Here is a 72,089-nt window from a genome sequence, read left to right on the forward strand (position 1 = left end):
CATCAATGAAAGGTGTTATACAATTGCACTTTTGATTCAATGAGTCACTTTTGAGCCGCAATCAATCTTTAGACCTGCACAATGTTATATAACACAATAACAATGAAAAATACATATTTTATAAGCTTAAGCAATAAAGTATAAAGGATATCAAAATATGTTTTGAATGCAAACTGCGACTTAATTTTCCATTGAGAAGAAGTTAATGTCAATGTTCTTAAAGCATATGCCTAATCCTTAAGAAGTTCATGATGTTATTTCTTTGTAAATCATTGTGAATTTTATATTTAAAAATTTTTGCAATGCACATAAACAAAGTTGTTTTCTCTCGCTTCCTTTGGCAATACCAAACTGCCTGCATAGCACACACTCTGTTAGGTCATAGTCCAATACATGACAGTTTTAAAAATTATTGGGATAAGAAACATCTCTTAGGAAGTAGAATGTGATTAAAAGCCATTTTATCCAGCAAGGAGGCAGTGAGGTCTCTGACTGACATAAAAAGATGAATAAAAGTTTTTAGCACTGAACAGATATGGCAGAAATGTTTCATCTTGAGGACCAATTCTCATTAGTTGATAATAGTTGATTGGATACCATACTGAGACAGGTTGGAAGTTCTGTCTGGGCTCAGAAGGAAAGAATGACATGGTTTGTTAATAATGGCTGCTATGAGCATGGGAAATGGGAGTGCCACATGTGTGCTGGCCTTGTTTTATAATGTCTTCATTGAGATTCCTTCATTCAATGTTATTAAAAATAATGCAAGAGTCATGATCTCTTTATGGTTTATAGGAGAAAAAATGAAAGTGACACCAAACCCTGGGGCTTTGACTAGAATATCTCATTCTTCTTTTCAACAATTCTTTTCAAACATTTGACAAACCAGCTACAGGATCATTGATTGGCTAAACTTTGTTGGAATAGGTGCTTTGTTTATATAAGAAACTCATCAAAAGTATGGAGTACATAAATTTCTAATATGACTATAAAGCTACATTTATTAAAAATACTGTTTGGTTGGTAAGAAACAATAGTTACTTTTCTCTGGAGATAAAGAACAAAAGATTCTGTTACTATTCCTTTCTCCTGACTTCAGGACAAACAATTGTCTTGTGACCTTAGCTTGGCCATATCAGTAGTTATGACCTCAGACTATATTAAGAAACAATGGCTTTGGGATTTCTACATAGAAAGGTAGGATCGATTTGTAAGTGATAGATGACAAGTCTTGATGTATTTTTGTAAAGCACAATGATTTTTTACTTAATTATGTGTTTGTCTGGGATATTTGAAGAGTACAAACAGTAGGGGTGGCCAAGGCCCTCTCATGCCACTGCCTTTGAGAAATATGAATGTGTTCATACACTAATTTTTTTTCTTTGATATTCATATAGTAGTTAAGGCAATGATTGCTTTGTGTGAAATAAGGTGTCATGTAGAGGGATCACACTGATCATTTAATGAGTGAGAGGTGCATTGAAGGGATTTCTGATGCCTTTTTGAATGACCTAAGAGGTTTGGGCTTGTTTGTATATTTTTGTTTGTATTTTGATAAAATAATCTGTTCCCTAGAGGTCTTATTTGTTCCTAGTAGCAGAGTGGAGTTAGAGGACGACTCACTGCCTTTGGACTTACACATGACAAACTTACGGAGCAAAGATTTCAAGAGTACCAAGTTCCAATCTACAGTCTCTTAAATGAATAAGGAGAATTTCTTTCGGCACAGAGAATATCATTAACTTTCTAAACAGAATTAAATATAAGTCTCTGGGATCATTCCTCACTCTTCAACCAATGGTTATGGCCACTTATATATAAAGTTCTCATCTAAAATAAATAATAAGACAAAAGATATCTAACAATGACTTATGAGTCAATCGTGCTTCAATTATCCTCTTTTGGAGTTTAACAACAATATTTTAAGAGGCCTGTCGAAGCTTAATACACGCGTAATTGAAACAATAAAGGGAAAAAGAGAATTTAATTTTCTGATTCTGAGCACCTTTTGCTGCAGTAAGGAAAAATTACTATTGTTCAGTTATTTAGTGTGTTATTGCAACATTATATAACACAAAACATTTATTGTTATAGAAAGTGCTTTTCACTTTAAAGGCCCAAGTCATAAAAAGTTGTGCACCGGTTACTATCATTTACCTTTTTTTTAGGAACATTACTTTTCATACGCTTTCATTAGTGCTTTGCTCCCTAGTGTGCAAGTAACTTAGAGTCCACTTGCCAAAACTCAGCTGGGGAGAAAAAAAGAGTTATTCTTGTTTCAATTCTTTAAGTTGGAACAAGCGTTTTGTAAGAGACGGTGGTGGTCGTTAAAGAGCCAGAGAGAGGAGCCTGTAAAGCTTGACTCGCAAGCATGGCATTGCTCTCCCTGATCTGCAAGACTTAATGGGCTTTCGGCAATTAATAGACACCATTTCAGTTTTATGTGATGTTAATTTTGCATAGTGCCCTAACAATGACTACTCTAAAATGCTTAGTTGATCTTTTATCACAAAGCTGGATATTTGCTTTCAGTACAAGGTGGCTTTTCTGTTGTTGTTCTTGGACAAAAGAAAGATTATTTGAGGTAGCTATCTTGAATCATCTGGCCAAAACTTGAAGATTGAATAAATCCGTTTATCTTTTTCTGCTCACTGAAGTGTCATTTCAGATGATCTGAAGTCTGTTCCTTGCAACATTTTTGGGCAATCAGTTACCATTAACAATAAGTAGACGAATATGCTTTCAAAATATTAGATTTTGGGATGAAGCAGCAAAGCTTGAATGTTACTGTCTGTTTTACTGTGTTGACACTTGGAAAACTGTAGTATAAAAAGACAAAGATGGTAAAAAACTTGGACAATAACATCCAGGAGACCCAAAGATTTCCTTGGGATTTCCCCCAGAATTTCTGAAAAGAGCAAAAAAGTTGCACTCAAGTTGCAACTTTTCAAGTATAGTCACCAGTTAATGAGTGTCAGCAAAGTTTTCTCTACTTTTTCCAACTATTAACATCCAGAAGGCTGAGTTCATGGAAAAACAAATACTGGATGATTCTGGAAAACAAACAAACAAAACCACTGAAAATGATTTAAACCAAAAGACAATAGGGAGGAAAAGGAGACCCACACTTCCTGACGAGATGGAGAAATAACTTGGGCTACAGGCTCCCTTCTCGTAACTAAACCTCAGCGGTACCGCAGGGGTGAGAGCGATATTGATGAATCTGTGAAATTAATATAAAATCTCTGAGAAGCCCCAGAACAATATAATGGATTGAGTCACAGTGTCTGGGGACTAATGGGGCAACAAGGCTTGGGATATAAAAGATTTTATTTGTGCTCTTTCATACCCCCTTGTAAAGAGTGCCTGCTTTCAGAACTAGCCCTGGAGTGTGCAAACTGAGCTAATGTCCTTCCTCCAAAACCTTTACTCACTCTTGCTTTCTGTTTGAGTCTGATTTTAGAGACCAGAGGGACTTTATTTGAATGGGAGGCAAGAAAAATGCCCTTTTCACTGTTGTTAATTGAGTGAGTTGACTAGATATCAAAGCTTTCTTTGGAGTCTAGAAGTTTATAACATCCTGTCTCTGAAACCCATCCCAGTAAAACAGACTTTCCCAGAATAAGAAATTACTGGAAATCATTTGTTTTCTTCCCAATATTTCTGTCTAATCATTGAATCAGTCTTTTTGTCCAACTCAATTATTTTGTTCTCTACTTTTACCATGCACTGCAGATCTGCAGACTTCACAACCGCTTGCCCAAATGCAAGAATTACAAGGTTGGCAGTAGGTGCAGCTGAAAATAAATATTCTGTTGTTTAGTCTTGTACCAGGCAATTCTTCCCCCAGGAAATCTTTGTGTCCCACAAAGAAAATTTATTCTCAGCCAGGTATGTCTTCACAGTCCATCCTACACCCCCAGGAAAGTGAGAACAAGTCTTAGTTCAAATTAATATCTCCAGAAAAGTGAACGTCACATGCAGAGTAACCCATGGCTCTAAGGGTTATATGTTTTCACAGTCCCATGAAAGGCAAATAGATTGGCTTCATTAATCTATAAAATTCTTACCTACTACATAGAGGGTCTGCCATGAGAGTGATTCCACTTCCCTGGGGATCTTTATTTGTCGTTTCATATATTCACTACTTTTCACTGTTCTCTGCTTTGCTCTGTGCCTCCAGCATTGACTTCCCTTTGCTCTGGGCCAATGAAGGAGGAGAGTGAAGTCAAAGTGTTTATAGATCCTACCCCCCATGCCAGGCTGCATCCGTGAACTAAATGTCATAGATGCCATCATCCAGTCTCATGGTGAACTCCACACAATTCTCTCTTCCCAGGTCCCTGGAATCACTCTCTTCCATTGCCTTCTTTGGGATTGGAGTGGAAAAAGCATCCTTGCTCCTAATGTATTGTCGCTTGTAGTTTCCCTGCATTCCACCCAAATCTTTATAAGTTGTCTCATTATTAATCTCTCCTCTTGTTTTTTAATAGCCTCTGAGTATTCAAATATCACAAATATCTCTTCTTTTCATTGTTGGTCCTGATCCCCTTGTGAAGTGCAGAGGACAAGAGCTTTCCCATACAGAAAGCCCAATTGGAGTGAGTAAAGGACTAAAAAGAAGTCCAGTGGGGAATAATGTGTGTGTGGAGGGGGATGGTTATCCACAGTAACAGGAAACCTCAGAATGAATTGAACTGTACCACATAAAGTGGGTGGGTTTTGGCTTCAATGCCACCACTTGTTGCTACATTTATTCACAGCATTATTTGTTTGTCGGTGTTGATTGAAAATCATGAAACCATTTAATGAGCTAAATAGCCCTTTTACTCTTTATCAGGAGTTCTGGCTTTTTTTTTTTTTTTTAATGTAAATTGTAGAGTATTTTAGTTGTCTGGGGCTGTGGTAACAAATTATCACAAACTGGATGGCTTAATGTAACAGAAATTTATTCGCTCACAGTTGAGGAGGCCAGAAGTCCAAAACCAACGTGTCAGCATGATTGCTTCATTCTGGAATTTGTGGGGATTGTAGCTGAATCACTGTAATCTCTGCTTCTGTTGTCACCTGGACTTCTTCCCAGTGTATCTCTTTGTGTTTCCTTTCTTATTCTTAAAAGGACACTAGTTATTGAATTTAGGCCTCATCCTAATCCAGTATGACTTCACCTTAACTAATCACATCTGCAAAGATGCCATTTCCAAATAAGGTCATAATCTGAGATCCTGGGTGGGAGAATTTTTGAATTTTGGCGAGACACTATAGAGAGTTTATGATATTTGGTGGTATAATTGAACTCTATTCCTTAAAAAGAGGTGATACATTCTGGGTATGTACCAAGGGAATTGAAAGTGGGGACTTGAACAGATATCCGTACCCCCGTGTTGATAGCAGCGTTATTCACAGTAGGCAAAAGGTGGAAACAACCCAAATATCCTTGGATGGATAGATGGATAAACAAAATATGGTAATACATACAATGGAGCATTATTCAGCCTTAAAAAGCAAGGAAATTCTGACAACATACCACAACATGAGTCAACCTTGACGACATTATGCTGAGTGAAATAAGCCAGACACAATGGGACAAATATTGTAGCCTTCCACTTCGCTGAGGTACCCAGAATAGGCAAATTCATAGAGACAGAAAGTCGACTAGTGGTCGCCAGGGGCTGTGGGGAGGGGATGATGGACAGTTATTGTCTAATGGGGACAGAGATTTACTTGGGGATGATGAAAAATTCTGGAGCTGGATAATGGTGATGATTACACGACATTGTGAGTGTCTCAATACTCCTGAACTGTACATTTAAAAATGATTAAAATAGTAAATTTTGTCTTATGTATATTTTACCACAACAAAATTTTTTTATTTTAAAAATTTAAACAAAAGAGGTAATACAGTTTGCAATAGAGTTAAATAAACTCTGAAAAGGACAAAGGACAAAAGTCTATTTTGTTCATCATATTAAGTGACTACTCTATATCTTCATGAAGATTCCATTATGATAAATATTATATTTTATTTTTCTAAATACAGTTACTCAATAGCCTGAATCATTGTATGTGCTTATCCTGGAAATGACTACTTCACTAGAATGTATTTCATAAAAGAAGGGTGACTTAGACTCTCGACATTGGAAAGAATCTTTGACCTCTGCTCTAACCACTCAATCACTTCTGGAAATCTATAATCAGTGTGTTCGCCCATTTGTTTGCTCATTTATTCATCCATTCTGTCATTCCACAAGCAAGCGATGAATAAGACAGTGAGGAAACTGGGAGGGATAGTTCCTCCACTTGGGATTTTATAGTCTAGTAAGGAAGGTAGCAGATACAAAATTATTTTTGCACTGTGATTGTGTGCGTATTCATAATATAAATATAAAATATTTATAACATATTAAATATTTATAATATAAATATAAAAGTATAGAATAAACAATAAAATACAGGCATTGGCACAATGGGAAATTGTGCCTATATCTGTCTATCACATAGTAGACACTCAGTCTTATTTGTTAATTATCAAAATTAGACTGAGATCAGGGGAAGATTCCTTGGGAAAGTGACACTAGATATCTGTGTTTTGAAAAAACAGGTGGAAACTAGCCTGGTGAAATACGTAGAAGTCATTCTAGGCACAGGGAACAAGATGTGTAAAGACAAACACGTGGCACAGAATACTAGGTTTAAAAGTATGTCTGTGTGGCTGGAGAAAGGAAGCTGCATTACGTATATTTGTAGTGGAATTGTGATAGAAGGGTTTATGGCTGTAGGAAGGAGACACATCATGAAGCAGAGCTAAGGAATTTAGAGATTTTCCTGAGGACTGTTAAAGCATTATGAGCAGGGGAGTTTAGTGTCAGATGTAATATTAGAAGGTTGGCTCAAGCTGCAGTGAGGGATTTGGGTAGAGTCACAGAATGATGATTACCAAGTAGGGACACAGGAAGCAATTCAGGTGAAAACTGATCAAAGCTGAAAAAGTTTCCAGAAAGAGAATAGATAGCGTTCATTTTATTAAGGATATAGAATTTGCAGAATTTTGCAACTAATAGGATGTGGTGATAGTCGAAAAGAAATAGTCGACTACATTTAATTTGGCTATTTTCAGCATGAACTCACCCCTCATTCCATAGGATAGCCAATCTATTTTTGAAAATGTTTATATGAAGTTGAAACCTGCATCCCTAATGCTTGATCTCCATTCCTCCTGCTGGAACTATAAAAAAATAAACCAATCTTCCATATGACAGTCTTTCTGATGTTAGTATACATCTGCCTTTTTCATCCTCACATCTTCATCTTTTTTCCATGTAAAAACAAACCCAATTCCTTAATTATTTCTTAAATGACATGCTTTCTAGATACCTCTCCATCTTGGCCACCCATTTCTGAATATACTTATGTGTAAATACTTGTCTTAAAAATGTGGTGGCCCATATGATTCAGATGCAGGCTAGCCAGTGTACCGCCTAGAAGAACCAGCTCCTTTGTTCTGAAGACTACACTTGTAGTAGGAAAGCCTGAGCTTGCACGATCTTCTTTTTCCCACTGTGTTCCTTTGACCTTTTGTTCCATTCCTTTGTTCCCTTCATTTGAACAATATGTTCATTCCTTCCTTCTTTTCTTTCTTCCTTCTTCCCTTCCTCTCATTCTTTTCTGCCAGTTATATTGTACTGTGGTTAGTGCTATTTTGACTTTGCTGTAGCCTAAAATCCTAAAACTATACTTCATTAAAAGAGTTCTCCTCTAACTTATATTTAAGTAGCTGTATTATTTTAACATAATGCAGAGAATTTATATGGTTGTGCAACCTCAGCATATCAATGTAATTTATAGAAATCATTTTGAGTTCTGATTCTTTCTTTCACCCTATTAGTTATTCCTCATGTTATCTGCTCCATTTAGAAGACAATCTTTTGAATTGCCATGACTTAATTCCTCTCTTCTAGAACTAATCACTTATTGCCATGTGTTATAGTTATCCAGAAAAAGGACTTATCATTCATAGATGATAAGTTCCCTGATATCAGAATTCATTCTGATTTACTTATTTTATTTTTCTGTGGCCTAGGACACTGCTTTGAACATAATAAATGATACATATTTTGGCAAATGAATGATTGGATAAATTTAAAGTAGCAAGAACATTTTTACCATTTTCTTCTATAGTTGTTTCTATTTTCATAATTTCATTCCATCCATTCTAGATTAAATGTCTTTTTTTCTGATAGAGAATTTAAAAAGGAAAGTTGCAAATGAGTAGTTCTGAGTTCCCTCTTTCTTTTATCAACATTTTCTCATCTACCTCAAGTGACAAAGCTGAACTTTCCCTTATTCTAATTTATCTGGATGTAGATTCTAGGTCTGGTGTCTTTCCTGGATTCTTCAATTTCCTTTGTCTTCTACCTGTGCCCTTTGAAGACGTAGCTGGTCCTTCTCCTATGCAGCCACATTGGTTTCTGGTGCCCTTTGTTTTCTCAGCAGCATAAGTAATTGTTTGCAGAAACTTAATTTTAAGGACTCTCAGCCTTCTTCCTCTTTTACATATAGTTTTTCAATTTCTTGATATCTGACACCAACATTGTCCCTTCCATGGCAATTAGACGTTCTTAAATAATATTGCCATCACTTTCCACGAGATCCCCATATTTTGCCAACTAAAACTTCCTCATTGCTCAGGATTAAGTACAGCAATTTCTGGTTGCTTTATAAACCACGTGAGAGACAAACTCTACAAGAAGCAAAGCTGATAATCATATATAGATACACATATACATATACCTGTACCCAGAGATAAAGTATACATCTTTTATTTTCAAAGCTAGAATCATATTCAATCATTAAATACTAAAAATAATCTTACTGAAGGTAGAAACAAGATAAAGATGTCCTTTATCACTAATATTATTTATCATTCTACTACAGTTTTTTGACAATGCTATTAAAAATGGAAAGAGACATAAAATTAGGGTTGGAGGAGAAGCACAATCAATGGCTGATGATTTGATTGATTGATCTGGAAAATCCAAAACAATTAAGTGAAAACGTATATAAATGCAGCTGGGAATGCAGATAATACATAGAGCTCAACAGTTTTTATTTTTTCATCACCTTTGAAGATTAATTTCACTGGATATAAAATTCCAGGCTGGTGGTCTTTTTCTTTCAATGCTTTAAGTATTTCACTCCGCTGTCTTCTTGCTTGCTTGGTTTCTAATGAAAAGTCCTCTGAAATTCTGACTCTCCTTCTTTTATAAGTAAGGTGACTTCCCCTCTCTGGTTTCTTTCAAGATTTTCCCTTTGCCTTTGGTTTTCTGCAATTTGAAAGTGATAGGCATCGGTTTAGGTTTTGTTTTATATGTATTATGCTTAGAGATTTCTGAATTTCTTGGCTCTGTGGTTTGGGGACTGTCATATGTTCTCAGCCATTATTGCTTCAAATATTTCACCCTTCCTTCTCCTTATGGTATCCCAGTTATACTTTTTGCAATTTTTCCATAATTCTTGGACGTTCTGTTGTGTGTGTGTGTGTGTTTACGTGTTCTTTTTTTTCTCTATGCATTTCAGCTTGGAAGTTTCTGTTGACCTATCTTCAAGCTCACTGATTCTTTCCTTGACCATGTCCGATCTACTGACGAGCCCATAAAAGGCAATCTTCATTTCTGTTATAGTGATTTTATTTCTGCTACTTCCTTTGAATTCCTTCTCAGAATTCCCATCTCCCTGCTTACATTACCCAGCTGTTCTGGCATGTGGCTTACTTAAGGAGGTGAATCTAGATTGTTAAAAGATAAACTGAGCATATTAAAAATTTCAAGAGTTCACTCCAGGAAAAATCTATTCAAATAGGGCAGGACCAAACTGGAAGTCGTTAGGAGTGCACCACCAGCAGGAGCTCAGAGAGACTTTTATAAAGACAAGGCAGAAGCAAAGTAAGGAAATTATTGGTTGGTTATAGCTTAAAGCCTGGGTGGTGTTTGTGAATGGTCGTCCTCAGGTTTCAATTTCGTAACCTTCAGGCATTTACAGGCTTAGATTTTGATTTGCTTAGGTAGGCTGCAAGGGCATTAGAGCCACATCAGTCTAATGGTCTCCCTGTTTAATTAGTGTAACAAGATCTACCATATTTTAAAACATCATAACAAAAATACAATAAATAAAATAACAAGATAGAATACAGAATTATTCACTCATTTAATAAATATTTAATGTGTACCTATAGTAAGTCAGACACGATTCTAAGCGGTTTGGGTAGAGTAGTGAAAAAATAAGAAAAAAAGTTATTTGCTCTCAAGGAGTTCATATTCTAGTAGGGGAAGACAAAGGAAAAAAACAGAAAAAGTTAAAATACAAAATACCAAATATATGAGATGATGACAAGTGGGATAGAGAAAAAATAAAGCAGGAAGCAATGGAGAAAAAATAAATATGAAGGAGCAATGCTTGAGAGGGGATGGTAAATATTAAATAGTGTGCTTAAGGGAAGCTTTACTGATAAAGTGATCGTTGAGTAAAGATGTGAAGCTAATCATGGAGTGTGCTTTGTAGATACTTGGGGAAATTCTCTAAGAACAGAAAACACTATGTGAAAAGGTTATGAAGTCAAAGCATACTCAGTGTTTCATGGTAACTTGAAAGAGAACTAGGATTTAACAGAACCACCGTGAGAGTACGAGGTAATGAGTTCAAGCTCATGTAAAGTTCTGTAGGTCATGATAAGGATTTTAGCTTTTCGTCTGAGTTGATGGGAACCCATTGGAGGGCTTTGAATAGAACAGTGACATAATCTGACAAGCATGAAAAGGACTCCTCTGGCTTATGTGTTGTGAATAAACTGCTGACAGGGAAAGTAAGAAGCAAAGAAGTAAGTTAGGATAATATTACAATAGTAGGGATACAAGACGATTTTATATAGACAAGGGTGGTAACAGTAGAAGCAGTGTGAAGAGGAGGTATTGAGAAAGCAAACTGAGTAAGTTTATAGGGAAAAGATCAGAAGTTAAATTTGGGGCTTATAAAATTTGAGATGCCTATTAGATGTTCAAGTGAACTATCACATAGGTACTTTCATGCATGATTCTACATTTGAAAGGGAAATTCCAGGCTGCACATATAAATTTGGGTACGTTTCAGCATATAGATGATATTTGAAGACATAAAACTGATGAGATCACTCAGAGAGTACCTTAGAGAAACAAGGACTAAATCCTTGGTCAGCCTATTAGAAATGGGGGAGATTAGAAAGAACCAGGAAAGGGGATGGAGAAGGCGTTGCCAGTGAAGTAAGAGGACAACCAAGATAATGTGGGAGGCTGAGTAATAATGCTTTTGGCTGGCCTTTATCCCCAGTTCCTGGGAGGTAATTTCTAAATCTTTGGAATTTCCTGAGTGATAGGAATGTATTTGTTATTGCTGGAGGGCTGCTAGATTGTTTATGATAATGAGATGACTCAGATGGGGACTAGCCATGCCAGAAGCACTAACCACATAGTTGGATTGGTGGTCCGATGGGATTAGAGAGTTGGGAAGTTTTGAGTCATGCATCATCAATCTGACCAACCTCTGATGAGATAAGGGAGGTTGGATATTGAGTTCAACTGAGTGGCCAATGATTCAACCAAGTATGCCTATGTAATGAAACCTCAGTAAAGGTTCTGGACACCAAAGCGCAAGTGAACTTCTTTGGTTGACAGTACTCTGCATATTGTGGCACATCAACATGTCAGGAGGGTAAAGAGTCCTGAGGACAAGGATGCTTCATGTTTGGGACCCTCCCAGACCTTGACCTTTCACTGGTACTGGTTTGTATACTTTTGCTATTAAAATTATAATTGTAAGTATAGCACTTTTCTGAGTTCTATGAGTCATTCTAGCAAATTATTGAACCTGAGGGGGCAGTGGGAACCCCTGAATTTGTAGACAACAGATCAGAAGTGAGGTTGATCTGGGAAACCCCAGAGTAGTGGCTGGTGTCTGACGTGAAGGCAGAGTTATGGAGGACTATGCCCTCAACTTGTGAAGTTTGGCCTGACTCTAAATAGTTCCTATCAGAAGTCATTGCAGAAGCCTAGAGGAGAAAATATTTCAGGGAGCAGATAATGATTATCTGAATCAGGTTATATGGGAACTGAGAATTGATGTGTCTATTCAACAACATGGACATTATGCATGACGTTGGAAAGAAAATGTTCCATAGAGTTAAGGGAGTGAAATCTTGATTGCAGAGCGTTCTATCTAGAATAGAGGAGAGGAATTGTAGGCAGTAAGTGTAGATTACCCTTTTGAAGAGTTTTGCTGTCAGTGGAAGGAGGAATTTGTGGCTTTAGCTGGAGGTAGATATGGAATCAAGGATATTTTTTTCTTTTTTAAAATGGGAGATTTTATAGAAAGTCTATGCTGATGGAAATAATCCATTGAAAGGAAAATATGGATGTCGTAGGACATAGTAGGAATTATGTCTGGACAATGTCCTTGAGCATAAGGAAGGCAGTGGATTAGGTGCATAACTATAGGAACTGGCCTGGGAAAAGAACACAGACAGTGCTTCCGTAGTAGCAGAAGAGAAGAGAGAGTATGGGCATAGATGTCTTCAAATGGATAGATAGGATAGTGTAAACTTGCAGAGAAATTCTCTTTTGATTGCTTCTATGCTTGGCAGAATATAAAACAAGTTCATGGGGTGAGAGTGAGGATAGTGTAGGAATTATTGGAGGCTTGAGGAGAGAAATGCAGGTATGAACCCTAGGCAGCACTAAAGGCTCGTGTGAGGATAGTGGTCATGAATTTTAAGTGAAACCAGTCAGCATGGTGGCAGTAAGTAGCAGTGAGGGGCATGGAGAATACCTGCCAAACAGAGTTAGAAGTGATGGTGGAGTAAAAACTGTCATCACTTGAGAGGGCTCCTGGGGAAGAAGTGCCTTCGTGGCAGAGTTGGGTTTCTTTCAGATTTAAGAAGGGAGAGTGAACATTTAGGAAAGGAAGTGAGGATAAAAGGGTGTTTGCTGATAATAGATTCGTGGAACAGAATAGAAAATCCATAGATAACTCTGTGTATGTGTTTAATAATGATAGGATTTCACATTAATTCAGAAAAAAATGGATTATTTAATACATGTATTGTTATAACTGGGGGAAAAAGTTGGCTCTGTATCTTATATTTTATACCAAAAAAAGTTCAGGAAGATCAACTATCTAAATACAAAAAAGTGAACTATAAATTTGTTATAAAAATGACAATTAAAAAATAATAATTTTGAAATGGGTAAAGCCTTTCTAAATATGACACAAAATATAGAAATTATTATAGATTGTGTCTATCAATTTTGCTACTTAATATTTTAAAAAATCCATTACAAAGCATTTACAAACAAAGGCCAAAGACAAATGTTAAGTGAAAAGTAATATTGCCATTTATATTACAGGAAATGGCTAATTACTTTTATTGCTAGTCAATAATCACCATTCAGAGTGAATAAGACCAATCACCCAATGTAAAAATGGACAAAGATTATGAACAGACCATTTATTAAAAAAAAATTACAGAGTTACTCAATATTAGCCATATTTAAAAATGCAAATTAAAACTATGAAACTCCAAATTTCACTCATCAAATTGGCAAAGGTCAAAAAGTTTGATAAAACACTGTTGGAGGTCAGAGATTATACATTGCAGTATATGAGTGAAAGATGGGAAACAAATGGAATACCCATTAATAGGATACTTTGTTAAATAAAATATGGTGTGTTATTACAGTGGAACACAGAGTAGCCAATAAAAAGCAGGAACTGATTTCATCCGCAGCTTTGAAATGTGCTAAAAGAAAATTTTGTCATAAAAATTTAAAGAGGAGTTAATGTTGCAAAGAGAAATACTGTAAAGTAATAATACAAAAAAGGCTGCTCAAGACTCAGAACATTGTATATAATAGTCTCTGAATCAAAATGAAAAAGCAAGTATACATACACACACACACATACACACAAATATGTATGTATGCTTGCATTTGCGTAAAATATATTAAGATGCTAATTGTTTGCTTCTGAAATAGGGCTTGTGTTCTATGGCAGAATGGGATGAGGACGGCCTTTTCACTTACACTTTTTTGGAATGTTTTGAATCTTATACCATATTTATATTTTCTTTTATACCATATTCATGGTTTCCTTTTGAAAAATTTTAAAGAAATATTTTAAACTACTAATACAATCGGAAACTGTTGAAATACCTTAAGCAGGTGAGTTTCAAAAATATAAGTAACCCAGTATTGCCTGAAAATAAAAACTTTTGGAATGTTTAAAAACATAGTATAAAACTTTAGAAAATAAAAGTAATAAGATAATGAAGGTGAATTCGCTGAAGAAGTGGACTTAAGAAGAAGGATGTGGTTTAATTCTCTCTTGGTTGAAATATTAAGTTAAGCATGTTTGCGAAAACTTTTCAGGCAGTTAGTAAAAGAAAATAAATAGAATGTATACCTTCCAAACTTGAGATGAAAACAGTAGAGAATATTAAAAAGTTGGTCAAGAAAGAGAAAATGAATAACGAAAATATGGAGCAGTAAACAAAATCAGAATATGTGATGATAGAAAAAGTCCAAATATGTCAGTAACCACAATAAATATAAATGCAGCTGACTCATTTATTTCAAGTCACAGCTACTCAGCTCCCTCTCCCTTTTGCTGTTAGGAAAAGGCAAAAAGTAATTGGAGTGCCCCTGGTGTTAGAACTAATGTGGTTTGGGAAACTGTGTCTTATATTTGCTGAAATTCTTGGTTTGCATATATTTTTCCCCTTAAAAATGTGTGTTTGGCTTCTTTGTTTGTTTGTCTTGGCAGAAACCTAAACCGTATAGACACAGGTCATGCAGTAGTTTACACGACTGACCCAGATTCCACCCCCTCTCTGAGTACACGTCTTTGCAGTATGTCCTGTCCGTGCAGAGCCTCCTACTCTGGCTCTGGCTTTGGCATGTGACTTACTTTGGCAATGGAATATTAACAAACATGTCATGAGCAGAGACTTGGGAGATGCTTGTATAATTGGGCTTTCCTGCTTCTGCATTCTGTCCTCCCTGAGAGAGCACAAACCTGCTTGAGGGTGAGAGGCAAGAGGAACAGAGCCCAGTCAGAGCCGCCATTCCATCAAGCCATCCGAGATCAGCCAAAAGCCAGCCATCCCTCATAATATGTGCACAGTCCCCACAAGATAAGCAAAATCATCCAATTAACCCACAGATTTGTGAACTAAATAGGTGCTTATTGTTTTAAGCCTCTGAGTTTTGAGGTGGTTGGTTATGTAGCATGATGGTGGTAAAAGTTTGCTAATACAGATGACAACACTTTTTGGATTGGCTTTTTCAGTTAGCATAGAATAAACTCGGGGTGAAATATCACATGGCAATGTTAAGAGTCCTCATATGTCAGTATAAACCAATGGTCTGCAGAAATTGAGACACAACTCACTCGCAAAGTCATTGAAAGACCATTTTACAACAATTCTCTCCACCAAAAAATCAAAATATCATTGCGTTTTAAAAAGTACCAAAGGTCTCATAACCCCTGCTTGTCTATACTTCCTATTAGCATCAATTTATGTTCTTTCAACTCTTTCTGTTCAACTGCTATGTAATTCTTCTCATTTGCCAGTCTTATCCTGCTTCTGACAGTTACTTTCTCTTTTCTGGCTTTCTTGCCCCTGTTTAACCTGCCACAGCGTTGCGTTTTCCCCCCTGTGCTTCAGGAAAAGGAAGATAACTTGGCATACCTGCCAAAGACATATGACAGTAATATACGAGCAGGGTGCTCCCTTGATATCTTAGAATAAAACAGTACCTTCAAGAAGACAAACCCTGTGTCATTTGGTTTCCAGGGATACAAACATATCTAAAAACGCAGAGCTAACTACATTTTAAAGTAAGAAATTCTTTAAAAATGGAAGTGCCCAGAAAGAAATAGAGGAAAGAACATGGATTTGGAGTCAGACACTCCTGGCGTTGAATCCGGACAGCCATTTACCTTAGCAAGTTACTTTACTGCTTGAGTATCCCTTTCATCTTCTGCAAGTTGTGAGGATTATATGAGACAGAATAACTAAACTCTTAGCACAACCAACATGTTTCTTCCCCCAATCTCTCTGGCCTCACCAACAACTAAGACTTGGTTTACCTCACTCCTAAATATCCCCTAATCCTTTAGCAATTCTGCTCTGTCTCAGCCCATCCAAATTGACATTCTTTCTGAGCAAAAGTCTTATGGTGACTAGGATCCAACCGCCAAACACAAAGAGAAGAGAAAGCTATAAATAAGCTTTTAAATTTTGTATTTACGTGCTTTTTCAAATTGGAATCTTTCATCTTTCTTACATTAATAAAAATAATGCTTCCACTATCCATTAACAAATGCTATTTTATATTCCACAGAACTTGCAGAACAAATCTGGAAGGTTACTTAGTAGAGCGATTGTGAAAACACTGTTAGATACAATTATATGCTTTAATTAATAGGATATAGCTGATCAATTTGATTTATGGATCTATAGAATGATGACCACTTCCGGAAGACATTGTCATGCAGTAGGTATTTGACAAAGTAAAAATTCACATCTTGGTGATCTAATAATAGTTTTTTCAGATGTTGATTTCCCTGGATTACCATCCTTTTAAATATCTTTTCAAAGTAAGTTCCGAAATTTGTGCCACATCCACCTTGTAGGCATTGAGTTTTAGGTAATGAGTGTGCAATTCTTCTTTTTGCCCAATAAGGTAACTTTCTTATTCTTACACTATTCAATAATAGGAAAACTACAAAAAACCAACAAATCCTGACAAATCAGGTACCAGGTACTTATGCCGTGGCTGAGAGATAAAAATAGAAGCTACCACTTGATGAGTATTTCAAATGTGCTAACTACTTCGTGCACGTTATCTTATTTAATTCTAATGGAAACTCTTCAGGGTATTTTTAGCCCTGTCTTATAGGATGATTCTCTACCAGTGCTTAGAGATAGGTAGCTTTCTCAAGTTAAAATGGGCCATTTGTATATATATTTGGATGCAAACGAACAACAAAATAACTGTAACAACAACCATCCAGCCCCTCTTTTGCTGCATCCATCTGAAAACAGTGTCGCGGCAAATTTCTCTCCCCCTCTATATGTAGTAGGATCTTTTTGTATCCTTTGAATCCCAGATGCTGTCAATTTCTCATTTTACTTCCTGCTCTCAGGATTCGCCTGCCACCTTGCCATACTCATTTGACTTGCTACTTCTCCTTTTCAACTGAACTGCTTATGCTATTCTTGAAGGATTTTAGAGAAGGGCATTTTCGTGTCAGTGGCCAGGTGAAGAGTTGAATGTTAAAATAAATATGGGGAAAAGTCAAGGGAAAGAGATTCTTTTCAATGATTCAAAGCCATAATACAAATGTGAAGATAATTGGTTCTAAATCAAATTTTAGGATAAATTGAATGAATAAGGGTTTGGGTTCCCATCATGAGGATATAAGTGATATCGAACCTGAAGTGAGTTTGCTCACCCATTGTGCAGCCAGCCAATCTCTGACACTGGGTGTAGTGAAAGAAAGTAGGAATTTTATTATTGCACAGCACTGAGCAATGATAAAGTGCAGCTAACACTGAAAGCCCAATCTCCCCGGAAAGCTAAAAGGAAGGGCTTTTATTTGGGGTTTTAGGTAGGGGAGAGGGAGCATATGACCTTGCTGTTGGGAGCTTTGCCACCAGCTTGTGTTTGGCCTTGAGACTACTTACAGAGAGGAGGAAGAGGAGATAATGAATCCAGGTAGTTATCCTGGCCATTTGTCTCTATGGCAGATAGTGGATTCTGGAGCCAGAAAGCCAGGGAGTAAGCAGGGAATGAGTATTTTGATTTTAATCTAACCCCATATATGCTGGGTTTAATGTAGGGAAACTGATATCAGGGCCGGTATCATCAGTGCAATATAATTCTCTGTTCGTTCTTTTGCCCTTGGCCATAATACTCAGGAAAGCTTCTAATAGTCTGACATAACTTTAATCAAGGAATTATTCTTAAGTGTATTTTGGTACATAAATGCTATTAAAAAGTGAAGAATGGTTTCTTTCAGCCATTCTTGTATGATAAATCAGGAAAGAAAAAAAATGTGATGAATCAGACCATCTTTTTATGGAGTTAACCTTAAATTCCTCAGAATTTGGATACGATTTTCATAAAGATTCACAGAGGAAGAATGACATACAAAATGCTAATTTCATTTGTCACATGATGCTATCTTTTTTATTTGAACATTATGTGAACCTAACCAGACCACAGTGAGTTCTTAGGAATTCTACAATGATGTTGCCATCTTGCTTTTATCCAGTAATGGTAATCCAAGTACGATGCTGCCATCAGAATATAATTCCTGCTGAATGATGATAAAGTAGACATTAGTGAGATAATACACTCTCCAGGCACCCTCCAAGCTGAAGACTCCCTCACTTGTCAGAATCATCTCACCTGAAGAAATCTTGGAAGAAACTATTCTTTTAAGGAAACGTATTTTTTTTTTTCTGTATCTCAGCTCTCTTGGATATCCCTACCACTTTTTTCTCAAACATGGCTTGAATCTCAACTCTGGTCCTCTGGAGGACTGGCCAAATGTTGTATTTTGCAGCCCTTGGCTTGATATTGCACCCTTCCTTAACTTCCTTCTTTTCCTCCCACTTTCTCATTTCCCCACCTGTGTTTCCTGGGAACACTTCCTAATAAATCACTTTCACATGAATCCTCATCTCAGGATCTGCTTTTGGGGAACCCAAACTGAGATAAGGATACGATAAAAATATGAAAACTTTTGATTGTCGGGATAATCTAATTAGACCTTGTGAAGCACCTATTCTGTTTTGGCGCTGTCAAGACATATTACATAATTAATGTTCTCTATATGGAAATTTTTCTGGACTGATATTTGGGTATTTCTCATTCGTTTGTTCCAAGTTTAGGTTATAAAATTGCCTACAATTTAGTGACCTAAAGAATTTCAGACCATCTAAACTAGTTTTAGTCTTTTATAGATGCTTCAAGAGAAATTAAACAGTTTAGCCATAATTGTACAATTGGCTAGGAGTAAAAGCTGGAATGAGAAACTTCTTCAGTGCTTTTTCTAAGCAGTACACAGTGCTGTTTTCCTGCTACAGCATCAACATTTTTTTCCCTTTATCTGCCTTCAGTAGGGACACAAAACAGCTGGTCACCATCTTTGCTATTTGGATAAAGAGTGCAAGAATGGCTTATTATAGAAATCACCTCCTTCCCTCCAGTCTAGTGGGTGATGACTCCACTTAAGGGAAGGAGCAATAGAGGGGAAATTTTCAATGCTGCTGGCTGGTTTCCATGCAGTCTGTGGATAATAGAGCTCTTTGATGTCGGGTACATTCATAACCACCAAACTCAGCTTTCCAGTCAACAGAAAAGCTATTTTACACTACTTTTGATGTGATGAAATAACTTAACTAGACATGGTTAATCACATAGCTGGTGATTATGCCAGGCAAGGAAAAGCCATTAAAATAAGCCAAGTGCCCCTAAAAAGAACAAAGGCAAACTCCCCAGCAGGCACACACATAGCGGACTCAGTGGTCTGGCATGACTCGGTTTTTTACCATCCAGATTCACTCTCACTATTGTCATAACATGAAACATAAACATCACTGCTTCCACGAGAATTCTGCATACCTGCCTAACTTGCTTAGTGCTTATTCTGTGAGGCAGTCATAATTTGTCTTTACTCTGTTCCAGACATCTCTGGCTTTGATCACACTGCCAGGCTGAACACCAACAGATTCTAGGACGAAAGCAGAGAAAGCTCTTTTGTAAAAGTTTAATCCCCACTTAGGTCATCTGTTTATTGTTTTATCCAAAACATCTAGGTTTTCACATGGTTTGACCAGTATCGCAAATGCAAATCCTATAATAAATGAGGGTACCTACAGGTTAGCAGCATCAAAGGGAAAAATGCTCCAGGGAGAACAGCACTGACAAGTTGGTTTATTAGTTCAGCTGGTTTGAAAGACCAGCCAATGTCTTGTTTTCAGCTGGATTGTTTATTTGTATCAGTGGATGCTCAGCTATTTCATGAAAAAAAGCCAACTAGATCTATTAGAGTCGAGTCTTTTTATGGAGAGGAAATATTAATTTTTGTAAATCTGCATGAAAGCTAATGAAACATGATATTTAACCCGTATTCAAAAATTTCCAAAAAACTAACAACTAAATGAATCCGTGCTCTTGAAATTAAGCTACTAATTATAGTATATGATTATATTTTTTTATTTAACAACCAGATAAATAAAACAATGAACTATCTTTAAATAACCTAAGAAGCATTGGGTCGACTGTCTAATGTTGGTTGAACTCAGAGGGCACTGTTGTATAAAAACCATCCAAATGGGCTGGCCTGGTGGTGTTAAGTTCGTGTGCTCCACTTCAGCAGCCCAGGGTTCACAGTTTCGGATCCCAGGTGTGGACCTATGCACTGCTCATGAAGCCATACTGTGGCAGTGTCCCATATACAAAGTAGAAGAAGATTGGCACAGGTGTTAGCTCAGGGAACTTCTTCCTCAAGCAAAAAGAGGAAGATTTGTAACAGATGTTAGCTCAGGGCTGATCTTCACCTTCAAAAAAAATCCAAGGATCAATACAGACCTAAGAAGGGATAATTTTAAAATTAAGACTTCAAGGTAATTTTAGAGAAAGTCAACCAGTGCTGTAAAAAGGATCTAGGCTTTGTGCTTAGATGATTAATCTTTTCAGGAGGGAGTATGACAAATCACTAAAAAACTCATTCGATACAAGCAAGCTTATATTTTTCAATACTGGATAAATTTGTTAACTGTATTCAAAAATAAAATACCAACAGACTATTAAAAGTTTAATTACAGATGTTTTCAGTGTCTATATCACTGTCTGGAATGACAAGGAAACTAATTCAGCATTCTGTGCCCTGGTTTCCTCATCAATAAAATGATGAGGCTCATTCACTCAAAACTATTTTTAGGGTTCCCACTATGTGCCACAGGACTTAAAGTAGTGAACCAGATCAAGTCTTTGCCCTCTTTAGAACTTACACTCTGGTAAAGGAAAGACAGATAATAAACATACGAATAAATGTTGAGATAATTTCAGATAGTGATAAAAAACTCTGAAGCAAATAGTATAAGATGATACGACAGTGACTTGGAGAGGAAAGAAGCAGCACTTAGTTTGAGTAGTCAGGAATAATCTTAAAGGTGTTATTTAAGCTGAGACCTTCTGTGGGAGAAAAAGCCTTGCAAAGACGTGGTGTGGGGGAAGGAAAGAATTCCAGACAGCACTAACAGTCAAAGTCAAACTGAAGGCCTTAATCAGGATAGAACTTGGTGTGATAGAATAGCAAGAAAGCCAGCATGACAGAGAATAGTGTCAACCTACAGAAACAGAAACCAGTTTAAGAGGCAAAGCGTTTATTTGGGATCAAAAAATTGCAATTAGGGGAGCATAGATTCAGGCAGAAACCCAAATAGTGTCCAGATTACAGGAGAGGGGCTCAGGATTTTTATGGGAAAAAGGAAGATGAGGTAAGCTATATTAAAGAAGAGTTCACTGGTGCTAGATGGGGTAAGGCTAGGTTTGTGTTTCATAGATTGACTTGAGATTCAGTCATCAGTCAAAAGGCTACACTTGTAATTGACTGGTTAGGGATTTGGTCACCAGCAAAGTCCAATTCATCATCCTTACAGATAGGATATTCTTGTCCTTACCTTCTTGGAATGTGATGGTTTGGTCCAGTTTAGAAGATAAAGAAAATGAGACAAGCAAAACAATTCCTCTGAAATGGCTGTTCCGGCTCTATTTTAATATGGCTCCACTCATGTCATCTTTCACAACGGAGAATAAAGCAAAATATGAGCAGTGGTTAGGTCAGAGAAAGAGGAAGAAACTAGATACCTGGCATTTAGACCAGGATATAGAATTTTGATTTGAGTTTAAATGTATTGGGAAAGCACAAGCGAGTTTTGATCAGGAGAGTAAGATGGTGTTTACATATTCTAAAGATACCCTCTTGTATTTGAATATAGACTGGGTCTCAGAATAGCAAGAATAGAGGGAGTGAGACCAATGAGGAAGGTAATAGTTACCCAGGAGGGAGATTAGATGGTTTAGATTGGGCGCTTAGACTAAATCAGAAATTCTCAATTTCTTGTGTAATGGATCACTTTGCTGGTATGTGGACAGGCTGATTTTTTTAAGTACATAAAATAAAACAGAGAATTCAAAAGGAAAATTAGGGGGCTGGCTCCGCGGCCCAGTGGTTAAGTTTGTGCACTCCGCTTCAATGGCCCAGAGCTTCGCTGGTTCAGATCCTGGTCGCTGACATGGCACCAATCGTCAGGTCCCGCTGAGGTGGCATCCCACATAGCACAACCAGAGGCGCTCACAGCTAGAATATGCAACTATGTACTGGGGGGGCTTTGGGGAGAAGAAAAAAAAAAATTGGCAACTGATGCTGGCTCAGGTGCCAATTTTAAAAAATCAAAAAGGAAAATAGTATGTTAAAGTATAATTATCATAATATTTTTGATATGTGATTAATCCATTAAATAAGATTAGCAAAAATAATATTTTGAAATATCTACACAAACTGTAATGATATGAAAATATCTGTGATCTATATTGATGAAAATGTACTGATTATATCACCGTCGATGGTACATTCATGGTTATAGAAAATGCTAACTTTTAATTAGAGTTGTATGAAAATAGAGATGTGAGTTTTCCTTTATAAATTCACAGATCCCTGAACTCCAGGTGAAGACACTGTGTAAATGATTTCTATGAACAGAAGTTTTCACTTGGTCATTCTGATTCATGTACAAGACAATTTATCACTAATAATGCTGCTGGGGAAAAAAACCTTGATTAATTATTCCATAGGCCACTGGCCACGTATATGGTCATGACTCTGGTCCCCTCACTTTACACTGTTTTCTTCTCTCGTTGAGCCCTTTCTAGGGAGCTCAAGTTTAGAATGGCCATACCATTTCTATCCCTAGAAAGAATCTTTGAACTCTATAGAGATTTTTCAGTTGCCTAGATAGCCTGACTTCACTTTCAGTCGGCTTCTGTCGTGAAGACATCAGTACCAACATAATCCAGTGTCAAAATGTAGATGTCAGATATGAACAGGCAATCAAACCAGGGCTTTACCACTCTGTGCATCAATTATTGCTTTAAAAATATTTTTAAATAAATAGTATTTACATCATTAGCTTTGGTTTATATTCAAAAACACTTTCTATTATCCTCTCAGAAACAATAGAAACAATGACAAAAATATGACTAGAGATGAAAAGTCCTGGGTTTTGGTCTTGGATCTTCTTCTCAGGTATTTGACAGCCTTTGACAAGTTACATGACTCACCTATTTCCCCACTTATACTATAGACTAAAGTATAACTCCTTCATATCCACTACTTTTATGATGCTACTTTTCTGTGAAAAACTAAACAGACTAAATAAAATGAAATAAATCTCTTCACACTATTGATATCACAATAGGGTGCATTGCTCATGGTTATTGTGTTTGGTTGATTATGTTGTACATTGAAGAAGAGTTCTAATTGTTTCGACAGACTTAAGAACTTTCACAGAAATTATGTATGGAATGGGGAAATGTTAGTTTTGAGTTTTGTCTCTGAGATACTCCACCATTTCTTCCTCCATTTCTTTAATATTTTGTTTATTTTCAGTAAGTTTTGTACAAATATCCAGTTTTCCACTTCCAGCAATCATTCCTTTTAAGGTAATTTTTTAATAAATAATGCAAGTAGCTATTGGGGGGGGGTGGAATCTGGACCAAGGATCTCCATTACAAATGAAAAGAAAATGTGAAAACAGAATTATCGTCTCTCTGATCTCAAAAAATATATTTCTATTCATGCATCTAGCCCTAAAGACAAGCATGAGCCATATATATTAACCCAATAAAATCCATCAGAATCAACCTAATGAGAATCAGTTCTCGTAAATCTACTGTTAACCATTTCCAACAGCAATGTTAGCATCTTAAAATTTGAAGGAAGCAGTGATAAGAAATGTAAGTTAGCTAATATGGCTAGTGTAATATGACTTGGGCATTAAAAGGTAAATTGCATGACATTTACCATGAAGATGCAACCAAAGTGTTTAGGTGTGATATGAACTTTTAACATCCACCTACAGTTTTGGAAACCCACAGAACTGGGTTAATGGAGGGGGCACTTCAATTTTTACTTCTTGGCTGAAATCAACAGCCATTCCCTCATCAAGGAAGTGAGCCCAGAACCAAAGCCAAGATTGTTAATAAGCATGGAGTGTTATTGCCTGGGTAATAGTCTTGTTTATTTCTGGAGAAGTGTGAGGAAAGAGGAGAGGTATTTCTAATAGTAAATGTAGTTCTATTTATTACCTATAGAATATGAGGGAATTAATGGAAAGGAAGCTTGACTATATTTTCATCTATCACAAAAACTAGAGGAGGAAAATGGTATAATTGAAACATGATCTTTGAGGACAGCTATATATTAATCCAATTTCTCATTTCATCAGGCTAACATCTTAAGCCAGTTACTTAAAATGTCTGTGGCTCAGTTTTCTAATCTATAAGCACAGCCATAACAGTGATCAACAGAGCTCCCCTAACGAGCAATGCATAGGCCATGTGAGAAAGTGTCTTGCAACTGAGTAGGCAATTTTAGTTTTCCTTTTGTCAAAGTAAACATTTTCATTTGCTAATATGGACTAATAAAAATTAAAGAGTTACTTCTTAATTTTCAGGCCTTGTAACATAATAAGATTTTCTGAAAACTTTCCTTTTTTTCTTGGTTTGGATCTTCTATAATTTTATTTGCACTTTTTTACACCATTGTCTTTCTGTTTTCCCTTCTTGATGTTTTATCACCTAGTTTCATACTGGTCCATCTTATATTAGTCATGCTTTTGCCCTCCTTCCCCTCTTTTAAACATTGATATTTCTCCTTGCGCCTGCCGCTCTTTCTCTGGCCTGCTCATCACTGCTCTCCGTCTTCTCTTTTGCTCAGCTTCAGTACTCATTTGCACTGTGACCCTCTAAGCTGGAGTGTGCTCAGTTGCATGCTTGTCTTTCCAACCTTACGGAGACCTGACCAACCATGGCATTTGTTTGAACTCAATGCCTTTGGCTTTTCTCAATAGCTCTTCCTCACTTCTGCCTGTAATTTTGCATTCTTTAGAATTCCATTTGTTGAAAGGTGCCAGTTGTATAGGTGCCAAATATTTGAGGTTTTCTTACGTGATCAGAAACTTGGATGTTTTAAATCAGGGAATTTTAGCTGTGCTCTAGTGCTTAAATGAGTCTTAATAAACACGTATTCAAGGCTTAAAGCAAAAAAATAAAACTTTGATATGAAAACAGTAACAAGAAACAATGGCAAATATGAAATGTGCGTTTATATTATATTGCTTCTTATCTGAGCAATATAAACAATTTCCTTAGCCCTGCAAAAATTTCACTGCAACCCCTTCCATCGAATTGTAAAGTAAAGCAGCTTAATAATTTTATAAAATCCGTCCTTACCAGTCTCATGTGTTTATTTAAACTGGGTTATAATTAAGATGGAGATCTGGTGGTATAAAGGACATTAGAAGTTTATAACATGCGAAAGTATAGAAAAACAATATAATAGCAAATCGTAAAAAGGAATATTGAATTAATTAGTCACATTGACTCAGGAAAGTTATTAATAGATTTGCATGTTACATTAGTCAAGATATTCTATTTGCAAACTAGAAATAATGTAACTCAGTTGTTACTAATTCTCTCTCTCTCCATTATACTTCAAGAACTGATCTAAAGATTTTATCTAGAGAAGATAAAAAGAAAAATCCTGTTCAACTCTTTAGACCACTACAATGTGAAATCATTTGTGACCCTGTATTGTTACCACACTGATTATAGATGTGAGAACCAGTGGGTTGGTCCTTTATGAAATGTAGCTGGAGGCTCTCTGGCTCAGCTTCCTTTTAAAATGAAAAGTGGAAAGGAAGCAATTACAGTTTTAGTGTGTATGGAAAATTTTCCAAGGATTTTGTTCAGGAAGGAAGGAAAACAAGGAAGGAAGGAGGGAAAGACAGCCAGACAGGCAAGGAAAGAAAAAAATTTCCTCTCCCTTTCATTGAAAATGGAACCCAAAGATACTGTAATGAGATTTGATCTTTGGAATGTACTTGTAAAAATTGTACTGATTTTGATATGCCTGAAACCTGGACTCTCCTGCTCCTAGAGGAGGATTGAATATTGTTGTGTTTGTGAGTCAGACCCTTTGGGAAAGTTCTAAGAACTGGAGAACGGCCCTCTGCAAATCGCCCTATCCTTGGCATCAGCTGGAACCTGAAATTCCATGTTAAGATTTATCCTTTCACTTGAAGCTGTTGTTCTTTCGTAAAACAACTTCCCCTAGGATGGGAATCTCTTACGCTGTTTTAATCACTTATAATGTAAGAGAAGAACTCAAAATTTTATTTTGGCAAGAAAGAAAAGGATGGCTCCAGCAGAGAGGGTGCTACCAAAAGAATAAGAAAAGAAAAGTAAAACCTAAAGGAATTTGTAACAAACAAACATATATATATATGTAATTTTACCCATGGGCTAGACCTCTTGAATCTGTATCACATTGAGCTAAGGTCTTTACTATTGTGTATATTTTTTTACTGAATGAACATCTATTGAGTTTTTACTATGCACAAGCCATTGTTCTAGGCTCTAGTGATATCAAACATGCGAACACATGTGCATACACATGCAAACACACACACACACACACACACACACACACTGGGTTATGATGTTCATTCATGCAACCTTCTTTCAGCAAGTAGTTGCCAAGTTTCCAGTCATGCCCAGTAATGTTTTAGGTGCTAGGAATATTGAGATAAATACTAGAGAAAATTCTTCTTTCATTGTTCTTATTTTCTTCTGGGAGTGAGAGAAATAGACAAAAAAATTGTCATAATGTTGCCATATTAAAAAATGGGATTCGAGATCAGGGAATAGCTGATGGAGAGTGGGCATTTCAGATTTGAACTGAATGAAGAAGGAGCCAACCATACAAGAATGGTATAAGTTAGCACATGGGTTTCGAATAACTGAGAGGCCCATACACAGCAGTAGTACTCACTCACACACAAAATCTTCTCATGAGCCTCTACCAGATGGTTATAAGAAAGATGAGTGAAAAGCAGGAGAATAGAGTGAGATCCCCTCAGTGGCACACACACCGAAGAGGTGATTGGCTGCCACTGAGGGACATGCATGCAACACTTATTCCCCAGGTCCTGTTTCCATGAGAAGCAAAATCCTTAAGCCATTGAGTAAGGGGCAAGAAATCCTTCTGCTCCTAGGGCTACTGGAGAGAGATACAAGTAAAGCCACTGGAGAAAGGATAGGAAATCCTCCTTTCTGCTTGAGGAACCAGGCAAAGATTCACTGCCTCTGGGGGAAGGGTAGAAATTAAAGATCTCTGCCCCTTAGGGTAAGGGCAGGAAATCCTCCCAGGCCTCAGAATCCTGATGGATATCAACCCTTTCTGCTGAGAACGGGGCATAAAACTCTTTTCTGCCCAAGATTTATCAAAGATAGTTCACAGAGTTTGGCTGTCATAGGAGGAACAGGCAGGAAAGATGAAGAGACATAATTTTCTAAACTCAGACACAAAGACCCTGCTTAAGACTGAATCTGCACTGGGAGAATAGAGAGATTCACTGCTTCCATCATAAGCTTAGTACAGTCTGCTGAACAAGAACAATGCACCACAATGTGGGCATTGAAGAGGTGTGGCCAGTCATTGGGAATGTAGAGAAAGATCCTCAATGTGGTATACATATCTAGGATCTATTGAAAACTGCAGGGGGAGGAGGAACAAAGAAAAACTTCTGACACCCCAGGACCCACACCAAGTGTAAGATGACAGAAGCCTACAATTGGAGGAATTTAAAACATGTGGTGTATTGAAGGTAACAATAGCAACCACAAGATGTATAGTTACCTCAACTACTGAATAGATTGGCTCAATCTTCCACACTAACAGCATGACAGAAGAAGAGACACACCCATTTCTAGGCATAAATACAATGTATTTCAACTTCAACTCATGTCCATGAAACACAATGTTTACTATTCAATTGAAGTTAGGAGATGTGCAAAGAAAGCAAGGGAAAAAAATCCATTCTAAAAAGATAAAGCAATTAACAAAAGCTGACTCAGGATTCAGATGTTGAAAAAAATCAGAGGCCTTAAAATAACTATGAGTAATATATTAAAGAATCCAATGGAAAAGATGAACATCATACAGGAACAAATGGGGTCTTTCAGCAGAGATGGAAACTATCAAAAATGTCAAATACAAGTGTGTGGAATTTATTATCAGGAATTCCTTTAGTAGCCTTATCTACAGACTGGAAGCAGCTGAGGAAAGAAACAGTGGACCTGAAATTGGTCAAAATGAAATAAAACAAAAGAGAAAAATTGAAAAAGGCTGAGTGTGCTAGAGTTATGGGACAACATCAAATAATCTAACATACAGGTAAGTGAAATTCCAGAAGAAAAAAATAGGAGATTGAAGAAATATTTGATGAGATGTAGGCTAAGAATTTCCCCAAACTAATGCAATACAACAACCCACAGATCCACAAAGATCAGAGAACACTAAGCAGGATAAATACAAACAAAAAGACATGTAAACAAGTAAGCAAAAATGTAGGGACATCATAGTCAAACTTTGGAAAGCCACGCATAAAATGAAAATCTCAAACAACAAAAAAATATAAACAGAAGAACAAAGACAAGAAGTACAGATGACTTCTCTTCATTAATTATGCTAGCCAGAAAACAATGGAGGGACATCGTTAAAGTACTGACAAGACTACAACAAAACCATCAACCCAGAAGTTTATGCCCAGAAAGATGTTTTATAGAAATAAAGGTATAGACTTTTTCAGACAGAGAAAAGCTGAAAAATTTCATCGCTAGCAGATTTTCATTACAAGAAATATTAAAGGAAGTTTTTTAGGCAAAGAGAATATAGTATGGATAGAAATTTGGATCTATATAAAGAAGAACACCAGAAACAGTACAAATACAAGTAAATATAAACTATTATTTTTCTTATTTTTAATGGGCAAATGTAAAAGATAATTCAGTATTTAATGAAAAACACTAACAATATATTGTCAAGTTTACAATGTAAGGAGAAGTGAAATGTACAAGGAAAGCAAAAAGAATGGGAAGGAGAAAATATATTTAAAATTTATTTGAGCCAGTCCTAATGGCCTAGTGCTTGAGTTCACCATGCTCTGCTTCAGTGGCCTGAATTTGGCTCCCAGGAGTGGAACAATACCACTCATCTGTCAGTAAGTGTGCTGTGGTGGTGGCTGACTTGGAGGAACCAGAAGAACATATAACTATACACAACTATGTGCTGTGGCTTTGAAGGGGAAAAAGGGAAGAAAAAAGGAGGAAGATTGGCAACAGATAATAGCTTAGGGCGAATCTTCCCCTACAAAAAAAACATTATTCTGCTGCAAAGTTCTTACACTGTAAAGTGGTATACTATTTGAAGATAGACTTTCATAAATTGTTTCTATCATAAACTTTAAAGCAACCATTAATATATGTATATGTATATATATACAAAATACGAACCTGTGAATGTTACCTTATATGGCAAAAGGGACTTTGAAGATGTGACTAAGGATATGGAGATAAGGAGGTTATTCTGGAATCTGGGGAGGCCTGATGTAATCATAAGGGTCCTTAAAAGAAGAAGCCAGGATACCACAGTCAGTAGTGTGTATGTGATAATGAAAGGGAGAGGTTGGAGTCATGCAAGGAAGGGGCCACAAGACTAGGAATGCAGGCAGCCTCTAAAAGCTGAAAAAGGCAAGGAAATGGAAGTCTTCAGAAGGAATACAGCCCTGCCAACACCTTGATTTTAGACTTTTGACCTCCAGATCCGTAGGAGAATAAATTTTCATTGTTTTAAGCCACTAAGTTCGTGGTAGTCTGTCACAATGGGAATTAGAAAACCAACACAACTAATTAAGTCATACTATAGGTAAAATGCGATCATAGAAATACTCAATTTTTAAAAGGCATAAGAGGCAGAAAAGACCACAGAACAGATGGGAAAAATGGAAAACAACTAGTAAGACAGTGAATTTAAAACCAGCCATATCAATAATTATATTAAATATAAATGATCTAAACAGAAAATATAAATGGCAAAAATTGCAAGATTGGATAAGAAGGCAAAGCCCAACTATGGGCTGTCAACTAGAAAACCAGTTTAAAAGAAAGCAGATATGTAGGTTCAAAGTAAAAGGATGGAAGGAGATATAAAACGAAAACAGTAGGCAACAGAAAGACAGAATGACTACAGTAATGTTAAACAAAATAGTCTTAAAAGCAAAGAATTTTAGCAGGGATTCTAAACAAACTCTTGCATAAAATAGAAAACAAGATAGCATTTCCAAACTCATAATACAGTACAAAAGGCAAGAATGTGAAAGACTGCAGCTCTCATACATGGCCAGCAGGAATGGTACTAGTAGCCATTTTGTAAAACAGAAGTTCAGGACTTGTATATAAAGTTAAACTTACACTTACCATATGCTGCAGCAGTGCCATTCCTAGGTATTTATTCAAGAGAAATGAAAACATTTGCTCCCTTATATACCTGCATGTGAATGGTTCAAGGCAGATTTGAGAATTACTGCCTTATAGAATTCCTGTCTTGTAGAATTCCTGATTTGTATTAATTTTATATTCCTGTAATAAGAATGTACTATAAATTGAGTGGTTTAAAGCAATACCTATTTATTATCTCACAGTTTTGTAGGTCAAAATTCTGGGTTCTCTGTTCAGGGTATCACAAGGTCAAAATCAAGGTGTTGACTGGGCTGGGCTGTTATCAGAAGGCTTGGGGGGAAAATTTACTTCCAAGTTCTTTCAGGCTGTTTGCAGAATCCAGTTCCTTGTGACTGGAGGTTTGAATTCCGCATTTTCTGGATAGCTGTCAGGTGGCTGCTGTCTGCTCATAATGGCCTCCCACATTCCTTCTCAGGTGAGCCCTATACATTCAAAGCCATCAACAGTGCATGAAGTCTTCCTCATACTTAGATTCTCTGTGTGGTGCTTCTGCTACCAGCACGACAAAACTTTCTGCCTTTAAGGGACTCATATGATCAGATTAGGCCCAACTGGATCACCTCCCTATTATCCTCTTTTTTTGAAGAAGAAGATTAGCCCTGAGCTAACATCAGCTGCCAATCCTCCTCTTTTTGCTGAGGAAGACTGGCCCTGAGCCAGCATCCGTGCCCATCTCCCTCTACTTTATATGTGGACCGCCTACCACAGCATGGCTTGCCAAGCGGTGCCATGTCTGCACCCGGGATCCGAAACAGTGAACCCTGGACCGCCGAAGCAGAATGTGCAAACTTAACTGCTGCACCACTGGACCGGCCCCTCCCTATTATCCTCTTATCTCTATGGTCAACTTTGCCATCGGGTCATTCTTAGAGTCCTGTATACATATTACTCAAGAAGCAATAGCTACGTTAGAATACTTGTTAAAAGCATTAATCTGACTTGGATAGTTAAGTAATTTTTTGCTTCTCTTTGTGATGCTTTAATATTATACAGACATAGCTATTGGGCATCCCTAGAATGATCCAGGGATAGGTTGTAACCGTGGATATTCAGGATCATACTAATGGCAAGATTTGGCTTTCCAGATTTTATTCCCAAGTCATTTCTTTGACTGAATTTATAGTAAGTGATAATTTCTAGATGAGCAATGCTAACCATAATTTCACTGGGAATGAAAAGAAAGATACCAAGTCATGAGCCTAAGTACTCAAATAGTGGCTTAAGAAGAAAGTGAATCTCAAGTTGAATCACCAGAAGTACATCTGATTTGGAGGTGTGATGAGGCGGGGGAAGCAGGTGACATCAGCTGCCATAAAAAATTCAGTCTCTGATTTAATGTCTTACTCTTTTAAAAACATTCTGATGACATAGATTTTTCAATTTTGTTTCATTGGACATATGTCTTTATCTATATTTCTATATTATATATATTTAATATATTTATATATAATGTATCATATATTATGTAATTATGTAATGATGAATAATCAGTATATTTATATTACATATTATATATATAATATGTTATGTATATAAATGTATAAGTATATTAATTAAGTACAGCATGGTACAGGAAATTTAAATGGCAGTAAATCTGAAGCTAGTATATATGCCTGGAGAAATCAGACAAGTCTTTAGACATAAAAATCACTTCAACTAGATTTTAAAGAAAGAATGGAAAGGTCATTGCAATATATTTATTTTTCTGTATTCTAGGAATGTAGCCTATAGACACTATTAAGAAGAATTTGGTCATTGATGACAGATCACTGTATATTATGGTTAGAATTGTGGTAGCTGTAGTGATAACACTGATGAGTGCAGAAATGAGGCAAAAATGGAGAAATTATCAATGTATTCAATAGGAATGTGGAATAAGAGGAGTGTCCATCAAAGAATCATCTATCCATATCCAAAAGACTTCAACACTTACTCAATTTTTAAGCAAATTAGGTTAGAATTCCCAAATAAAGAGGACACTATCATAAAGAGAGTAATGAAATGCTAAGCAGTTTGACAAAATTGAGATGAGACAGCTGACAGCCTGACAACAGTAGAAGATGGTAGAAATACCATAAAACCACATCAAACAGGATCCATTTAATAAAAGCAAAGCTCTGTTTTGCAGCTTCATGTATACAACTATTTATATATATTTATAATTGTTATTCCGAATCATGATTCATATCTTTATTTTCTAAAAAGTATATACAACCTTTCTTTAAAAATTGTCAAACAAAAAGAAAATGTAAAGCTTTGTCATTAAAAAGTGTGATAGAATTTAATTTGATTTAATTATATTGTCTACTATTACTTCTAGATGGAAATTGCCTTTTTCTAACTTTTGTTAGAAAGCCCTCAAACATAAAAGAGCTGATGGGTATATGCTAATTTGATGGGAAAATACATATTCCAATCCCACATTTGTGGAAAAGAGAATACTGGGAAAAGTAAAAATTTCAAAAATTAAAGTATTCTTGATCTGTATAACTAATGGAATCAACATAGTCCACAAATTTTTGTGGAATTTGTATATGACAAAGGAACATTTTAGTTAGTTCATTTGCATTGACTGGGATTCAGATTCATAAGGCCTGATGAGTAGGTTGAGATAATTGAAGACACAATTCTTACCTTCTTATCAATTCTTCTTTATTTTAAAGACATCCCTTTATTTTTCTTATTGTGTTAAGAACACTTAACATGAGATATCTCCTCTTAAGAAACTTTTAAGAGTACAATATAGTGATGTTAATAGGCACAGGGTTTCCAGCCGATCTCTTGAACTTAATCATCTTGCATAAGTGAAACTGTATACCTGTTGAATAGCAAATCCTCATTCCCCTCCACAGTCCCTGGTAACCACCATTCCACTCTGCTTCTATGTTTGACCATTTTATATACCTTATGTAAGTGGTACCATGCAGTATTTGTCCTTCTGTGACTGACTTATCTCACCTAGTATAGCATCCTCAAGGCTCAAGATTCATCCATGGCAGGATTTCCTTCTTTTTTAAAGGCTAAATGATATTCCATTGTATGTATATACCACAGTCTCTTGGCTGTTGTGATTAGTGCTCCACAAACATGGGAGTGCAAATATCCCTTCAAGATCAATTGCTTTGGATGTATATCCAGAAGTGAGATTGCTGGATCATACGGAATTTCTATTTTTAATTTTCGAGGAATATGCATACTATTTTCCATAACAGCTGCACCATCTTATATTCCCACCAACAGTGTACAAGGATTCTAATTTCTTTACATCCTAATCATTTATTATCTTCTGTTTTTATGCTAATAGCCATCCTAATATATGTGAGGTGATATCTCATTGTGGTTCTGATTTGCATTTCCCTGATGATTAGAGATGTTGAATAGCTAGTCCTATACTTGTTGGCCATTTGTATGTCTTTGGAAAAATGTCTATTCAAGTCCTTAGCTCATTTTTAATTGGATTATTTTGGGGTTTTTTTTGCTCTTGAGTAGAAGTAGTTCCTTACATATTTTGGATATTAACCTCTTATCAGATATATGGCTTACAAATTTTTTCTCCCATTTCATAGATTGCCTTTCACTTTATTAATTGTTTTCATTGCTCTGCAGAAGCTTTTAAGTTTGATGTAGTCCAATTTGTCTATTTTTGCTTTTGTTGCCTGCACTGTTGGTATCATACCTAAGATATCATTGCTAAGACCAATGTCAAGGAGATTTCCCCCTACGTTTTCTTCTAGGAGTTTTACAGTTTTAGGTCTTACAGTTAAGTCTTTAATCAATTTTGAGTTGACATTTTTGTGTATGGTATAAGATAACAATACAGTTCATTATTTTGTAGGTGGATATCCATTTTTCCCATCACCCTTTGTTGAAGAGACTATCCATTCCCCATTGTGTATTCCTTGCACCCCTTCAAACATCAATTGACTATATTTGTGTGAGTTTATTTCCAGGATGTCTATTCTGTTCCATTGGTCTAGATGTCTGTCTCTATACCAGCTTCAAGAATCCTCCTAGCAAACTGAATTCAACAGCACAATAAAAGGATCATACACCATGACCAAATAGGATTTATCCCTGGGATGCAAGGATGGTTCAACAAATGAAAATTGGTTGATGTGACACACCACGTTAACAGAGTAAAGGATAAAATCCCGTGATCATCTCAATAGTTACAGAAAAATCATTTGACGAAATTCAACACCCTTTCATGATAAAAACTGTCAATAATCTGGAAATAGAAGGAAGTTACTTTGGCAAAATAAAGGCCATATATGAAAAGCCCACAGGTAATATCATACTCAGTGGTAAAAAGCTGCAAGCTTTCTCCTTAAGATCAGAACAGGGGGCAAGGGTGCCCACTCTTACAACTTTTATTTAACATGGTACTGGAAGTCCTAACCAGAGCAATTAGGCAAGAAAAAGAAACAGAAGGCATCCAAATAGAAGGGAAGGAGTAAAAATATCTATTAGCGGATGACATGCTCTTTAGAAAATCTAGACTCAAAAAAAAAAACCCTTTAGAACTAATAAATCAATTCAGTAAAGTTGCAGGATATAAAATTAACATACAAAAATGGGTTGTATTTCAATACACAAACGATAAACTACCCAAAAAGGAATTTAAGAAAACAATCTCATTTACAATAGCATAAAAAAAAATAAAATGCTTAAGGATAAACTTAACTAAGAAGGGGAAAGACTTGTACACATAAGAATACAAAACATTGATGAATTTAATTAAAGAAGATATAAATAAATGAGAATGCATCTTGCGTTCATGGATTAAAAGTATAATAATGTGAAATGTCCATACTACTCAAAACAATTTACCAATTCAATGCAATTCCTATCAAAATCTCAATGGCATTTTTCACACAAATGGAAAAAACAATCCTAAAATTCACATAGAACCACTAATGACCCTGATTATTCAAAATAATCTTAAGAAAGAAAAACAAAGCTAGAGGCATAAGAGTTCCTGACTTCAAAGTATTTTACAAAGGTACTGTAATCAATTCTTGATGAGATAATCTTTGGTTTATATGAAGGATTTTAGTTCTAAGCTAAGAGCTATCTGTCTCTTGAAAAAATTTTAAGAATTTATCTTATCTATCTATATGACTTGTATTGACCAATTAGAATTTATAATGTTATCAATAAATGGAACATCCCAACAAGAACTTTTTTAAATCAAAGTGAGAGATTATGACATACTGTTCTTTTGAACTGTAAAGTGCTTAGATTTTTAACAGTAGTCTTGTTATTTTTCTATTAAAGCATTAGAGAGAGAAAGAGAGCAAGCTGAAGAGAATATTATGAAACAGATTTCTTTTCCACTTTGATACCCTTTGATAGTATGTACTCCTCCTCCCTAAAGGCTCTAATATCCTCATGGTCTCCTCTGATTTTTTTTAATTTAGTGGTACAAACAAAGAATTGGGAACCCAACTGAATTAATCAAAAAATCACAATAAGACAAATAAATGATAAATTATTTTACCTTTCCAGGAGGATATGTAGTTTACTTGAGTTATAGAAATAAAACTAGAATAGTGGAGAACCAAGATCCATCTAACAGGTAAACATAAAAGTTATTAATGAATAAAATTTTAAAGTTATTACTGAATGATTTCAGGCATTTGTTAAGAAATTTTAAAGTCAAGAGTCTCCTATAAAAGTACGCATCATGGGGTAGGAACCTGCCATAATTCAGGCTAAAAAGGCACTGCACAGGAGTGTAATGTGGTCCCTAAGTCCTGGAAATATCATTGGCTTTTCTTACCTCACCTCTTTTAAAAATATCATTAAGGGATCAGTAGGACTATCTCTTCTGAAACCTTTAAGTTCTGGCCATTTAAATGTGGATTCTGGCCATTTAAATGTGGATTCTGACCCTTGTTTAAGGATTTAAAGATTCAATACTAATTGACTTAACTTTGCTCCTGTTTCTTACTCTCATTTTGTCTCACGAAGGTCGGGTGAGATTTTTATTTTTTTCTAATTTTATTTTTTTTTTACATACAGTATCTGAAATATTCCCAACACATTTGCTATGTAACTAATATTATTCCCATCTAAAAGAGGAAGAAACTGTGGGTTGGAATTAATTAAAATAATCTTCCTTAAATCACACAATTCGAAAGAGGTAGAATACAAATTAGAAAACAGGGACATCGGAACGCAAAGCTGCGGTCTTGTCACTTTCCTCCATTACTTCTCCTACAAGACATAGCATTAGGCCTCCTTGGAGTTTGCTCCCTCCCCAAGCTTCATGTAGCCTTAAACTAATAAACTCTAGCATCATTAGATGTAATCCTATGTATTTTACTTGGGCTGTGTGTACTGCTTATGCTGCAATTTGTTTTTCTGCTTTATTCTGAGCATTATAAATTTTTAGTCTTGGTTTCCTATGATAAACATTGTGATCCAGGTTATTGTGATCTATCATTAAATGATCTTTTTGCTGTTTGTTTATTATGTTTGTTTATTTTTTGTGAGGACACCCCCAGATGCTGAAAATTGAATTACTCATACTGCTTTCTTCATGAGATGTTGACATTCCATCCTGCATAGCCCCTAAACTGTTTTACGTATTTTGAAAATTCCTTTATTTTCTCGCTATTCCCTGCTGTCATCCTCCACCCCACCCCATGGGCGACTATTCCAATTGGTTCATGTCTATTCTTTTTATTCGTGTATGTCTTTTACATGTGGGGTTTTTGTTCTTGTATTCCAAAAATACACAAAAGGTCTTACAATATTCATCCTATTCTGTTTTACGCTTTTTCATATGTTTTTAAGATCTACTGATGTTTTTTGAATATCTAGAGAATTGCTTCTAACTTCTGAAGAGTATTCCATAATATGCATTTTCCTGTGATAAGTACTTAGATTGCCATCAATTTCCCACTACGGGAAATCACGATGCCGTGAACATTCTCACGCATTTCCCTGCAGCGATGTGGGGTGGAAGTGCAGGGTGAGCAGGCTTCTGGACCATATGCTCTTGAGTGAGATTGTTGGGTCACAAGTTATACATAACTCAATCCAACAACAAACGCTTCAACCAGTAGTGCCCAAGGATCCCTGTATCTCTACATTCCTACCAGCCCTTGGCATCAATCAGTTTTATACGTGTTTTTTAATTTTAAGGGTTTAAAATTCTCTCTCTTTTTGTTTTTCCTATTTTTTGTTTCTTTGTTTTTTGCATGTCTATATGTACTAATAAGTTCAAGCATTCTTCCATATGGTTACTAGTAATAATAGATTTCTCCTTGTGGGGATTATGGTATTGTAATCTTTGTCAATTTCTCTACTTGGTTGCCTTTTACTTATTGATTTTTAAGTGTTCTTTATATTTTCCAGATATGAAATCCTTTTTACTTTTAGACATTATAAATATTTTCTTTCAATATGTTATAACTTTGTCAATGATATTTACTGATAAAAATCTTTAATTTTGATGAAACAAACAGAATTTTTCCTCTTGTCTTTTGTGCTGTGGAGGATTTGGTCAAGAAGTCCTTTCCCAACCATAGATCACAAAGAAATTCTAATACATGAAATTCTATTATTTATAATTTACCTTTCATATCTAGGCCTTTAATCTTTCTGAAGCTTATGTTTGTAGATATTACTAAATGAGGAAACTGTTTTATATTTTTCTACTTAGTGAGACAATATCATCTTATAATTCCATTCTCATTTCTTTCTCCTCACTTATATAATAAGTTCTTATACATGAATGAGTCTGTCTCCAATTTCCATTTAATTAAAGATTAATAGTTATGTCTCTAAGCACCCTGAATAATTCTTATCACAGAGAATTATTCAAAAAAATGGAATAGATAAATTTTATTTATGAAATAGTTCTACTAAGAGTTTCTACTGAAATAGTTTTTATATGTATATATCTCCAAAATTTAGAAAAATTAATAAAAAATTAATTAGTTGATTTGAGGTCATGTCTCGATCTGCCACTGATGAGAAAAGGCAATGTTATTCAATATCTAAAATACATGATCTGTAAAATTCCTTACCACTCAAAAACTCAGTTGTATGGTGGAAAAAAAAGTGAATTTGAATAAGTCAGACAGTATGTGGGTATGGTGAAGGTAGAAATTGTCCTACTCATGCCCTTAGAATTGCTAGTGTGAAATTCTGTTTTTGTTATTAGACTTTACCCATTGTTGTGAATTCTCACAAAAGCAGTTTACAATCCACATGTTTTCCTAGAGTCTCATTGGAGTCCAGATGTCCTGCCTGATTGCCAAGACCTTCAATACCACATCAATGGGAGGATATTAGGTACCAGTGAATTGCGTAAATTCTCGGATTTGTAATACCAGATGGCACATTTCTTAATCACATTCTTCACTGGAAGAAGATTTTGTTGCTTGCTGATAGCTGTTTCATTATACCAAACTGGACTGCACTATGGCCAAATGCGCTATAAGCACTGGCCATTTGCTAAGTTTGGGAACGGGGCTGAGGACCCATTTATATATCAAAACATACTTTGAAACAAGCTGGACACATCGAGGAAAGGAATAACGTGTATACAATTCTGGGTGGCCTTCTCTTGGTTTGGCTAATCCAATCAGCTCTGTATTCTCCTTGCCTCCATAATGTATGGGTTAAGATTGTGTTCATCTGAAAGTAACAGAAAACCTTACCACCTTTAGTGGCTTAAAAGAGAAAAATGCTTAATTGTGTCACCCAAAAAAAATCAGGGGGCCATCCAGCTATGTTGGTTTAAATGAAGTCATCAATGACCCAACTCATTTTTCCCTTCTACTCTGTGGCTTTTGTCCTCATAGTGGCAGGATAGTGAATCCTGGATTTTTTTCTTAATGAGCCTAATTCTCTCAGATGGATTACCCTTATAATATTTGAAGCTATGTTACCTTCCAATCTGCCTTCTTAATATTCTAGACTCTTTAAAAACTCCTCTTATAGCATTATTTACCCATATTTTATTACCTAGCCCTTGCTTCTGAAAATTATGCCGTTTCTAAAATGTCCTTATGAAGTGTGTTGTGTGGAAATGATACAGATACATCTTGATCAACTTATTATTGCCTTTGATCTAAATGCCACAATAAAAATGACAGTATAATTATATAATAATACACTTAAATAATGCATAATATGCATAATACCAAATAGTGCGTAAAAAATATAATATTTGTGGACAACTTATGATGTGGCAGCTTTCATCAAGTAAGTGCTTGACATGGAATAATCCAGTTAACCTCAATTTAAACCTCAGATGTAAGTTCTAGTAATATCTGCATTTAAAAATGAGGAAATTGAGTCTCAGAGCAGGTAAACCCTTGCTTAATATGACACAGCTAGTGAGTGGCTCTTCTGGAATTTGAATTTAGGTAATCTGGCTCCAGAGTCAAGCTCTTCTTAAATACTATGCTACACTGCTATGCTTCTACAAATAAAGTCTGTTTCTACCTGGCAATTTTTGCCAAGTTGTATTATATGATTGTTTTATACTCAACTGTTCAACTTGTAGTCACTAAATCCCTAGATATTTTCTCTTAAAACATTTAAAAAGTATATACATGCTTGTGGTGGAGACATTTGTGACCTACAACTGTGTGTGCATGTGTCATTAAATCAATTTTATAACATACTAAGTGGTTCAGTAAAGGACCTTGAAATGCACATGGGCCCTAGGTTTTTCGCCAAGTTTTACAATTACATTTTTTCTCTCTAATTAGTCTAACCTCATCCATCTGAGTTTTGGTTCTTTTTTGGCAGGATAAGTAAAGGCCTTGCTACAAATAAAGCATAAGTCAGATGAAGTCTTTGATTATTGTTCATTCCTATAGAATGTACAGATGTGGCCTTAATGTGTACTAGAAATTCCAGTCTTTGTAAACCGAGCAACTTGGGACAGCCCAGTAACGTTGTTAGGGGGAATATCCACCATCAAAATACCAGTTAGACAACAGCTCTCAAATCTACACTGTTCAGCTTTTAAAAGTCTAAACCCACTTCAGGTACTGAAGTCTCTAAAGAAGCCATTGACCTGCGGGCCTATCTTTTCAGTGTTGTTGGAGAGAATATAAAAAATAAAGTTTTAATTCATGTAACATATGCAAGATATTTTCATTATAATGTTCATGAATGTTCTTGCCAGTCCATGAGCTAAGGGCAATTTGATTAAAGAATAACAACAACAAAACCCATATGAATTATCATTGTTGAAAACCTGAAAAATGATGACTTTCAGTACTAGCTTTGTGTGTAATCAAAAAGGAAATTAGATTATCCTTCACTAGCAGAAGAAGTTATGATTTGTTATACACCATTGACAGCCTTAAAAATACACAGACCTTTTACTTAACAAAGATAACATGTCTTTCAGAGAAATAAGTACTCGATTCATTTTATGAGCCAATGGATGTCGTATAATAATTGGACAACATAAAATGCTACACTTTTGCTCTTGGTTAGTAAAGTAGCTATACTCTAGAAGAGTAGGTAAGTAATAAAAGATCTTTGTCTACTGTCATGCAACCTGACACAATCGGAGTCCCTCACTTGGTGGCAATTGCTTGGGGAAGAATATTCCGTTAAAAAATATTAGATATTCAATAAACATATAGCAACAAAAATTTCAAGTAAGAAAGGGTCTTAGAGACTGTCTACCACAATGATTTTCTTTTCTTTCTTTTTAAAGAAAAAAAACTTAAAAAATACATTTTTATATATTTCACTAAACGTAAAACACAGTCAAGAGAGGCCACTCTAGGTGATTGTGGCCTAAAGGCCACCTCATGAGACCTCCACTCTCCCGTGTGCTAGCTCCTACCTTAGTAGGTAACATTGGAACTCAGTCTTAAATGGTTAATAATTTTACTCTTTAATACAAATAAGGAAATTGAGGCACAAAGATGTTAGTTAGTCTAAGAATTCAAATCTACTTTTCCTGATTCCTAGATGAGAGCTCTATCGTTTGAAATGTTGCATTGAAGGTTAATGCTCAAGGATAGATGCCAGTACAATGTAATTCTAGGCCAAATGGAAAAGATCTTTATATAACCCGTATTTTGGAATTATTGATGCTACTGTTCTGCTCCATTAGTAGGGATAATTGCTATATGACTACATTGAGTCATTTTGAAAGCCATTAGATTCAATTGAATGCTAAGTGCATTTGCTACAAGTAATAGGTTTGTTTGGCACTGAAATGTTAGCAACAGCAAGTTCTGGGATCTTCAAAAATTGTAAAACCAAACATGCATCCTCTTCATATGCCCAGGGTAGTTTATGAAAAGTGTAACTGGAGAGCCAGGCATCACAGTAGATGGCCTTCTTGGGGATAGTGAGATTAAGATTTTAGTTAATTTTTATTCCCAATTGTAAATAAGAAGCCATCTGATTTACAAGAGTCACAGGCAAGTGGCTACTCTCATCATATGTTATTCTCACTCCCTCCCATTCAAAAAAAAATGAAAGAAAACAATTTTATGTAGGTTGGTGCAATCCTATAATAATTTATGTAAATTTGAAACTTGCGTACAACATTAAACCCAGTCCTAAAGCAATGTAACTCCATTAACACTTACAAAGTCAGTGATACACACTTCGTCTAGGTTTTATTAATTCTCCATTTATCAACAATTCTATGAAATCTAATCTCTTTTCATCTGGAAATGTTATTATACTTGAATGGTAGCCCAGATGAAAGGAGCTCTGTGTCTATGGGTAGCTATTCCTTTTTCTCTTGGATTACCACCTTTGTTCTGTCCCTATTCAGTTGATCTAACTCTGACTTTCTCTCCATTTGGAATCTCATCTCAAAGCCGTTACCCTACTTTCTAGGAGTGACCTGAGGCCTTGCCAATCTTACCAACAGCATGAAAAAGTCTTCACTTAGTTCAGCCAAAAAGGATAAATTTAAATTCAAGGTGAGGTATAAAATACATGCAAATGCAGAGAAATAGATTAGTTCACAAGGTGAGAGTCTCTGATTCTATTTTAATCTAAGTCTGGCCTGAGTGTAGATTGACGGACACAGTTTAGGCAACACCTGACTCTATGTCTTTCCTTTTGAAGCATGTTCTCATTATTGGCTATGGGGCCAAAGGACCTTCATGATGTCATGACTGCTTCAGCTTTCTTGACACCTTTTCTTTACCTGTTTTAAAGGCTCTGATTCTGTTTTCAAGTTTCTGATTCCTGGTGGGCTATCTATTCAGTTCCAATTTTTTATATGATCATCTGCTTCAACTGTCAGACAATTTACAAAGGAGAAATGACTGATGTGCTCTGACCCCACTGAATGACCAGACTGGCTCAGGTTGCCTAATTCCATTCACTTCTTAAAGTTCTTTTTGATAACATTTTTCCTCATTTCCTCCAGGGGAAGGATTTTCAAGAATAATATCATTAAGGTTTTACATATCCCCCAAATTAGTAAGACTTACCACTTATTCATGTTGGTATCTCTGGACCTGGGGGCTGGGACAAGTAGAGTTGTCACACTGAGACTTCTGGATGATCAAAAAAAATTCCCACTAAGAAAAAAAGTATATTTCATCTTTTCTCTCCAAAGCCATTGTTCTTCTATTAGTTCAATTATAATACTATTTTCAGATGAAGAGAGAGTAATTCCTTGGAAATATCCATAAATGGCAAACACTGGAGAAAGAAGGGTGTGCCATTGCGTTTATTCTTGTTGATGAAGTATATTGTTTTAGGACTAGAAATCTCTTGCATGTGAGTTTCAAAGTTGTAAAGATTATCGGAAAACTAGAGTTCCTATACAGATTGAGCTCTGTCTCCATTTTAATCTGAATACCCTTGATAGAATTCACAGGTCATGTTTTTTTTTAATAAAGATTTTATTTTTTTCCTTTTTCTCCCCAAAGACCCCTGGTACATAGTTATATATTCTTTGTTGTGGGTCCTTCTAGTTGTGGCATGTGAGACGCTGCCTCAGCGAGGCTTGATGAGCAGTGCCATGTCTGCGCCCAGGATTCCACCCAACGAAACACTGGGCCACCTGCAGCGGCGCGCGCGAACTTAACCAGTAGACCACAGGGCCACACCCACAGGTCATCTTTTAATAGGACTACTGCTGCAGTCTTCCAAGTGTTTGGCTGGCCCCTAGTTCCTCCTGCCTCCAAACTATTCTCTGTATAGTAACCAGAGTGTTCCTGCTAAAACAGGAATCTCATCAGGTGCCTCTCCTACGTAAGCCATTTGATGTCTCTCAACTTGGGGACATATCAGACCCCACCTTCTCCTTCTGTTTGCTTTTCTTTCTAGGGGCAGGTCTTCTTTTACTCCCTCAGCTACACCATGCTAATCATCTCCAGGCCTTTACATGGGTACTTCTCTCTTGCTAGAATTATGTTATCCAACCACCTCCTCCAAATGAACGCCAGCACCTACATAATGAAATTCTCATCATGCTTGTAAGTAAACACTTCTCCCTCCTTCCTGTGTATCCCCACCTAGAACTAAGTTCTCAGCCCCGTTCAGTTCCTCAGAGGAGCTACTGAGTAGCTTTGTCCCTGGAATTGCACTGTGGGAGAGGAAAAGACAGGCCACTGTGTATGCGGAGATCCAATCTCCAACCACCACCGTTTCCAGAGGCTGAGGGAAAAAAGAAATCTTTAAAGATTAGCATATGCCTGTAAATTCCTGATAAATACTTGTGGTAGGAATCTATGAATATGCAGCAATGTTAATAGTGTTAAGCAAGGGGAAAAGATGCATTAGCTAACCTTGCCTCAAAGACAAATCTTTGTCCTAAGGCAAGAAATTAAATATAACATTTATTGAAAATGAGAACATTTTCTACGTGATTTTTCCTTAAAAAAATCCAGATGGGTTTGGAATTAGAATTTCAGATAATGCCACGTAAGCATTCCTAATGTTGTCAGCTCCAGTGGGATGAAGTGTCTCACCCTTCTCCCTCAGATGGTCAATTATGACTTAAATCCTCTTGAAAGCCCCCTTAAGACTCCATCGTTACCTAATGTCAATTGTTCAATTACAAATCAGGTTTCAAATGTCTCCAAATTCTGCACATTGAAGAGGTAAGTGGAAAAAAATTTGAGAGATGGAGGACCAGATCAATTTGGACTTTCATTATACTACATATAATTAAGACAGAACAGATGCTTCCCAATTAATTGTGCTGGCTTCAGACCCAGGAAAATCTTTACTGATTCTCTTGGACTGAATCTAGCAGAGGGAAAAAGCTAGTAGAACCAACATATATTCTATAATAATTTATAATAATATTACCATTACCTTAAATCACTTATATACGTCTGTGCATATCGTAGAATTAAGTGCTACATAAAGTTATTTAAACAGAGGAAAACACTTCATTCTAAGAGTTCAAGGTTTGGAATGCCCAATATTGATAAGGACATATAAAAAATGAAGAAGTACTAAGATATGAAGCAAAATCTATCCATCTAAACAAAGAAAGAACACTATATACGTAACAAGTGCAAAGACTTTATATATAAATCTTTACTATTTACCTGTAAATTTAAGTGCAAAATACTCTAGGGCATTCACAAAATACTAGTACAGGAATATAACTTTAACACCATAGAAAATATTACACACACACTTTCTCATAGTAAATAGAAAGAGTCCTACATAGACCCTGAAGCACCGTCTACTAGAAAAAGAGACTAGTGCTTTGTCTAAATAACAATTCCAAAGGGGATAAAAGTTTTAAAAGAGCAATGCAATTATGAGTTTTTGGTCATTATGATGTCCAGTATATTCTTTCTAGTTTAAAAAAATTAAAAAGATTCATCCTTTCCATTCCTTTAAAAACTATGATCTTTTATAATTTTTGCATACCTGTATATTTGTAAATGCCTAAAGTGATATTAATTACTTTCGTAATAAGGATATAAACATATTTTGTTTTAAAACTAACGGTAGTTTCATTTCCTGGGTCAGTACGTGTTCATTAGAGATGATGCAAATATTTCCCACACGAACAAAGCAGAAAAATGGTAAGAATGAAAATTTAATTCGCAAGGTAGATAAAAGATGTACAGCGTATCCATCTACGCAAGCAACCACGCAAAAACATGTACAACATAGTCTAATGTATGCCAAAATATTCATAGTAGATGCATCAAAATGGTAGGAATCAAGGCTTATTTTGATTATCTATATTTTCAGAATTTTCTACAATTCAACTTTAGCATAGTGCTTAAGATCTACAGAATTCGATTTTCTGTGGTTCTATTTTCACTTCTGTCATTCACTCGATGTCTCATATTATAAAAGTTACATAAACTAGCTGAGTCTGCGTGTCACTATTTATAAAATAGTGATAATAGCCCCTACACCACAGTACTGTTGTAGGAATGCAATTTTGAAAATCCAAGAAAAATACCAAAGTGCTTAGCACTAAGCACAAAATATTTTAGTTGTGGCAAAGATGATGATAATGGTGATTACGATGAAGATATAATTAACGTTATGATAATAATATGTATGATATAAAGAGGATTTGGCTATCTTAGGGACCAAGAAAATTGACCTTAAAAAACTAGCGTTAGGTGTCTTCTGCTTGATCGATTAATCTCTTGGATATATTTAGTAGCCAGTATATGTTCATCAAATAATCATTTAATTCTGTAAGTAACCGCTAACAAAATGCCACTAAAAGACTTTTAGCAAAATGCTAATGTAAAAACATGCACCTCTGCTTAGTAACCTACAAGGAACTTGATTCTTGGTGTATCGCTAAGTTTTAAGAGCTCTCACCATCCTTCTCTAGGCTCTTCAATTTAACGATGTTAGCGCCTATCAAGGCAGAACCATGGGCTTAATCTACATTAAGTATATAGAAATGTTGAATCTCACATGTACTAATTTCTTCCTAGAAACTCCTACGCTGAAGTTGGAGACTTAAATATTTTATTTTGCCAGTCCTGTGCTATTAAGGTGAGATAATGGGAAACAGCATTCATTATTTATTTATTCAATAATTATTTATTAAGCATTTACTATGTAACAGATATTGTGCTGGGCAGAGTAGAGAAGGCAGACATAGTTCCTATTCTCACAGATATCAGATTTTAGTGTGGGATACATAGCATAAAATTGAAAATTAGAGAATAGTGTGATAAATATGACAGGGGAGATGCAGGCTGCCCATATGCAGATCCCCTGGATCTGGGAAAGGGACATAGAAGCCTTTCTTGAAGGAAATGGTTTTAAGTTTAGACCCAAAGAATTAGTTGAAATTAACTAAATGAAGAAGGAGGAAGAAAGACAGAGAGAATAATATGTGCACATGCCTGGAGTAAAAACAGAACATAATCTGGAAATGGAAATATAGTATAGCTAAAGAAGAACGTGGAAAGAAATTAGCAAGGGGCAGACACACAGCAAACCTCCACTATAAAGGATAGTTCCATAATATAGTGCATATGAGATGCCCTCTGAAAATACCCATTGAAGAAGAGCTCAGGGTCAAAAGTTACAAATCATGAAAACAATGCAGTACAGAAAGTTTTATAAAAAAGGAAGCTAGCTGTTTATCATTGCATATATATGCATCGGTCAGGGTGCTAACAGGAAACAGAATTCACTCCAGATGCTTTGAATGAATATACTTAAATGAAATCTACTTATAGACGTATGTCAGGGTTAAGAGAACAAACAAGTTATTGTAAAACACCCAACCGACTAGCAACGGTAGGATGGCATTACAACCCAATAGTTGAGAAGACGAAGGAAGGACAGAGTATCAGTAGCTTCGTGAGAGTTGTAACTCTGGAGAAGAGGCCATCCAGTAGATACTGTTGTCACGGAGTGGACAGATAAATTCACCTGGAGATCTTTCAAAAGCACGGAGATAAGAGAGAGGAAATATCCTGATCTCCATCTTTTCCCACCTGCTTGATCACCTGTGGGCACCTCCCATTGTCTGAACCCAAAGAGAAGCCAGTTGGCAAGGGAGCTTAGAAGATAGAGTCTACAGAAGATAGCGTCCTGGGGCACAAGGCAGGAAGGAATGGAGGAACACGGATATGTGGTGGAGGTGGGAGCAATAAGAGAATAATCATCATGCTTATGTGGTAAGTCACTTTTAAAAATGGATGTTAAGTCTGCAAATGAGCCTCAGAATGACATTACTTTTGTAGAACTAGAAAAACGACTGGCTTGTTGAGCATGGAGAAGAGATCCAGCCCCACTTCCACCCACACACAGGATGTCACATGGAGGGAGGAGAGAAGGAATATTTATCTTTTTGCTCCTTGAAATGAAATTAGATGAGAAAGTGCAGCTTTCTATGACTAACTCTATCCTTAATGTACTATTGCTTAAGAAAATTTGGGGGAAAATATGGCAACCTGGTGACATTTGATATATCTGAGTGGCGAAAAAAATCAGTGCTTATTTTGTGTACTTTTTGCACCTTCCTGCATGAATAAAGTAGCCTGTAATTTTTTTTAAAGAAAGAAAACATTCTGCTAGTTTAGCATGTTGATCTCCCTCTAGACTAGTGGATTCCAAATTTTAATGGATCACAGATCCCTTTGAGAGACTGAATAAAGGTACATGTTTTTTTCTACAACACCTTGTCTCAGCCCAAAAAAAAGAGTCACACACACATCGAATACATAAATTCACAAATGTTTATATAATTTTAAAGTTCATTGACTGGCCCATTTCTGAACAGCCTTTGGGTCCTTATACCCCAGGATCAGTGGGTAGACCCCCAGTAAATAATATACAGCTTCAAAGCAAGGCTAAATAAAGATCTTCAATGTGTTATATAATGTTTGACAGAAGGATGTTTGCATGTTGGTTGAATTGACTGAAATACTCAAATATACCTGGTAATAGATAAAGCATGATTTTACTATGTCCATTCATATACTAAGGGTAGAGATATATGGGAAAACTTTCTAAGATCTGATATAAATGAGGAAATCTCAAAACAAACCATAGTTTTGTAGATAGGAAATATATGAGATAAGTATATTCTAACTTTTTCTCTGAATCTCAGAGCAGGGAAACAACATCACTGCATTTTCTACTTCAGCAATGAGGTGAACAAAGAAAAGGAGAAAAGAGTATGGGTCTTCTTGACTATTTTGGGTGAAATTAGATAAAGACCTAAGATCTTGTAAGTCTATGACTGAATAAGAGTTGGAAATATGGGGTGTGTAATACCCCATAAAGACATTAAATAAAAATATGGTAATTTAACAAATAGACAATGAAAAGTAGAATGTCTGATCATGGTGAAAAGGTCATGGACTTAGTAGTTTTAAAAGGACATATTTGAGAGTGAATGTCTAAAGACAGATCTCATACTACGCCAGTCAACAGAGTCCATTGGAGGCAGGAAGCACATGAGATGCACACGCTATGAAAAAGAAATGCAGAACACCACTAAGAGTCACGTCTATGTGACGGTAACATTCTCCAGCCCATCCTGCTCCATTGCATCTTTTGAACCTGTGGAAAGATGGCCCCCACTTGCTTTGGTGAACGAAATTTCTTTTGGCGTTATATTATCTAAATAGACATAAAAATGTAGATCTGATCCTATTTTCTTCTAAAAGATTTATAGTTTAGTTTTACATTTGGATCATTTTGAGTTAATTTTGTATAATACGTGAGATATAGGTCAAAAATCTTTTTTTTTTTTATGCCTATGCGTGTACAACTGCTCCAGCATCATTTGTTGAAAGATCATCTTTTCCTCTATTAAACTGGTGTTGAGTCTTCTTTAAACATCTGTTGAATATTCTTCCTCTGGGCTTTCTAGTCTGTTCCATTGACTCATGTAGTTATCTTTTCACCAAATCACACTGTCTTGATTACTCATATAGTGCATAAAAGTTTATTTTTATAGTTTTATAATAGGTCTTGAAATCAGGCATTGTGGGTCCTTCATTCCTTTCAAAATATCTTGACGTTTCTACTACTTTTACCCGTGCATATGCATTTTAGAATCAGCTTGTCAATATCTATAAAAAGATGAAAATTTTTTTGAATCTGTAGATCAAATTGGGAGGAATTGATATCTTAATCATATTGAGTGTTTCAATCCATGAATACAGATCTATCTCTCCATTTATTTAGGTCTTCTACAATTACTTTTATCAATATTTTGTAGTTTTCAGCATATATATCCTGCACATATTTTGTCAGAATTATGCCTAAGTATTTAATTTTACTTGTTGCTATTGTAAATTATCTGAGATAAATAACATATGTGATATATGATATATTATATATATATAGTATGAAATATGTGTAATATAATGTATAGTTAAAACTTTGCATTCCAACTGTTTATCACTAGTGCATAGAAATACAGTTGAGGGGCCAGCCCAGTGGCGCAGCAGTTAAGTTCACATGTTCCGCTTCTCCACGGCCTGGGGTTCACAGGTTCAGATCCCGGGTGCAGACATGGCACCGCTTGGCACATCATGCTGTGGTAGGCATCCCGCATACAAAGTAGAGGAAGATGGGCACGATGTTAGCTCAGAGCCAGGCTTCCTCAGCAAAAAGAGGAGGACTGGCAGTAGTTAGCTCAGGGCTAATCTTCCTCAAAAAAAAAGAAAGAAATACAATTGATTTTTGTATATTGACTTTGCATTCTGCAATCTTGCCAAACTAAGTTGTTAATTCTAGGAACTTTTTTCTTTGGGTATTATCTGTGCAGATAATTAAGTTCTCTATAAATAGATTCTTTTATTTTCCAATCCATATCCTTTTGTTTTCTTACTTTATTACACAGGCTAGAACTTCCATAGGATGTTGAATAGGAGTAGTGAGAGAGAACATGAGTACCCTCTTCTCAATATTAACAGGAAATCATTCAATCTTTCACCATTAAGTATGAAGTTAGCTACATGGAAATTTGTAAATGGCTTTACCAGGTTAAGAAAGTTCCCTTCTAGTCCTAGTTTGTTCAGAGTTTTCATCACAAATGGACGTGGAATTTTGACAATGTTTTCTTCTGCATCTACTTAGATGGTAACATGATTTTCTTTCTTTAATCAGTTAATGTGGTGAATTACATTGACTTTTGAATGCTGAACCTCTCTTGCATTCTTTGGATAAATCTTATTTGATGATGATGTATTATTATTTTACATATTGCTGGAATAAACTTGATAATATTTTGTTAAAAATGTTTGTGTCTACGTTTAGGAGAGAGATTAATCTATAGTTTTCTTTTGTTGTAGGGTCTTTATCTCGTTTTGGTATTAGGCAATACTAGTCTCACAAAATGAATTTGGAAGCACTCTCTTCTCTTATATTTTCTGGAAGAGATTGCATGTTATTCCTTCTTCTTTAAATGCTTGGTACAATTCACAAGCAAACCCGTGAGAACCAGGAGTTCTGTTTTCATCTGAGGTTTTCAAATACAAACTTTACAAACTCAATTCTTGTCATAGTTATGGGGCTACTCAGGTTACATATTTTTTCCTGAGTGGGTTTTAATGGTTTCTGCTTCAAGAAATCATTTTATTTCATCTAAGTTGTCAAATTTATGGGCATAAGATTATTCATGGTATTCTTTTTAATCCTTTTCTTCTTAGAGTCTGCAGTGATATCCCCTCTTTCATTCTTGTCAATGGGAAATAGTGTCTTCTCTGTATTTTTTTTTTTCATGGTCAGTCTCACTAGATCATTTAATGGTTTATTTTTTTTTTAAGAATCAGCTTTTGTTTCACTGATTTTCTCTATTGCTTTCCTGTTTTTAACTCCATTGTATTTTACTCTTATCTTCATTATTTCTTTCTTTCTCCTTGCTTTAGATTTAGATTCCCCATTTTTACTTGGTTATTAAAGTCAAACTGACGATGGCATGGTCCAAGGACCCCACAATAATTCATACTGTTAGTGTAAAATATCTGGCACGACCTGAGGCCCCAGATATACAAAGAAACTCTTATCAGGCAGGGCATCTCAAGGATTTAGAGTTTATCTCCCAGGATCTGGTCAAGGGCAAGTTTCTTTGAAATATTCAGAGTCTGAACATCCCAAACCTGCTGAGTTAACCCTTTGGGTACAATAACATCTCTTTTTTGCTCTGAATAGCAATGAGATTTTCTGTCCTTTATATTCATCAGTTTGTACAGAATGTGCTTATATTTTTGTTGTTGTTTTGTTTTATTTTATGTATTTATCCTCCTTGGTGCTCTCTAAGCTTCCTGGTTCTATGCTCTGTTGTTTGTCCTTTAATTTGGAAAATTATTGTCATTATTTTTTCACCTATTTCTTCTGCACTAGTTTATCTCTTTTCTTCTGGGATACCAATTATGCATGTGTTAGAACATTTGAGGTTGTTCCACAGCTTTTTCAAACTTTTTTTTTCACTTTATGTGTGTGTGTGCTTGCACATACACATGCAGTTTGATTTCTATTGAACTATCTTCACATTCACTGATCCTTTATTCAGCTATGTTTAGTTTTCTTATGAGGCCATTTAGAGCATTCTTCATCTCTGTTACTGTGTTGTTGATTTCTAGCATTTTCATTGGATTCTTACAGTTTTCACCTCTTTACTGAAATTGCCCATCAGATCTTGCATTTTATATACCTTTTCCAGAATTTTTAACATATTAATCATGGTAATTTATGTTCTCTGTCATATAGTTTCAACGTCTGTGCCATATCCAAGTCTGATTCTGATACTTGATTTGTCTCCTCTAAGAGGGTTTTTTTCTTGCTTATTTATATGCCTCATATACTTTTTGTTGAAAGTCAGACATTGTATGTAGGATAGTTGACTGAGATAAATATATTTATTTATGCCTGACCACACCTTTCCTTCTGCTAGATCGTTCATCAAGGAGATTGAATTAATCTAGTTAGTAATTGGGCTGGATTTGAGATTGGCTGTAGCTATGGTTACCCTCAGGGCAACATGGGCTTTAAATTCCTGTAGAGATACCATGTGATTATGACAGGCTGGTTTTACCAGCAAAATAAATGTTTGATACCCCATCAGTTTGAATTTGACTACTATCAATCTTTCAACTATTACAGCTAAACTCTTAGGTTGTTTCTACCCCAGCTTAGTGTGTGCCTGCATCACTCATCCTAGCATTTCCCCTCAGATTTGGGTTCAGTTAGTTGCTGTGCAACATCAGCTCTGCAATGGATTAAAAAAGGTTATGATTTTGAAGTTAAGCTGACTAATTTTTACTGCAAGGCTCACAGAAACCTTCCTTCCAGCTTTTCACACCTTTGAGCTAAGCCAGAAACTGGGTCAATGGAATATTAGCTGAAGTGAAATACTGGCAAGTGTTTAGTTGCCAGTACTTAACCCTCCAGCCTACTCTGATTCTGCTAAAGTAATCTTAGAAGCATACCTTAGTATAAGGAGCCATAGTGTGAGAAAAAAGACAGCTTCTCTGGAGTTTCCTGTATTTGTAATAGACATTGTGAATGAGAAAACTTTGTTTTAACTCATAGAAATTATGAAGTTGTTTATCATAGCAGCAGCATCTAACATGTCCTAACTAATGCAGCGTTTAAGCTAGGATGCCTGAGGTGATGGTGGAGGCACAAACAGTAGAACAGAGGCAGACATAAAGACATGTGTGTAGCATATAGGAGGAAAGAAAACCCATAAGACTAGGGAACTTTTTCTAGGGCCTCAGGAGTCTGAGGAAGAAGCAATAACCCAATTATTAAGAACCAAACTATAAGACAAAGACTAATTAATAGAATTAATGAAATAATTATAGAGGGTTTGTTATAGCAAAGCTGCAGGCAAGGCCAGAATACATTGCCTTGAAAATGGAAATAAGGTAAGAACCGGTCACTCATCAAAACTGACTCAGCCTGAGTAGTGGGTTATTGAGTTCCTCCTGACTCCCAGTATCTTTGACAGATCTTTTTTCTAGAGTAGTTAATTAGCTCCACCATTGAGGGCTACAAGGATATACCACAGGAAGGCAAAGAGTTGCTGTAACTCAAAACATGGCTAAAAGCCTCTGTTGGGGAAAGAGTCCCTTCAACGACAGAACGTATCATCTTGATGAAAACGCCATTGTGAACCTCTCCTTCTGTGACAAACAGCTTGAATGTTAAGACACTACCACCCACATCCATATGTCTCAGTGTATGCTCTGCCAGGATGTCTGCTTGCCATTTGTTCTGTCTATACAATGCCAAACGCCCAGGTGAAAAGTGAAAAATTCAGTCAGTATTTCTAAACATCCAGATGTTTGGCACCAAGTAAGTAAAATATCTAGAGGCATGACAGTGTTTCTCACTGTTTCCTCTGGCTTTTTGGCATCACATCACACAAACCATTGTGTAGATGCTTAAGGCTAAGAAAATATAAAACATTGTCACAAATCAGCACTTTTTTTTCTAAAGTATTAGATAATCTTAGCCTTGAAATGGGCTTTCAAGGACATCTAAATCAACTTCCTCATAAGGCATTTGTGGTGTCTTTGCAAGTAAACCAAGGAGACTCCAGAAAAATCTGTTTGATATTAGGAAAAATGAACCTTTCATCTCTGGTTTTAGGTTATAAACATGCATAAAACTTTATCCAAAAAGCCTTTGTTGAGTGATTCCTCTGATCCAGGCCCTGGGAGTAAAGAAGACAAATAAGGTATGTCCTCAAGGAGGTTACCTCAGTCTAGTAGAGTGGAGAAGTAAGGCAGCCACAGGAAATGGAGAGATGGGGACTGCTTGGAGTGATATCTATGACATTAAGTCAAGAAGAGCTGATGACTGATAAAATATATCTATCACTGCCTGAGCGTCTCTTAGTACTAGTACATACGGTAGATATGACAGTGATTTTCCCCCGTTTAATCTGCATAAAACTCTTAACATATAGGTATTCTTATTCCTATTTTATGGCAGATTAGAGGGAGTAAGTGATATTTCCAAGGTTATCCCACTTGAAAATTCAGAAAGGATGCTTTGCAAAACAGGATCTTATTCCTCTGAACTTTTACTGAATTGCTTTGCCTCCCTTCAAATTTCTCAGCAAAGCTCAAGTCCTCAGTACCTTGATGTTGTCATCCTAGGGGATGATCAGACCCTGAAGAATGCTTGGATCTCGAGACACTGGGAGATTTCTCCTGTTGGAATATAAATTCCTCAAGAAAGCCAAACCAGCCAAAAGAAAGTAATGATACATAAAAAGATTGATTGACACTAAAAGGTAGAAGAGAACTCAGCCTCCAGCATTGGAAAACCAGAGAAAATGGAATAGGCATAGATGTTAAGAGTAACAAACAGAAAAAGCTACTCAGATAAAAGTGCTCTGTTTCCTAATCAAAAGAGCCTATTTCCCATCTTCAGGGTGTCAGATGAAAACAAATCCGGGCTTAGATAAGAATAGATCTTATTCAAAAAGCCTATTGCCATAGGAAAAGCATTCTGATCTTGAGATCCACGAGTGTCTCAAAAATCAAACAGATGTCAATCATACATGAATAAAGGGGTTTAAAAAATCACAGAAAAAAAGGCTCTTCTTTTAAAGGGAGAGGTAAGAGGGGCCAGCGGGATCTTTTAAAGAGAAATTCAGCAAGTGAGGGAGTGAGCAGACCGCCTGATATAGGAGGTCTGATGTGAAATATTTCTGGCTACGGTCAGCTGATTCTCAGGATGATGTGTTAAGAGGGATGTTCTGCATTTTAGTGCTTGCTAAGAGTTGGGGGCAAACCAAAGTTCGGGGCCCTGTTGGGAGGAGAGAAGTCTGACTAAATTTTGGTCAAGTCAAGACAGAGGGTAAGAAATGAGCCATCTGTCTTTTCGACCTCTGAGACCATCACCTATTTTATCTGCCAAAGTTTACTTTATCTCTAGCTCCTTTCTCCCTACACTGCAAGCTCATTCTTGTCTCTTTTTAATGCTGCTACGATTATAAAAGCCAGTTATAAATTATAACACTTGGGATCCCAGTTGCCCAACCCTCACCTCCCTCTACTGCTGACACAGGTTTATCTGGACAGAGGCATGACGGATCCACCAGCTCTGAGCCCTTCTCCTCCCCGTTACAGACGGTTGGCCTTGGCCGGCTGGTGGATTCCCATGAAGTGGTTTTTTGGTGACTAAGCCCTTGGCAGAGGAAGCCCTACTGGCTTGCGCTTCCTGCATTTCAGTTGGGAACTGGAGCATTCCTCAAATTTACTCATTTTTGTCCCAATGGAGCAACTTTTTCAAATGGAAATTCTGAATCCTTACCTCTGGTCTGCTCTAAGCCTCAGTGATCCACTCCTGAATTCCTTGGAAAGCGTAATTAGAATGTAAATGATTTGACAGCAGATAATGGTTCATTGCCTCTTGGTGTTTCTGGTAAGAGACATATGGTTTCTTTGACCACGTGGAATTTTGCTTTAAGCACCCCTAGTTTGATGTAACCTATGATTTGTACAGCTGATAAAAACAAATCTCACCCCCACTGGTAACTTTTAAAACTGAGTTTGTGGCCATGAAGTGAAAGCTCAATTATGTAAATGCATGCTTTTTTCTGTAATATGAGTGAAGTGAAAGAAGCAACAGAGCTTGTAGTTTTCTCTCATTTGGCCGTTTCCTTTTTTTGTTATTTTAGAGGAGTTACAAAAAGACAATAAACTGCTTGAAGAATAGTTTATGATCTCTCTAATTTACCTCCTCCTTTCCCATATTGGGGATATTTCTGTACACTTTCCCCTTATTTTGAGCTTTTACCATGGTAATTGCTAATTGTAATCCAAAGTTTTTCTTATACATATTGAATTATATGCCCAAAGAAGGCGAGAGTCTCTAGGACTGCAGCAGGCAAGTCATTTTGGATTAATGCTGATCTTACAAGTGCAATATGCGAGGTATAATGAAATACATGGGACTCTGGCTAATTTACTGCAGTGTGACAAAGACCATCATCTATATCCCAGAGGTGAAGGCTTGAAATATTCAAAGTTCAAGAAGGCAAACCAAAGAAATACTTTTTATCTAAAAAACTTTGATTACGATGTGCATCTCGATTGCTGGCAACAATTTTAATTTCCTGGATTTGTCAAAAAATAAAAAGAGAAGAATGTAATACAAGAAATGAACACCATAATGTCAGAGTGTGGTCATGGGTAAAGCTATTGGCAGTGATTCAGTCCTGATTAAAGTTAAGGAGAAAAATAAATAAGCTACATAAGTGGTATGGTGTTTTTCTGCTATAAATGAATGATTAGAAAACTACTGAGAAGGTGCCGGCTCCGTGGCCGAGTGGTTAAGTTCGCGCGCTCCACTGCGGCAGTCCAGGGTTTGGATCCTGGGAGCGGACATGGCACAGCTCGTCAGGCCACGTTGAGGTGGCATCCCACATCCCACAACTGGAAGGACATGCAACTAAGATATACAGCTGTGTACAGGGCGGGTTTGGGGAGATAAAGCAGAAAAAAAAAAAAAAAGATTGGCAACAGTTGTTAGCCCAGGTGCCAATCTTTAAAAAAAAGAAAAGGACCAAGAGACAAAACTCAAATACAGTCTTTAAAAAAAAAAAAAGAAAGAAAGAAAACTACTGAGAAGCTTACTTCCTCCAAACATATATTCTTCCTGAGACTGTGATGTCAAGTGCATCTTATTTATGGTTCTGCCTATTAAAACCTATCAATTGTGGGGGCTGGCCCCGTGGCTGAGTGGTTAAGTTCGCGCACTCCGCTGCAGGCGGCCCATTGTTTAGTTGGTTCGAATCCTCGGTGCGGACATGGCACTACTCATCAAACCACGCTGAGGCAGCGTCCCACATGCCACAACTAGAAGGACCCACAACAAAGAATATACAACTATGTACCGGGGGGCTTTGGGGAGAAAAAGGAAAAAGTAAAATCTTAAAAAAAAAAAAAACCTATCAATTTTGTAAAGGAGAACCATGTCTAAAGTTGATCAAGAGTGAATAGTCGTTACCTGGGAAACAAATATAATTCTTACCACTATTGTGTACTTTATTTTAAATGAGGGATTGTATCCTTTTCAATTATTGGGTGAGACAGGAAAGTAGCAAACAATGCTATAAATCTCTGGAATTCACTCTATGATAATAGCACTTTAAACTCTTGGGCAACTAGAATTCACACAGCTGAACAGAACCAAGAGGATGCGCTACCATATGACTCTATAAGGATCATGCACACCACAAGGGAAGAAATCAGCTACCAGCACCAGCACTGCTCTGTGTCTTCTCTGACTGTACATAGCCACGGTTAGCTAAGCTAAGGACGTCTCCTGCCGTGCAGAAAGTAGATCACAGGGCCTAAAGTGGGTAATTGACAAAGAAAAACATTGTGCCACAAATGACAGGATGCCTCAGAGGATCATCGAATTTATTATCTTGGAAAGAATGGATTGTCACAGGATTATCAAATGGGAGAAGGAAACTGAGGAGAGTAAGAAAACTAAGACATTTAATTGAATTTGCAGGACACATTGACTGTCAACAAAGAGAAAATCAAGGGACTTACATAGATAATTCAAGGAAAAGAGGACTCCCTTCTTGCAAGCTTTGTATTTTCCGTTTATAGTTTTATGTAAACGTGTAGATGTGTGCATGTGAGAGAGACCGACAGACAGACAGATCTACAGACAGAGTTTTGGAACCACCTTAATATTAATGGTAATGGAGCCAATACTATCCTCATCATGGCTTTGTTCAGATAAGAAAAATACTCAATATATTTGTGAAATGAGGTGGAAGGAAGACCGTCTCAGGAGTTAGGGAATCTGAGCTTTGCTGCTTACTAATTGTGTAGTTTGGCCAAGTCACTTACATTTAAAATTATGTTTTTCTGCTTTGCAGTGGTCCACAGCATCTTTCTATTATTTATTTGACTGAAAGCCAGATATTCACATAGATATCATCTGGTATCGGCTTACAGCAAAATCCAGCCAAATAGTTGATTTTAAGTATCTTCAATTCTACAGTCTAAACTTGCTTTTCTCTCTGACAATCTGGATTTTCATTTAAAAAGAAAAGTTCAGAAGTAAAATTGCTGGATCATAGGGTGGTTCTATTTTTAATTTTTTGAGGATCTTACATACTGTTTTCCATAGTGGCTGCACCCACTTACATTCCCACCAACAGCACACAAGGGTTCTTTTCTCCACATCCTCACCAACACTTGTAATCTTTGGACTTTTTGAAAATGAACATTCTAACAGATGTGAGATGATATCTCATTATGGGTTTTTTTTTTTGAGGAAGATTAGCCCTGAGCTAACTACTGCCAATCCTCCTCTTTTTACTGAGGAAGACTGGCCCTGAGCTAACATCCATGCCCATCTTCCTCTACTTTATTCGTGGGAAACCTAACACAGCATAGCTTTTGCCAAGCAGTGCCATGTCCACACCTGGGATCCAAACTGATGAAACCCCAGCCACCGAGAAGCTGAACGTGCAAACTTAACCACTGCGCCACCGGGCCAGCCCCTCATTATGATTTTGATTTGCATTTCCTAGTGACTAGTGATGTTGAGCATCTTTTCACATACCTGTTGGTCACTTATATATCTTCTTTGGAAAAATGTCTATTCAGGTCCTTTGCCCATTTTTTAAGATTACTTGGGGTGGGTTTTTTTGCTATTGTGTTATATGAGTTCCTTATATAGTTTAGGTATTAACCCATTTTAAGATACATGATTTGCAAATATTTTCTCCCATTCTATAAATTGCCATTTCATTTTGTTGTTTGTTTCCTTTGTTGTAAAGAAACTTTTTAGTTTGATATAGTCCCAATTGTTTATTTTTGTTTTTGGTACCTGTGCTTTAGGTGTCAAATCTAAAAATTCGTTGCCAGGACCAATGTCAAGGAGCTTTTCCCCTATATTTTTTCTAGGAGTTTTAATGTTTCAGGTCATGTCCTGGAAAATAGCCTGCAGATTCACAGATAAATGTAAGTTCTTCATTTGACTCCCACAATGACCCTTGTGATAAAACCTTTCCTCTGCCTACCAGGGCCTTCCTCTTGTGTGCCCTTAGATAAGACTTCCATGGAGCTTACCCAAATGCCACTCTTTCGGTTTGAATTGACCAATCCAGCCTTAGCCCAGGAACCCAAAAACACTTCACTTGAGGACCCTAATAAAGGCAGGTGTCCCAGGTCCTGCTACATCCTCTCTGCCTACACTCTGCCTTGACCTCCCCTCATGACTCCTCAAGGTGTGCCAGTGTACCTCCTCCAGGACCTTGAGTAATACGCTTTTCTATTTCACTTTCCCTTGTGGTCTTTTGTTGAACTGTGGTTCACCATAGATACTCCAGAGCTCTACTTAACAAATGTTAATTTAACAAAGTCACAATAACATACAAAAGAATATTAACCTACTTTAAAAAAAGAAGAAAATCTTGCCATTAGTGGCAACATGGATGAACCTGAAGGATATCAGGCTAAGTGAAAAAAGCCAGTGAAACACTGTATGATTTCATTTATATGTAGAATCAAAAAAGAAAAAAAGGCTCACAGAAGCAGAGAGTAGAATGGTGATATGATGATTTACCAGGGTCTGGAGGGATGAGAGAAAGGGAGCAATGGAGAAATGTTGATAAAGGGTACACAGTTGGAGTTATGCAAGACAAATAAGTCTAGAGATCTAATGTATAACATAATGACTGTAGATAATAATACTGTGTTGAACACAGGAAATATGCCAAGAGAGTAGATTTCAGGAGCTCTCATCACAAAAAACATAGTAACCATGAGAGAAGATGATATGTTAATTAGTTTGACTATAGTAATTGTTTCAGTGTATATGTATATCAAGTCATCACATTGCACACCTAAAATAAATACAATTTTTAAAAAATCAATTAAAAGAAACAAGAAAGCAAGCACAATAATTTTGGCAACAGTTGCCTTTTGATGGTGTGAGTGACTAAAATTGTTATGATACTAATTGAAATTAAGAAAATAATCTACTTTTCTTTCTATAACACCAGTACATTATTGGAAGTTTATATTGCAAATAATATTTTCTCGGTGATAATTCTAGAAGTTACCTAGCCTGAGAGTTTATCCTTCAAACTTAATGTGACACATCATGAAAGTCAGCCTTAATTTTCTTGAGCTGTATATGGATCTAATAAAATAAAATCAACTCCAATATCTTGCATTTGCCTACTTTGTATTAAGCTGGCCCTCATGGGAATGACAAAGACGTTGTGGAAATGGTCCTGAACCAGTTAATAATAAAAATCTTTTCCCTGAAGAAATTAATATACCATTTTGGGTACAATTTATTATTATGTATTCATTTTAGACAGAACAGCAGGCAGCCTCAAGTAGAGATATTGTAACAGTGTCTCGAAGTCTGTGCCTCCTTCTGCTGATCAGAAATCTACATCGTTAGTTGTTATTACACATCAATTACCCAGACATTTGAAAATAGCCACCTAATGCATCAGTTAATTAAAGTTAATATCAGAATATGAAAGGCTGAAAATGGCATGTAAAAATTTTACTTATAGATGTTTTCTTTATTTGATGAATCTTGAATTATTATAAATGAAAATAATACTACATTAAAGTTAAGCACGTAATGTTTTATAAAGTATTTATATTAAGAACATTCTGTATAGACATACCAGTCCTTAATTCCTGTAAAGACTCCTAGTTGTTCAGCATAGAAAAACTGAGAAACCATCAGCTAATAGAAAAAAATAAATTGGACTTACTATCCTCATACACATCTGCAATTCTTAACAGGGTCTACTAGTAATCAAAATTGAAATGTCACTCATCTGTATCCTCTACCTGGCTGAAAGGCCAGTTTATCTCACTTCTCCTAATTAAATAAAAATTCAGTGAGCTCCTAGTGAGAGGGTTTCTTTTCTTCTTCTTTTTTTTTTTTTGAGGAAGATTGGCCGTGAGTTAACATCCACCACCAATTCTCTTTTTGCTGAGGAAGACTGTCCCTGAGCTAACATCCTGAGTGCCCATATTCCTCTATTTTATATTTGGGACACCTGCCACAGCATGGCTTGACAAGTGGTACGTAGGTCTGTGCCCGGGATCTGCACTGGCGAACCCTGGGCCCCAAAAGCAGAGCGCATGAACCCAACTGCTAGGCCACCAGGTTGGCCCCCTCCTAGTGAGAGTTTTTGAAACTCTGGTTTTGAGCAAAGAGGGCATCAAGAGATGCCACAACATTCCACATAAAAACACTGTCGTGAATGTTCTGGACACTGAGTATTGAGGTGGAGCAAAATCAGGCACTTGACTAGAATCCTGAGACAATTCCAGTTATGGAATCCAATGTTTTTGGCTCTGACGATGAGTGACACCACTAGAATATTCTCTGATATAGTGCTAGAGAATGTTTCCTCAAGATCCAAGGGAAAAGTCACATAATAAAAGAAAACCGAACGTGACCTCCCATTTGGGAATCTGATATGAAGGTGGCAGCACTTGAGCTTGTGAGAAGAGCTAGACTGATGCCAACAAAGACAAGGATCAGGTGCTAAAGGAGCAATACCAGCAAAGCACCAGTTACTGACCAGACAATAGAATGGCCAGTAACACACCCAGAGAAAGTTTAAAATGGCCAAGGAGAAGACATCAGATACCAAGAAGTCTAACAGGAGAGGAAGAAGCCTTGAGGATTTGGGATTCCATTGGCTTTTCATGATGTGGATTGGAATCAAAGATATTTTAATTACATGCACTTCTTTAGAGAAATTGTACATATTATTATATTTACTTATCTTGCTCCATTAGATTAAAATACTGGGAAGGTACCACTGAGTTTGAAGAATTATCTGAAATACTAAGTAAGTATGTTTTGTCAAATCAAGAGGCCCTCACTCCCTCAAAAATTTGAGCGTGGTGACACTAACATATGGAGCATCTTCCCTGGAGAAGAGGTTCTGTTTCTGGCCATCACTTCTCATTTCCTAGTTGCAAACCGTTAAGTGAATTAAAACTTTGAACAAGTCACCCCAAGAAGCAGAAGCTTTGCAAACTGTTTCTACCTCCTGTCTGAGCAGTAAAAGCTGCCCAGAGGAGCACTGTCACCATTGAGATGCTCCTTCGTCAGACAGGCCAAGCAAACCAAGAACCTGTGCATGGTTTTAACTCCGTCCCTCTTGGGCTCCAGGAAAGTGAAAATCAGCTTACATCTTGTCAAAGAAACCAGGGGCCACGCCTTTGTTCTCTGTAGGTTCCCAGATATCCTCGGGGTAAAATAACGCTCTGTTTAGGGAGAAAGTTAAAGAATCTTAAGTAAGTTTCCTATTGTGTGTTTTTAAGTTTCAAGCCTTTCAAACTTTTCTGAGCTCTAGTACCTAGAAAAAGTTGAGTTTTCCATAGACAAGTACTCATTTTCCTGAAGACGAGGTGCCAGGTCCTCTCCCTTGAAGAGAAGTTCAAGGAAAAATGCATCGTCATTCGTGATCCAGACCCACTCTGCTGCCAGGGATCATCCTAGGTTATGCTCCCCATTGCGGGTCACACTGGGGTGAAATAGCACTTGGCAGCCCCGGCGCCCGAGTCTGGATGGTAACATAGAGATAGTTGTCTAAGCATTTAAGTATCTATCCATCAGGGACCTAAATACATGGGAAACAGAACCCATTCAGAGAATGCCATTTAGAGAAGCAGTGGTTTTTTGTTTGTTTTCAAATTCAATGTATATATCCTAAATTCCTGTCAGTCATTTGGCTAGATTTTTATTTATAATGTGCTTTAGTGTTCGAATTATGTAATTTGCATATATAAATTATATCTGAAGTGAGAATAATATTTGAACTGTGTAGGTTTATTGGGTAGAGATTCCCAATTCAGAACTACATCCTTTATATAAAAATGTCTGTGATCACTAATTCTTTGTCAGATATCAAACTTATGCATAAAACATATTGCGTAGGCATAATTTGTAGCATGTTCAAATAGCCTTTAAGATAATTTTCTCTCTTTTCTTTTTCTACTCTCATCTTTTTTTTTTTCCAGATAAACTGGGCATCCAATTTGTTTTCCATGAAATTACTCCCCAGACTCTTTAAATGTATTCCTCTCAGCGCTGTTCTCTTGGAGCATTCATTTATTTCTGAAAGCAGTATTCATCTGATTGGTCTCTGCAATCATTGTTTCAGCCGAGCGTATTCCCAAGGACAAATCTAAGAGCACTAATGCAGCTTTATCTGTTTGAAGTGGCCTACTCTGTTGTTGCCATTCATGGAGCTCTCCGTCCAGCTCTAGTGTTCTCAGTAAGTACCTCCAAGTTTTTATTCTGCTTTCACAAGAGCACTGCACTCTTTGCTCTCAGAATGTTACGGAAGGTGCTTCTCCAAGGAGGGAGAACAGGGGATCCCAGAAAGAAAGGAAATGGTTACAGCTGGAGGAGAGGAAAAAGCTTTGCCAGTTTTCCGGTCTTGGTGAAATGATTATTTCACAGAAGTGACTGTGAATCTTGCTGTTTACAAAGCTGAAACAAACATTCAATCAGGGCTGTGTGGAGTTACGTTGACGTGGTCAACATATCTTTGTTTGTGTCTGAGTGTGGTGGGGGTGTGCGTTCGTATGTGTGGCATGTATGTGTAAACGTGTGACTTTTATTTCAAAATCAAGTGATTCCAAGTTAAAAGTGATTTGATTGTGTAGAACAGTACATCTTATTAGAAATAAGACTTGCTAAATCAGTGTTTGCTAAGAAGTGCTTCTTTTCAAGTCTGAGAAATGTAATCTTGACTATAATTTTCAAGCAGCCTCATCCTGTTCACATTGCCTTTCTTAACAGTAGCTGAAGAGGTTTTTTTCTACTCAAGATTTTATAACAGCAAAAAAGATTAGCTGAGAAGGATGGAGCCCACTCTATGAAATGAACTCCAGCGCTTAGTCAACATTTAACTTAACATCAAGCAACAACTAGAATTTACACAGAGAGGATTTTATTGTGATCCCTAAAAAATAAGAGACCCTCTTAGGCACCTGAGGTTAAGGGATGTGTGTGTGTCTTTTTTCCATAAAACTTCTCTTTTGGCTGTGTTTATTGGAACTTGTTTTCAATTCCTTGCGTTCCCAGATAGAGAACCATGAATGAGAGAAAAGAGTACAGTGGTAAAAAATATGATATTTGGAATCAACTACTTGCTCTGTCCCTTCCTGCATGTTAGAATTGACAAGCTACTTGACTTCTCTGACCTTTGTAAAACAGGAATCGGAACATGCCAGTTATTCAGAACTGACAACGATATTGCTCGGCCATCAGGGTATTTCTCTCAAGGAACACAGATAGTCTTACTGGACAGTAGGTCTCAAACACTGGAGAAGACACTGCAATGCTGGAACAGAAGATATTTGTTTCTCTGCAGGACATGATCGCAAACTTCTGAACTGATGCAAACCCATTTGGGTCTGCACGACTCAGAGGTTGTTTTTGCAGAAAAAGCTGAAAATTTTGATAAGGACGAGTGTTTGTTGCTCCCTCATAACTTCGCTACCAGTTGTAATGAGAGTAAGTCTTAGCCCAAATTTTATATTCACACAGATGTACACTAATTAAACATGTGTTAACAGGCAGATATAAAAGAGTTAATACAATGTTATCGATGTTTGATAAAGACAAGTTCACGGCCCTTTAAAAAAATAACAGTACTTTACATGAACGATTCACTAGAAACAGACACGACATATGTCGGAGGCGTATTTTGTTACTTTTATAAATTATCATCAGGCAATAAGAAATTCTGTCACCCAAAGACTGGACAAGTCCACTCAGCAATCTAGTCTTAGGTGCCAACCTGTTATGGGCCAAATGTCTAGGTCTTCCTCAAAATTCATATGTTGAAGCCTTAACCCTCACTGTGGTGATATTTGGAAGTGAGGCCTTTGGGAAGTAATTAGGGTTAGATTAGGTCATGAGAGTGGGGCCTTCATGAGGTTAGTGTCCCTATAAGAAGAGGAATACAGAGAGATCTCTTTCTCTCCATGAGGCACACTCCATGACAAGCACTGAGGAAAGGCCATGTGAGGACACAGCAAGAAGGCAGCTGTCTACAAGCCAGAAAGCGAGCCCAGAACTCAATCCGTTGACACCTTGATCTTGGACTTCCCAGTTCCAGAAGCTGTGAGAAATGTCTGTTGTTTAATCCACTCGGCCCATGGTTTTTTTGTGTCATGTTAAGTCACATCCCAATGGGTATAAGCAACAGATCTCACACATTCTAATTCCCCATTTTATGGAAGAGTTGTATGTTTCCAAAATACTTTAACCAATTCACATGTCTTGAGTTCTACTAATTTCACAATGAGAATCCATTTCTAACATCCGTTATGCTTATTTACAAGCCACTAAATTCACCAATGAAAATCCATTTCTGACATTAATTATGCTAATTAGCCATTCATCTGATGTTTCATTAAATATAAAGATAGATGAAGCTCATGTTGTAGAGACCTCTGAAGTGTGGCTTTTCTGCTGTAACACTGGCTGACCACCCATGGAGTGGATTTTTAATTGGAAAAAATAACAGTCTGACAGTCCTAAAGTGAAGTGAAAACCACTAATGCATACATTCATATCCCACTGTATGCTCAAGAATTTTTAAGGTACGTTACCGACATGACAACAGGCATCTCATCTTTTCTTTGTCCCTCTCTGTCTCTGTCTCTCTCTGACCTATGCTCTCTATTCCTCTTTTCTACTGAAGGTAGTCTGCGGAGTTTCATCACCGCTCTAGTTTTTTGGCAGGCTATTCCTCCTTGAATCCACACCACCAATTTATCCCCCTCCCCATCCCACACAACCTTTGCAGAAGCCATGACATCCTGTTACATCCCTTCCCCAAGTATAGCCCTTTGGATTCAGCCCCCTGAGGTTTTTATAGTTTAACAATTCCATAGTTACTATATGTGGCCTGTAATGACATGGCATTGGCACATATGGCTTTTTCTTTTAGGATAATAAAGGTAAAGGTATGGGGGAGAAGAATTCAAGTAGAACCTTCTAGATTGAGGAATATGGTACAGCTTTCTACCACACATAGGCTACACATGGACTACACATATGCCGTATTATCATTCTTTCAATTTCCTAAGTCTTCTTTACTTTGTTCCCTACGCATTGGATGTGTACTCCTTTCACCCATTTGCAGAAACTCTAAACTCTGAAACAGAACAGCCAAAAAAATCAACCTGGGGTTGGGATTGTGCTTGTGGAGAGAGCTAAAATTTCAAAAACCCAGGTGTAATATCATCTAAACACACGTACTGTGCCTGTTCTGTAGTTTCACATGAAATGTAAATTTGGAACAGTTAGTAATGTGTGCAAATGGATTATGTATCTTTGCTGTTGCCAACATGAAATGTGTAGGTCTTTTAATTTGTGTCAGTGAGTAGAGGTTTAAGGAAATACGTACGGGTGATATGTGCCTACTTCAGTCTCCCTTCACCCTCCACACTTTAGCAAGACTCATAGATCTTGGCCGGAGAATTAGTCCTTTCTTGGCTTTTGTTTCTCTTTTCCTCACCTTACAATTTATATAGAAAATGTTTCCTTTTAAGTTGATTCTTACACCTTAATTCAGTGGTCCATTCTAGTTTATTTATTCCAGATGTTTCTTATGCACAGCATAAAATATATAATGTATGACATATTTATGGGTATCTATGCTTTTTCACTGGCACTTTTATTGGGTTTCTTGGCATCCTAAATTTTTTTAGGTGGTGAGATTTCATGCAACACAATAACAGTGTTTCACATTATCTGGTATCACTTTCATTTCAATTATTTTACAAATAGCACATTCATTCATTTTGTGTGGCTAGAGAAGAGAAAATTTCAGAGTCTATTTCTTAAGTGGAATTTAGAAAAAGAAGATTTTCTTATGACCTGGAAAGCCTGATTGATTCTTTTAAACTGCTATGTTATGTGTGCATTGAAAGAAACGTGAAAAATTAATCAGAACAGAAGTCTGTTGTTTTAGGTGTTGGAAGTATATTAGATAAAGCAAAATTATATAATACATATTTGTTTAGAGAGGTTTTAAACATATAATCACATGGGTAAATATGCTTGGAAATATACTGAATGTTATACTTGCATAATAGATATTACAAATTACTGGATTTGCAAGAATTTGTCTCAGTCAGAAAGTTTATACAAAAATATAGGTGACATAAATAAGAGAATGTTGCAATGTTCATATTCTTGTGATCACAATAGTGAGGTGATCCCAGAAGTTGGTTGGAGTTTGACTAAATTGGAGACTTACAGCATAAATTAAAATATAATAAAGTCTTAAAAAAATTCTAGAATTGAGGCCGGCCCCATGGTCAAGTGGTTAAGTTTGCACGCTCCGCTTCAGCGGCCCAGGGTTTCCCTGGTTCGGATCCTGGGCACAGACATGGCACCACGCATCAGGCCGCGTTGAAGCAGCATCCCACATACCACAACTAGAAGGACCCAAAACTAAAAAGTATACAACTATGTCCTGGGGGGGGGGTGGTTTCGGGAGCAAAAAAAAAAATTCTAGAATGAAAAAAAATCTTAGCTTGTTTAGCAAGTTTTTCCTGAATATATTCGATCACAGAACCACATTAAGATACTTAGAACTTCCAATTTTAGCTCCATCATGGAAACAGGTTGGGAGTCACCATTCCTGTCTTTACAATAAGAACAAAGCTAAACAAGATGAAAATCAATCACTTTCCTTGGACCCATCAGAAACTGAGGTTAAAGACAAATCATCACTCTGAAATCAGGAGAGACTGGTGAATACAGAGTTACAACTCAGATCTGCTTATCTGGAGCAGAAGCCACTGGAGTCATAACTGGAAGGAACACTTAAATGGTAATTTTGATGAATTGCTGTAGGCTGAGTGTGAAATGGTGTGAGAATGAGAAACTACTGGTCAGTGGAGCCCCCATACTTTCGTGGGTGTTACCTCTGGGAACCTCACCAGCCTCTCACAGGGAATAGTTGAGAAAGATCCCTTCATGGCTCTGTCGAGGGCAGCGGAAAAGTAATCATTATGAAATATACCCAGAGATTTTTCTATAACAAAGGCCTACTCTCCAGCAAAAAGATTTTACCAAAGATTTATCCCATTCAGGGAAAGGCATTTCTCCCACTGCAGCCCCCTGTAGCCTTTCGTTCTTACCTAAGTGGGGGTATGGAGAAGAGAAAGCTAAGAAATACTTGTGAAGATCGCAGGCCAGGAACACAGGCCAACTGGAAACCTGAGATTTAATTATAATATTGTAGCATTCTTCTTTTCCCTACACTTTACTATAACACCAACAGTTCTCCTGCATAATGGGAGTGGATTACAGCTGAAATAACTATGATCCAGACTTTCTCTTAGGGGGACAATTTAGGGAAGCCCAAAGTCAATAGGGGAGACAAAAATAAGGACGGTAGAGGAGTTTGAAGCATCTGGCAGCTACAGAAAACATTAAACACAGCTCAACTCCTAGCCATACTAACATAAAATGTCACACTAAAGGATTATTTACCTCAATTCTTATTACCTGATGTATTGTGTCCAGTTTTCCATTAAAGAAAAATTACAAGGCATACACAAAGGCAAGAAGAAGTGCAGTCTGAAGAGGAAGCATTAAAAAGTCTCAGATATTTCACAGATGTTGAAATTATCAGCTAGGAAATTTAAAATAACTATAATTAGTAGGTTAAGGAATCTAATGAAGAATATAAGCAACACTCAAGAAGAGATGGGTAGTGTAAGCAGAGAGAATAGGGATTCTAGGAAAGAATCAAAAGTAAATATTAGAAATAAAAAACAGTAACAAAAATGATGAATAATTTTGATGGGCTCATCAGGAGATTGGACACAGCTGAGGAATGAATTACTGAGTGTAAAGATAGGTTAATAGGAACTTACCAAACTGAAATGCATAGAAAAAAGTGAAATAGAACAGAACATCCAAGAACTATGGGACAATTTCAAAATGCGTAAAATATTCATAATTAGAGTACCAGCAGAAGAAGAAAGAAGAGAGCAGAAGAAATATTTGAAGTAATAATGGCTGAGAACATTCCAAAATTAATGACACCAACCCACAGATCTGGAAATCTGGAGAATACTAAGTAGGATAAATACCAGAATACTACATCTAGGCATATCACATTCAAACTCAAGGAAACCAGAGACAAAGAGAAAATCCTACAAGAAGTCAGAAGAAAAGAACAAAAACAAAAATGATAACTTTATCTGGGAGGAACAAGGACAAGAATTACAGCAGATTTCTCACCAGAAACCATGCAAGCAAGAAGAAAGTGCTGTGAAATGTTTAAGGTGTTGAAAGAAAGAAAAAGAAACACTAACCTAGAATTCAATATCCATTAAAATGATCCTTCAAAATTGAAAGAGAAATAAAAACTTTCTCAGACAAACAAAAATTGAGAGGATTCATTACCAGCAGACCTGTCCCACAAGAAGCATTCCAAGGAGTTCTTCAGGGAGGAGGAAAATGATATAGGTTAGAAACTCAGAACTACACTTAAAACAAGGAATAGAATTAGAGAAGAAATAAATGAAGGGAAAATAGAATTACATTGAGCCTGGAGCATTATATATTGTTAAATAGTAAGGAGGTGCTCAAAAAAACCCACAATATGAGGAAATAGCTCAAAGGGACACCAGAATTATCCAAAATAGTTGCCAATAGTCAAAGCTAGAACAATTTGTGCTGAAAAAAAATTGTATTGGTTTACAACCCAAAGTAAAAAATAAATATTTATGAGTCTATGTATATTTATTATATATATATCACGTATATACATTAAGTAGAATAAGATAGAAAAATTTCCCATACAGATAAAATCCAAATAATTTATATAGATACTCTGCCCTAAAGGAGGCGGAACGTTAACTCCCTTCCCCTGAAGTGTGGGCTGTGCATTGTGTCTTCCTTCCAGAGAGTACAGTAAACAAAGGAGGTAACAAAGAGCAACTTGACAGTGGAGAAACCTGACAAGCACTAATCCAGCCAGTTATCAGTATTAACACCAACAAGTCAATTTTGATAGTACGTGGCCTTGATATGATGTAATGAGAATGGGACTTTACCTCTGTGGTTTTCCTCCCACAAGCCTATAAGCCCAGTCTAATCATGAGAAAAGCATCAGACAAGCCTCAACTGAGGGAGATTCTACCAAACACCTGACAAGTAATCTAAAAACTGTCAAGTTTATTGAAAACAAAGAAAGTCTGGGGAAACATCACAGTACAGAGGAGCCCAAGGAAATATGATGATTAAATGTACTGTGGTCTCCCAGATGGGATCCCGGAACAGAAAAAGAGAATTAGATAAAAACTAAGGATATGTGAATAAATATTGATTTTAGTTAAGAATAGTGTACCAAAATTGTTTAATTAATTGTGGAAAATGTATTAGACTAATGTAAGATGTTAATAATCTGGGAAAATGGATGCAGGGTGTATGGAAAATCTTTGTAATATCATCACAACTTTTCTATAAATCTAAAACTAAAAATTATTTAAGGGGGCGGCCTGGTAGCATAATGATAAGTTCACACACTCTGCTTTGGTGGCCTCGGGTTCATGGGTTCAGATCCTGGGCACAGACCTGCATACCACACATCAAGCCATGCTGTGGCAGCATCCCACATACAAAATAGAGGAAGATTGGCACAGATATTAGCTCAGTGACAATCCTCCTCAAGCAAAAAAGAGGAAGATTGGCAACAGATGATAGCTCGGGGCCAATCTTCCTCACCAAAAAAAGAAAAAAATATTAAAAAAAAACCAACAAGTAGGACATACCTGAAAAATCTTAGATTATGGCTGAAGACAGATTGAAAGCATTGTCCTTTACAGTACACATTTCTGCTGCTTAAAAAACAAAACAAAACAAAAATCTGCTAAATTTTGCCTTTGTTTCTCAATAGTGTTCCAAATATCCCTACATAGAGTATCCTTACAATGGTAAAGTTAGCAATCACTTAGGCTGGAGTTTCCATGAGTGGAAGTAGCAGTAATTAGGCTGGAATAGCAAAGAAGTTGAAGTTTTAGAATAAACAGGAAATGAGAACTCAAGGCCCCTGAGAATGGATCAATGGTATTATTTGCTTTAGTCACAGAAAACAAACAAACAAACTTGGTAATCCTTGGTTTTCATTTTAGAAATTATTTTTAATCCTTTTCTAAATGGTGATTCTTGAATTTTTCCAGTTACAAACACCTTGGAGAATCCAATAAAAACGTTGAATGCTTTTCTTAAAAAAAAATACACATAATTTTTCATACTGTTTCAGAAATTTATCAGTACTTCTTGAAGCCCCTTCATGAATCCCAGATTTTTCATTCCTGTTCTAAGGTATTTTACTATGCTATAAAGCTATATAAGACGAAATAATGGGGCTTAGTGAGACTGCTTAGT

The sequence above is a fragment of the Equus asinus genome, chromosome 23 (genome assembly GCF_041296235.1).
Source record: "Equus asinus isolate D_3611 breed Donkey chromosome 23, EquAss-T2T_v2, whole genome shotgun sequence".
NCBI lineage: Eukaryota > Metazoa > Chordata > Mammalia > Perissodactyla > Equidae > Equus > Equus asinus.